Source organism: Amblyomma mixtum, chromosome 8, assembly GCF_055824585.1.
Source record: "Amblyomma mixtum isolate Tamu chromosome 8, ASM5582458v1, whole genome shotgun sequence".
Classification (NCBI taxonomy): domain Eukaryota; kingdom Metazoa; phylum Arthropoda; class Arachnida; order Ixodida; family Ixodidae; genus Amblyomma; species Amblyomma mixtum.
In genome coordinates this window covers 12802812-12863759 of record NC_143019.1, presented here as the reverse complement: position 1 = coordinate 12863759, position 60948 = coordinate 12802812, and the positions used below count along the sequence as shown (strand labels likewise).

The 60948-nt window shown below is 47.1% G+C and overlaps 5 protein-coding genes across 5 annotated transcripts; 3 read left to right on the top strand and 2 right to left on the bottom strand.

The window, feature by feature from the left end:
- Positions 1-873: 873 nt before the first annotated feature.
- LOC149331373 (Golgi resident protein GCP60) lies at positions 874-17617 on the top strand. The gene is made up of 9 exons (XM_089556490.1): positions 874-1066; positions 1773-1914; positions 1981-2121; positions 2563-2676; positions 5941-6028; positions 8094-8325; positions 11564-11661; positions 13632-13818; positions 14400-17617. The coding sequence occupies exons 1-9, from the start codon at positions 898-900 to the stop codon at positions 14636-14638; spliced, it is 1410 nt and encodes a 469-aa protein (XP_089412616.1). The 5' UTR covers positions 874-897; the 3' UTR covers positions 14639-17617.
- Positions 17618-17740: 123 nt separating this feature from the next.
- Srp14 (signal recognition particle 14) lies at positions 17741-20680 on the bottom strand. The gene is made up of 5 exons (XM_089556491.1): positions 20584-20680; positions 20315-20387; positions 19584-19705; positions 19467-19499; positions 17741-17854 (listed from the first exon to the last, which is right to left on the bottom strand). The coding sequence occupies exons 1-5, from the start codon at positions 20605-20607 to the stop codon at positions 17771-17773; spliced, it is 336 nt and encodes a 111-aa protein (XP_089412617.1). The 5' UTR covers positions 20608-20680; the 3' UTR covers positions 17741-17770.
- A 186-nt stretch (positions 20681-20866) lies between these two features.
- On the top strand, positions 20867-29835 carry Aos1 (SUMO1 activating enzyme subunit 1). The gene is made up of 9 exons (XM_089555486.1): positions 20867-21051; positions 21192-21303; positions 21381-21440; positions 21724-21983; positions 24309-24408; positions 26429-26531; positions 26738-26870; positions 27888-27957; positions 29167-29835. Exons 1-9 carry the CDS (start codon positions 20954-20956, stop codon positions 29254-29256), a joined length of 1026 nt encoding a protein of 341 aa, XP_089411612.1. The 5' UTR covers positions 20867-20953; the 3' UTR covers positions 29257-29835.
- A 2500-nt stretch (positions 29836-32335) lies between these two features.
- LOC149331370 (uncharacterized) lies at positions 32336-42265 on the top strand. Its single transcript, XM_089557341.1, has 5 exons — positions 32336-32340; positions 33092-33220; positions 39738-39800; positions 39887-40108; positions 40162-42265. Exons 1-5 carry the CDS (start codon positions 32336-32338, stop codon positions 40382-40384), a joined length of 642 nt encoding a protein of 213 aa, XP_089413467.1. The 3' UTR covers positions 40385-42265.
- A 1929-nt stretch (positions 42266-44194) lies between these two features.
- LOC149331369 (uncharacterized) lies at positions 44195-57396 on the bottom strand. Its single transcript, XM_089557339.1, has 5 exons — positions 57271-57396; positions 52637-52784; positions 51176-51370; positions 47195-47381; positions 44195-44338 (listed from the first exon to the last, which is right to left on the bottom strand). Exons 1-5 carry the CDS (start codon positions 57394-57396, stop codon positions 44293-44295), a joined length of 702 nt encoding a protein of 233 aa, XP_089413465.1. The 3' UTR covers positions 44195-44292.
- Between the last annotated feature and the right edge of the window lie 3552 nt (positions 57397-60948).

Genomic DNA, 60948 nt, shown 5'->3' with positions numbered 1-60948 from the left:
AACAGGTGGTGCCACTAGCACTGTTTGGTGAAAACCCTGTGTTGGCGGCTTTCGGTATGCCAATTTCGAGGCAGACGATCACATGTTTGGCGTGGCTGAACCAGGTAAGTACTGTTGACAAACTTACTACGAGACAAATGTTACCACAATACCCAAAGTTCTGTTCTCAGTTTCAGCGTAAACGAGCCAGCGGTTGAGGTGAGAAAATTTTGAGAAGTCTTCACGATAAAGATGCACAATACTGTACGTCTGCACATTATCACCGAAAATATTTTGTGCATTGCAGGCAAAAAGTGTATTGGAGGAGCAGACCCTGCTAATAAGAGCAAGCGACTAGTGATTCATTGAGGTGGATCTTCAAGGCACATCCGATAGATAACACTGTGCAAGGGCGTCCGCAGAACTTTTTCCAGTGTGTGTGTGTGTGTGTGTGTGTGTGTGTGTAGGGGGGGTGGGGGGGGGGGGGGGGGCACCCGATGTTCGCGGATGAGGGCGGCGGTAGGTTAGCACCACAAAGGAACTGGTGCATAAATAATATCCGGTGGGGGGGGGGGGGGGGGGGGGCACCCGATGTCCGCGGATGAGGGCGGCGGTAGGTTAGCACTACAAAGGAACTGGTGCATAAATAATATCCGTAAATCCTGGGGGGGGGGGGGGGGGGGTCACCTTGTTCACATGCCTGCACCCGTATAATTAGAAAATGTGGGCTCATTGCAACATGTCGAACTTGTTGCATGTAAGAATAAGACACTACGAGTTTTACAACTCAGGATTGCTCAGGATTTCAACGTGGCAGTTCTGTTTTCGGTTTCCACGCCAGGTTTCCTTTTCTCCGTTTGTCGAGTGCTTAGCGTTTCCGCTGATGGCGCTGCGGTACCCGCTGCCAGCGTTGCAGCAATGGCGAACACCGCCAATGGGCCGGTCCAGGGACCGGGAAGCGAAGAGACCGAGTCCAAAATCAGCCGTCTTCCACATTCAGAAGTTACCACTGAGCAGGATTCGTGTGCAGTCACATGGGGATTCACGCTCGATCAGCTGTACAAAATGGCTACGGCGTTTTTCAAAGGTAAGCGCGGCCTCATTGAACCTAGCCACCTCGGAGAAGACGACCACCGTGGCCCTTCCGAAACCTCGTTCGACATGTCCTCCTCTTGTTTTGCTCGCCGTCAAGCGCTGCTAACATTTTATGTGATGTGTGAATAAGTTTCACTTCTAGCGATAGTCTTCTGCAGTATCCGCCCTGCAGCTAAGCCCTCTCAGAGTTGACAGTGCGTTGACAACATTCGAACTCAGAGTTGCGACTGCAAGTACACTTCGCATGTAAACGAAGAAAACGAAAAAAATGTGGTGTAAACGACGGAATCAGAGTGGTGTGTGAAGACGTCCCGAGCTTTGTTAGCATTCGTGATACTTTGTGATCGTTGGAATGATTACGGAAAGGAAACATGAGAGGTATGACCATTACATATACTACGTGTTAAATGAGTGGCGCTGCAAATTGTTTGGAACACGTCACTGCACCGGCGGATACGAATACAGATAGCGCTCAGTCATGACATCCCTGGATATCTACTCGATATCTCCCCCGAAATTTCATGAGTGGCGCATCGTTTGTTTACTTTTGACGTGCGATTTGGGACAGGACTTGGAAATAACGCACACCACTAGTTCCAGCGCCGACATGTTCGCTAAGATGTTTGATACGAGTGCTATAGATACACTATAATATCTTAACAGTGGCCATTATTTGTTTTACGTCCGGACACCCGCAGAACACGAAGGAAAAGCCTTCCACATCTCCTACGAAGACAAGGTAAATCTCGTCGCCTACACAATGCAAGTTACGCACGGAAAGTACAACGCCGAAAAATCCCGACCCGTTGGCTACCTCGACGTCGTCGGAAGAGATAGAAGGTTCGTGTTTGCGTGGTGGAAAGCTTGTAAGCTGTAGCTGACACGTCACCGTTTGTTGTCTCGCAGGCAAGCTTGGATTTCATTAGGAGACACCGATCGCGAGGCGGCCATGAAGAAATTCATAGAGTTGCTCAACCTCAAATGCCCACTTTTTCGGCCATTCGTTGAGGCACACAAGGCAGATATGGAAGAGAAGGAACGGAAAAGGTGAACCTGTCGTCAGATATCCAACTGCGCTGTTGGCATTTCAGTGAAGAATGACTGTAACATTAAGAAATATCAAAGTGACAGCTGTGAGTTTAGCTCTGGCATGAGTTGTAGCGTTTCACTGCATGTATTGCCCTGGAAAACGTTACAACAAAATAAACTTTGCCGACAAACTTGATTGCTTTAGCTGACTATTGTTGCCAGTCTCCGTCACATGCTACTGTTTCCCAGAAGGAAAACACTGCACCTCTGAAAGGTCATCAGGCAATGTTGAGAAATTATTTTAAGAAAACATGAAATTGACGGAAGCAAATGAAGTAATATTGTCATGGCAGTTGTATGTGTTCTAAGTGGTTTTTAAGAACGGAGCCTTGTTGAATGCGTGCTTTGCTGTTTCTCGATTAATGGTGTCGCACCTAATTTTTATTATTGCTATTTCAGGAGGTTAGAGGAGGAAGAAAGGAGAAGAGAGGAGGAAGAAGAAAGGGAAAGGCAAAGGCTACAAGAAGAAGTTTGTCGGCAGGAACAAGAGCGGCTCAAACAGCTCGAGCAAAAGTGAGTGTGTGTCCAGAAGAGGTAGCGTGTGGCATGAGCATTTTGTTTCGTGATAGTCGCTGCTTCACAACTGTGGCTAAATGTGCGCTTAGGTTGTGCCCCCTTGCTGTGGGATGTCATTGCACGTTAAAGAACCTTTGCCGGTTGAAATTAATCTGGAAACCTTCCACTGTGGCTTCTCTCGTATCCAATTGGTGCAGCTTCGGGTGTTAAAGCTCGTGTACAGTGAGCAGCAAAAGTTTATGGGAAGTGTGCTTCAAGAACAGTTATTGAAATGGCGCTTTGCAACCCCAGTCGCCTGGTATTTACACCAGCTGATGGAGTGTGCAAGTCTCGTACTGCGGAAGTTTAGGGGACTGGCTTATTGACAGCGCCGTAATAAATTTTTTTCGCACAGCGTCATCCTATAAAACTTTTGGTGTAGACTGTACCTTATTTTTGGTTGTGTCATGCTGTGGAACATATGTCCAGAAGAGGCACGAGCTGTTCACTTGAGGGCACTCCACATTGGTTACTGAATGATGTATCAGAGCTTGCATGCTTTTGTACTGTGCTCCTGCTGTAAGTTACAGAATAAAGCTAACAAGATTAATTACTGGTAAACTTTGTGTGTTAGTTTCGGCCCATACAAAGAGAAATGCATTTTGCCGTTAACTTGCGGTGCACACCTTATTTTTGCTCGTGTAGTTAGCAAAAAGCGCACCAGTTGGGTTTTGTATGTTTTTGTGGTGCAAAAACAGCAATCACAACGGAAAATGTTCGTCTAATTTTTGAGATCCGCATCGTCTGGAATGCCCAGAGCAATGCACTGCAACATTACTTTACACTTCAGGGATTTTTTTTTTCACGCGCGAGTTGTTACCTTACTTGGTTGCTCTTGAGAGTGAACGTTCCCAGCTTGCGCGCAGGCGCTCAACGCGCGCTTCGTGTGCCGCGTAGGTTTCGCCCAAAGCTCAACAAACGCGTTTGTTTCGGAAACCCGGTTCAGTCTGAGCGTGTTCCGTGGCAGAACTTTTTGCTGGGCTAGTTGGTCCATTCTGACATTGGTGAAAACAGCGCGAAAGAAGAAGCCCGAAGGCGAAACGAGGAAGTGACAGGAAAGAGCGCTGACTGACAACTGACCGTGGCCACCTTCACGGAGGTCAGCAGACGGAGGCGCCACCTATGAATTTGGACGGTAACTTATGTCGACTCCCTCAAAATTTTTCTCCGTGCTGAAAATAACGCGGAGTAGTTCATTTCGCCGCCGCAAGTGGCACGACAGTCTGTTAAGTCCCAAATTGGGGACCAACCTTATCCCCGGATTTTTGACCGTGACGCCTGCAGTGGTGTCGCGACTAGCTGCGGAACCGCCACCGCCTGCTTTGTCGCTCGCGCGCAGTCTCGTCCGTCCGTCCGTGGGCTTCACAAAGCCCGTGCGCCGCGGCGTGTGTTTCGGCTGAGCTTACCGTGAAACGTCGAAACCCGATCGGGAAACCTGAGGGAGTCGAACTGCCGTGAACCATAGGATTGTGGTCGTCGTGCTTCTAGTCTCGCCGGTGCAGCGCCGAGCGCACGGAGACTGGCAACGGTGCGGTTTGTTGTCCCTCCTACAGGTGCGTTTTCTCATCACCTGCAGTAGGCATAGCAACCTCTCCGCGGGAGGTTATCGGCTGCTTAACTTGTCTGGGGCGCATCGATTGGTCGTAACCTGTCGGACACCCGTTGTACGTCTAGTTAGCGAGACCTTTTTCCGAGCACCAGGCGTTGCGCGCAGAGGGTGGGCTTCGCCACCATACGTTGGTGCTTGCTGTGAAACGCGCCGTTCACGAGCTGCGAAGCGAGATTGTATGTTTTTTTTTTTCCCTGCCTTTGCGCGTTTGCCGCGTTTTCCGGAAAGCGCCGCGCTGTATTAGATACTTCTAGTAGCGAGGACAGGTTTAGTGCGATCTGAGCAGGGTAGTGGGAACGATATGCTCAGTTTGTTTTTGCGCGTTCGCGCGCGGCCCGGCGTCTTACGTCGCTTATAGGTGTTCCTAGGCTGGAGAAGTCAGGTACGGCGTGGGACAGTGCTGGGCACTATCGATCCGTCTGGAATGTCTTGCGCTGGCCGGCGCGCGTTATTGACTTCCACGAGGCTCTTATGTTGTGGCGCGCTCGTTTTTTTTTTTTTTTTCGTCCACCGCATGCCCACTTGACATATATCCGCGCTTAGCGAGTGAACTGGACAGTGCTGTTGTCATCGCGCCGCCGATCGTTCGCCTGAGGCGGCGCGGGAGCGTAATTTGTTGGTCCCCATTTTGCGGAGTTTATTAAAGTCGGGGGAAGAAGCCCTTAGGCGCCTTTGAAATAATTTTTCAATATGTGCTGCGTTCGTTTTCTTCGCGTGTTAGGAGCTTATCGCTGCTTTGTCACGAATACTACTGTTTCCGCTGCTGATGTAGGTTGAACTGTTGTTGGCTTGCTCAATTCCATAGCTGCTTTGCTGGGGACCAATATGCACTAACCGTGCATTTAAATTGCGAATTTGTTGGCAAATCGCTGTCCAATAAAGGACTATAGGCACCTAATTTTATTGCATGTTTTCTTCTTTAAAATAACATGTTTGACATAGGAATACATGGATCACCATCTTGTATTCGCCCACTGTCGCTAAATAATTAGTAATTGAATTTATTCTGTCTTGCTGTTTCGGTTTCATCAACCAAATGATGGCTGTGATGTGGAGTTGAACTTTAGGTCATGTGAGGAATGAAAAAATGGCACTATAACTGCTGTTACCTCGTTTGTTGTAATTCTAGCTCTTGAAGTAGGTTGGTTTAAGTGCTGTGGTGAGTTAAAACTACATATTAGTGTTTATATTGCAGTTCTCTGTGCCTTGCGTGACCTAAAACTCAACTGCACGTCACAGCCATCGTTCGGTTGATGAAACCGAAACAGCGTCAAGAAGTTGAATTATAAATTATTTAGCGGTCGGAGGTGAATACCATGAGGTGCTCCAAGTATACCAATGTCTAACGCATCGTTTGAAAGAAGGAAACACAAAAGCAAAAATTTAGTTTCTGAAGTCCTTTAATGGAACTGTGTCTGAGCTGCAGACACAGTTCGGACTTCAAGAGAAGTTTGCAGACACAGCTGCAAACTTCTCTTTTATCACATGGCGTACCATAATCATTAGAGGTGCAAGCTCTGTTTGGTTCAAGATTCAACTGCATGTTGTTCCCATAAAGCCCTCAGAACTTGTGTTCCTCTGTATTAAGCCTGGTTGTTCTTGTTCCTTCGAAGGCGGCTAATACAGGAGGCCCTCAACCGGCAGACCTACCACCAGTTCAAGGCCTATGCTGAACAGCAGTTTCCCGGTAACCCTGAACAGGTCAGTGATGTCTGCTTTGTATTGCAGCCAATGTGCCTAGTTGAGCTACTTGCAATGTCTTGTGGTGATCTCACTGTTGCATTGCTTCTCTTGCTATTACGGTGCTCATTGTAATGACAATGCTTTTTGAATATACCTGCATAGTGGAGAATACACAGGTGGTCATTTCTGGTGAAAGCCGAGTCCAAAAGAGCAAAGCCCTTGACAGTTCCTTTGGATTTGTATGCATCTTTGCAGCATTGGTCCCTAATTTAGTTAATTTATTAAGAGCTCCACTCCTTATTATCTTCGTTACCTCAGCATCCTGAAGCTTGCTGCCTACTTTGTCAAGGTAACTATATACCCTGGTGTGAAGCAAAAAAAAAGGATAGAGTAGCAGACAGAAAAAGAAGAATCTTTGTTGTACATGTAATGTAATAATTATTTGATAGCAAGAAAACATTTATTTTATACCAATTTTTTTTCCTTTCCTGTGTCCTTTCTATGCACTAATTGCTCTTATGTCAGGTAATGCATCAACCAGTCCATATGCAACACTTCGCAGTACATCTTGGCATAAACTGAAGCAGGTGGATGTTCCGAAAAAATTAAACTCTAGTCTGTGGCTACATTTGTAAAAGAAATAATTCCTTTCAGCTCTCTTGAAACCCATTTGCATCCATTAATGCACGTTCCATCTGAGCTGTTTGCGGTATGCTTGAATGTTGCGTGAATGCTTGAATGTCAACGAGAAAAACTAGTACTTATCGGTTTATTTGTAATATAAATCATAAAAATGAGTTCAGCCCGATACTGACGCTCCACTTTTTTATAATGACTTGTCTGACAGGTTTCACATCATCATCCTTCAAAACATTTTGCCCTCACTGCCTCAGTGGTTATGGCAGTCGAGTTTCAGTGGAGGTGAAATTCTCGAGGCCTATGTACTGTGTGTTGTCAGTGCACATTAGAGAACTCCAGGTGGTCAAAGTTTCTGGAGCCCTTCACTACGGCTTCCCTCATAGCCTAAGTCGCTTCGGGACGTTGAACCCCCATAAACGATATAAAGCATTTTGCCCTTCCTTTTGGCACCTGCGTGGGAGTATACTTTTAATGCAGTGGCTGTCCTGATCTGACAGATGGTGTAGATTATCTGAGCGAAAGAGCAATGCACAACTGTTGTGTAATTCAGGAAAGCTAAGCGGTATGATGCGATGGTGCTGTGACCTTTGATGCTTGGACATCAAAGGTCAAAGCACTACTGCTCGTAACACTTAGCAGTTGTGCCACATAGCTGCTCGTACCACGTAAAGGGGCTGCGAAACACTGCTTGGGGGGATTCCGGCTATACTTCAGGTGGGTTCTTTATGTCACACAGATGCTGACTTAAAAAGAATTACAGGAATCGATGGACAGGAACGGGAGTTATTCAGTGAAGAAATTTCAAAATACAAGCAAACGAAATGCTGTCCTCAACTCGATTTTGGCGGGGCTTCCCACTCCTATTTCGCTCTCCCAATGACGGCACCTGGCGCAACCAATCAAAACAGCGAGCCAGAGCACGTCGCGGAAGTTTGTACTCCATGGTTGCCTGCTCTCTGTAACTCGTTCTTGCTGAAGACTGGCAGCGTTGTTTCCATGCCAGAGTGCCCCTGGTGGTGTATTTTTATTTTACTTGCTTTGCAGGGCTTTTATCTAAGACAAACAAATTGTTTTTATTGATCTAACATAAAACGCAGACAGGTGACAAAATGTGTCTCTGTTTATTCACACAATTTGCAGTATATTTACTGTTTGTCCGGTCATCAAGCTCGCGCCAGGTGATGTCATATCCGCTGCTAAAAACCCGCCACTGTGTGGCGACACCATCAGAGCCATGAAGTTGTTTTTGGGAGGACATTAAAGTATTTAAAAAACGGGATGTACGCGGTATTACCGACGCTAATAGCACCATTATAACTCACTGTATGCAATCAACAGGCAAAACAGTTAACTAAGATTGTGTTTCTGGGCCCCTTTAAGGCTTGGTGTGTGGTGATTGAAAGGCCAGTAACGCCCACTGCTCAGCTGCCCGTGTGTTTTGCAGCAAGGTGTGCTGATCCGGCAGCTCCAGGAGCAGCACTACCACCAGTACATGCAACAGGTGCTCAGCCAGCAACAGCAGAAGGCTCAGGGCATGGCCGATGGTGGAGACGCGGCAGAGGGGACGCTGCCAGAGCCCGAGCAGCCAACGGCCAACGGGGACGGAGATGCGGCCGACAAGGGCAGCAAGGAGGAGAGCTCGGGGGACGACGAGTCCACAGAAGAGTGCGGACAGGGTGGGTGCAGCGGATGAGTCCGCTGATGAAACGACACCACTGTTGCTTCACACGGGCAATTTCAATGCCCATAGAGTCAATGACCACTGATATTATGCGAAGCATACTACTTTAGCTACCACTTCAGCCCTTCACCGTGGTTATGCGCCTCCAAATCACGTGATACATGACGTCACACCACGTGACACGATGACGTCACGACAGTAGAGAAACGGGGGCCCACCTCGCGCTGTCGCTGTGCGCCTCCAAATCACGTGACACGATGATGCCACACCACGTGACACGCTGACGTCACGGCAGTGGAGAAACGGGGGCCCACCTCGTGCTGTCGCTGTGGTTGTGCGCCTCCAAATCACGTGACACGATGATGCCACACCACGTGACACGCTGACGTCACGGCAGTGGAGAAACGGGGGTCCACCTCGCGCCGTCGCTGTGGTTGTGCGCCTCCAAATCACGTGATACATGACGTCACACCACGTGACACGATGACGTCACGACAGTGGAGAAACGGGGGCCCACCGCGCGCTGTCGCTGTGGTTGTGCGCCTCCAAATCACGCGACACGATGATGCTTCGCATTCTCAAGGCTTGACCAAGTTAAGCCTCAGCCGTTTTTTGTACCTATCCAGATACACTGCCACCACATGGCCAATTTTAATGACCATTGAGTAGTGAGCATGCAGTATGATAGATGGCACTAGGGTAGCAGCGCTGAGTGAAAACATGGAAGTGAAGCAGTAGTAAAGTGAGCCTTGTATTGAAGTAACTGCTATATTTAATTGAAAGGTTATTCAGAAAAAGTTATTACATTACTCCATAGTTTAGCACAAATCGCAGAAAGCGATGAGGGCCCGATGATGGGCAATGGTGCTCACTTCCATTTCAGAGGCATTTACTTTTCACTGGCGAAGCTGCTACAGATCAGTGACTGTTCTTGTCGCTTTCATAGTTATTGTGGGAGGGTGGGGGGGGACTTGTGGGGTCAAGGAAACGCAGGGATACTACGTGCAACGTAAGTGTTGTATGCTTGTTCACATCGGACAGTCAGCGGAGCGATAATTTTGACTACTGGATAAAAATTATTTGGCAAACAATTTAATGTAGTGTTTATTTTCATAATTAAAACGGTGGTTTTCTTTGCCTATTTCAAGTTTATACCTTGCTTTTTCAATGTACGATGAGTGCGAGGCTGTTCTCAAGGGCTCTGTGATTCGAGTGGCCATTCACTAACCTCCATTCAGTCAATCTGCATTGAGTTTGATGGTCATTGAAAACCACCCGGTCTCTGGTTGAGTTCGATGACCATTGACTCAACTGGCTTTCAGGTCGCCCTTATGACAGGAGATTACATGAGTGTTTTCTATGGCAATGAACTTGAATGGCAGTTGAGTGGCGTTACATGGCAGTGCTGACTGCTGTTGAGCTCTCAATGGTTCTTTAGCTCAGCTGACTTTGGCGGTTTTATTCGAACATTTTGTCTAGATTATGGCCATTTTGGTGGTGTTTCGTGATGCTGTGTGTTCTTGAATTGCAAAGTTTGCTATCCTGGCTAGTGTGGGTCCTCGTGTGTGACTTTCACTGACTTAATACGTGTGAGGATGTCATCATGCAAAGCGGCATCAGTAAAACTGCATTGATGTTCCTCTAAGTGTTGCACATATTTAAAGAGTGTGGAACTGAACACTCAGCCTGGCCATAGCTGTAAGCTAACCCACTCAAGATTCTGCGTTGTTGCTGACTAGTGTCCAGTCTCCCGCAAACTCGGCACGACACTCCTGATAAGCACAGACTTGAGACAGCATGGACAGACGCGTTATTTGGGGGCATTATCTGAAGAGGCTGTCAGCAGGTTCTGCTGTGGCTTGGAGCTGCAGAAGCTATACTGCTCTTTCTTAGCACAGCTTACTGTGCAGCTTAAAACTATGACGGTCATGGCATGCTTTTCGAACGACCGTGATGAGCCATATCTGGTCATACAAGCAAAAAATAAAATAGTGGGAAGTTTATTCCGTTTCTTGAAATATTGTATGAAGAAAAATCTTGACCAGTACTGACTTTGGTCGGCTCCATTTGCTAACACATTTTCATGTTCAAATTTATAAGAACTTAATAGTAACATTTGGGCACTTTATTTAGACGTCTTTCAGTTTGTATGTTTTCTCAGTCCATACATTTTTCTCTCTATGGTTTTGTGAAAAATGTGTTGACGAGGCTCTGTCGTATTAGCGTTACATCATGACTAGGGCCCGGAAATTTAGGCACTAAAAAACCCCGAAATAGGCAGGCATCTAGGCTCTAAAAAATATTGAAATAGGCACTATAAAGCAAAAATAGGCGCTTTGCATAATACTCTTTACTCATTAGTACAAGACTTTTAAGTCAAGCACGGAGCATACACAGTCCTCAACTGAAGCAATAAAGCGCATTCTCAGGTTTTCGAACTTGGAGCTCATTCGGTTTTTGCTAAGCATAGCTTTGTACTTTAAAAGGCTTCTTTTGACATCACATGAACTTATTGGCACGAACCTGAAATTTGAGAGTTGATAAAGGCTAAGCCTTCAGGTGATGTGGCCGTATCGTCTCTGCGTAGAAAATCTCTGATTTGGGAAATTGTTTCTAGGCACATATTTTTTTTTTTCTACCAATTGTTGCATCTTCGTTGAAGCAGTAGCGCCCAGTCCCCGAAGTGCTGCGGTACTTCTGCCACTACCTTCAACAATTCCTCTGTTGAGAGTCCAGCCTTTTCCAACTTTGTCATCCTTTCCTTCAATGTTGAGAAGATTGCACTAATGTATGTCAGGTCTCTTTCCAAGCTCGCCTCTTGCTACATTTCGAGATAAACATACGTTCAAGTTACAATTCGCGAAAAACGTTTGGCGAGACCCGCGCCTTTTGTGCGTGCGTCGGCGCGCGCCTTTCACCACACTCAGACAGATGTCCAAAAATTAAAAAAACGGCACCGAGGACCGAAATGCCGGATTTAGGCATTTATAGGCAACAAGTGCTGTTAAATAGGTAGTATTTCCTAAAAAACGGGAAAAAGCCAGGCAAGTGCAAAAATCCCCCGTTTAGGCATTTATAGGCATGTTTAGGCAAATGCCTAAATTTCCGGGCCCTAATCATGACATTGACGTAGTCGACCGCACTGCGTGTGTAGTGTGTGTTGCTGTGTAAAACATTTGTTGAATGAAAGTTGATCCCGTTGGTGATTGAGTGATATCTCCATGCTGTTGCAGCATTGCCGGCCATTGCCACAGCGTCCATGTGGACCCGCAAAGACATAAAGGAGTTCAAGGAGGGCATCCGCAAGGAAGGCAGCAATGGGATCCTCAAGGCAAGTAACTTACCTCATCTCTCCAGTGCTTGCAGTGTGCACTGCTTGTACTATGGTGCTGGCAATGGGCACATTCCATTGAAGCAGTACTGTAAAATGAGGCAGTACTGAACATGTTTTATCACTTAAGGCGGGACCCTGGTCTTTAAAAGAAAATTTTATTAATCTAGATATAGTAATGAAATTTTCAGGCCACATGTATTTTTGTGTGCTGATTTTAGGTATGTCATTTAATTTCGTGTAAAACAATTCCTTGAGCACTTGCACAATTTTTATGCAAGTATTTTGGGAAAAGTTTTGAAGAAAATTTGCTGCAGGAAACTCGCTGAAATGCATGCCATTGGGTTCTCTTGACACCAAGGAACACAATAAGGGTAAAATTATTATCTTGCTATCATAGAACTTAAGTTATAGGGTACTGAAGCTGCCACTTCAGAAAGAGGAATACACACTTTTCTTCTCATTTCTGAAGCGAAAACTTCAAAACACTATAACTCAAGTTCTATGATAGCCAGGATGATAATTTTGCCCTTATTGCGTTCCTTATAGGGGCCTCGATTAAGTCGGTTGCTTGGGCATATTTGTGCGAACGTTATTTGGTGTAACCTTCGCAGAGGAGGCACACACTTGTTGCTCTTTTGTGTGGCATTGTCTGCCCACGTGCCGATTTGCTCCCTCGGTCTTGCCTTCCGTTTAGAATGTATGCCTTTTTTTTTCCTAATGTTTTGGCGTAGCTCAGCCATCCACTGCCTCTTGGCAGTGGCAACAAATGAAATTTGGTAATGCTGCTTCTCGCTTACTGGTTTTATGATAGAATGCAATGCCACTCCAAGGAGTGATACTTCACTTGGAGCAATCATGTCCTACTTCTGTCTGTGTTCACTTACTGGAGTGTCAATGTGCAAGGCAGACTGGGGTCTGCTGGATCTAGCCTCAGTGTGCAGAACAATACTAGGGTGTAGTATTAGAGCTCGTGTCAATGCAAGTCAGCACCGGAAAGGGTCATCGTCATCAGCCTGACTGCACCCACTGCAGGGCAAAGGCCTCTCCCATGTCTCTCCAGCTAACAATGTCCTTTTCCAGCTGTGGCCACTGTATCCCCGCAAACTTCTTAATCTCATCCGCCCACCTAACTTTCTGCCGTCCCCTGCTACGTTTGCCTTCTCTTGGAATCCACTCCGTTACCCTTAAGGACCAGCGGTTACCTTGCCTTCGCATTGCATGCCCTGCCTAAGCCCATTTCTTCCTCTTGATTTCGACTAGGATGTCATTAACCGGCAAGGGTGGCCAGGGCTAAGAGGAGATAAAAAGTCTGGAACAGTATCTTGCAGCAGCAGCTGCATTTGATTGAGGTTGATTGAAAAAATGCCTGTGCGCTGTGATTTTCGATACATTTCAAGAATGCAAGGTGGTGAAAATAAGATTAATCCGGAGTAGCTTTCCACTATGGCATGCCTCATTGTTCAGTGTTGTGATGGCCTGTAGTAATGACCAGTGTGACGACGGACTTAGTTCTTGCATGCTAATGGACATCCATATTTTGCTGTGTGCTGAAGGTTGCTGCCATCAGTAGGACCATCAGAAGTGCCAGTTTGTGAAAGCTTTGAAATGATAGCAGATCATTATGGTCCTTCTCTGTGAGCCATTGTGCGTAAGTGCCGCTGTCAGTTCTCTGCCCTTCTTCCTTAACACATTCGAGATTCATTTGGTTTGTGCAACAGGTAAGGCTTGCACAATGAAATTTAGAAGTGCTCTTACGCACAAAAAAAAAAGCAAAAGAAAATCCAGGGGCTCTACCGTGTCTGGCAGGTGTACTGCTAATTTGAGAATTGCACCCTGTGATGGTTAGACATTTTTTTTTTCCTTTCACGTGGGGTCCCAATGTTAAATCTGAGGGCCAAGCTAAAACACGCTTTCTGCTACCATGATCTGGTTTAGAATGTCGCTCATACCGCATCGTCTTCGTGCAGGTCGGGCACGGTGAGGTTGTTACTGTGCGAGTGCCGACGCATCCCAATGGCAACTGCCTCTTCTGGGAGTTTGCGACCGACAGCTACGATCTGGGCTTCGGCATGTATTTCGAGTGGACCACAGAGCCAGGCAACCAGATGTCCGTGCACGTTAGTGAGAGCGAAGAGGATGACGACGATGAAGAAGGTAAGGGCATGGCTGGTGGGCATACCTAGAGCATAGAGACAGCAGCAGCTATTTTTTACCACCTCTGTGACACCATTTCTTTTCTTTCTTTTAAGGAAATAATTGTACACATTAAGGGTGCTTATGCACTGCTGAGGTCAGTGAGAGAAGAATAAGTAGAACTTAACGTTTGCTGACAAAAGTCACTCCAGAAAAAAGTCGCTCAGTGTTTGATTTTCAGTACAATTCTACAAACAGATTGAGAAAACAAATGTCGCACCTCGCTTGCCTAGTAGTGCTGACCTGTGTGGCTCCTCCTCAGAGTTTGCGCAAACCTGTGTGCCATTGCAGCCAGCCTGCCTACTTGTGGATGATGGGCGATGCAGTTGCGACTTATCCATCCCTACTGTCTTCTTCCGTGCGGTCAGCATATTGCTTTCAGTTATGACTGTGAATAAACTTCAAAAAACTTCAAAACCTTATGCAGAGCCACTCAACAAGTCTGTAATGTGCACTGTAATTAATCGAACTTCAAGTGCTCAGCCGCACAATAAGTGCCCAATATCGACCGCAATTTCTCCATTCCTCTTCACCATGTACAGAGGACCGGTCGGCCGAGAGCGGAGACGTCGAGAAAGGCTCACACGGCGAATCTCGTGGCTCGGGAAACCAGTCTTCGATGAGCATGGTGATCCCGGTCTTTCGTCGGGACTGCCACGAGGAGGTGTACGCCGGCAGCCACCTGTACCCCGGCCAGGGCGTGTACCTCCTCAAGTTTGACAACTCCTACTCCCTGTGGCGCTCAAAGACCCTCTACTACCGGGTCTACTACACCCGATGAGCACACCCCGCCGTGCTACTTCACCCCCAACCCCCCTCACTAAAGACGGTAGCCACTGCCGAGAGCCCTTATGCGAAGCATAACCTCTGGCAGTGCAAAACTAAAGTGTTCTACTGAACTTTTTCAGCCGCTTTATTATTATTATTGCTTTTTTCTTTCCACACTTCACCGGTCCCTGGCAGAGAGGAATGACTCTCTCAGAACGGAGCGATTTTCCCCCCCATCCCATGTCAACATGCTTAAAAGGTGTCTGGAGAAGTCATTCAAGATATCCTTGGCTCAGAAACTCTTCAATCAGGATATTAGGTGCCTTTTTTGGTTCTTGGCATGCTGAGAGAGAAATGAAGTGCATAAGAAACTTGTCTCGCACCGCATGAGATAAAATGTCCAAGCACGCAGATGAAATGAGCAGACTTGGTAGAAGCACTGTCGATCTGTGGGGCTTCAAGAGAGTGCGATTGTTATGCCCTCCACTGCCGATTGATTGAAATGGGACGTTAATTGGATACAGTGCTGTTGGCAAGCAGCGCAACAAATCTACAGCAAGTGGATTTGGCAGGCGTAAGCGAATGAGCAATGGCAGACCTGTCGTTTGAAAACCAAGCGTCATCTAGTACTAAATAAGCAGCTGCTGATGACCACCGCCTTACTGCCTGCCGTGCTCAGAATAGCCAGCAACATAGTGGCAGCGCTTTTATTGTGGCCGACAAATGTGTCATTTTGTGCAAGAGACTGCAAGCTCTGTTCTTTTTGCTAAGGGTTGTAAGGATATCTTTAGGTGTCTGTAGTGTGAGCTTGAACTTGCGTGCCTCTTGCACCTGCTGCTCCCCCCCCCCCCCCCCCAAGTCTGCTTACATTGTGCATGCATGGCGCTGTGCTGTTCATACGTGACATCCAAGAGACATCCAATGTCGGAGCTCTTTGGGCTCTCAGGCTGGAATCGGGCGAGGTGCTGTGAACTGCGGCTTAGCTCCTTACCCCCCCGCTTACATTGTGCATGCATGGGACTGTGCTGTTCATACATGACATCTAAAAGACGTCCAATGTCGGAGCTCTTTGGGCTCTCGGGCTGGAATCTGGCGAGGTGCTGTGAACTGCGGCTTAGCTCCTTCCCCCCCCCCCCCCCCCCTCCCCCTGCTGCCATGGTGTTGAACTTGATATTAACGAGAGTGCGGATGTGCTTTTTTGCACCCATTGCTGCTGCAGATTTTCTGACTTCCCACATGTTTTCACTTGCAGCCCGTTCAAGTTTCCAACTGGCGTTCAACTTAGACAGGGTTCAGAGTACAGCGTGTATTGTTGGCACAAGTTGTGGTGCGTTTTTTGGTCCACGTGAACACCTGGAAGCACTGTGCTTTGATTTAACGGATAAAACCGTGCATGTGAAGTGGATTGGTGCCCGTGGAAGCATGTCCAGAACTGTAGCAGTTCTTGCAACACCTTGCTTTGAGCATTCATGGGAATGGAAAAAAAGCACGAGCTTAAAGCAAAGGGACGCCATCCTTGGCATGTTACATTGAAGCAGAGGTATACATAAAAAAACAATGCGTTCCGCATTCCCTGTACCTGGTTTTTGCTCATGACTGAGCAAAAATGTGAATGCCTAAAGATAAAACATTCGCGTCACTCAAGATGCTTGAATTGGGACTGGATGTGTCCAGTGTCTATGGCATCGCTGTCATCATGACTTGCGTACCAAGTCCGTCTAATGCCTTGCACTTTGGCAAGATAATTTGTGCTAACAAGGTTTATATTTCTAGCTCAGCTGCCATACCAGTGCAAACATTGTGTATGCCCAGTGGTCGAGCAAGTGGCATAGTGCATCGTTTCGTAGAGGCCCAACGCTGATTATCAGGTGCTGGCTATTCGTCGCTCCTGAGAAATGCGACGTATATGTGGCGTCAGACATAAACAAGCACAGTTCTAAGATCAAAGTTCTGGCCATTAGGAATTCAGGAACTATGCGCACTTTTGCGTGTTTCTGTGGAAGGTCGTGTACTGTTGTACAGCACCTCCACGTTCCTATTTTGCCAAGTGTCAGAGAAGTTAACATTACATCATCTGTTTACTTACTCCTGCAAGCTTGGGCAAGTTGGCTATTTGTCACAGCAGTAACTGCAGCACTGAAGATCGTAATCATTGAAGGCGAGTATAGCTCAGCCTTCCAGGCTGCAATTGCTACTGCTCATGAAGTTTTCTGTGATAAGCCTCAAATAAATCGTTGCAATGTCACCAGAAAGAAAAAAATCTGGGCCAGTTTAGAATGCGTTTATGGTGTATGCATGGTCTTTTTTTCTTTTCCTCATTCCTAGCATGCTGTGAACTGCGGCCCAATAAGTTTTTTTTATGCAATGCAAGCGGCAGACAAGATATGCTTTTGGAATTTACCCTTAAAGTCTGGCTTTTTGTATAGGAACACAAACAATACTCGCCGTAGTGGTGCAGGTTTCTACTGTGCTAGACTTATAGTCTGGTACAAGACAAGAAAAAAAAAAGCGTCTTTTCTCCATTAAAGGACCCCATTCTAACCAATGGCGGCAACTGGTTCTCATGAACCTGAGCGTGGCAATTCAGGTTCACAAGAATCTGCTAGCGACATTTACGGCGAGGGTGTCTTTTGACGGAGAAAAGCCGTTTTTTTTTCAAGACTTGTATCCGATATAGATGGTTTCCGAGTGAAAACTTCGCAATTTTCTTTCACATTACGAATTTATCTTACTTTGCTGGTCCATTGGATTAAGCCTGTGGAGTTTTTGTAAAGTATTGCATGAACTGCAACTAGTGAAACAGCTGCTATACGATAATGCTTGAACTTTTCAATACGAGTGTACTGGAAATCTGCCAGACTGAAAATTTAAACCCCCTATCTCCACCACTGAGCATACCAGGCATAGCTTAGTTCATCCTTGCTGTCCTATATGCCAAATACATTGTAAGATATAAGCAAGATGTGAATAAATTACAAATGAGTTGAATATGCTTGCGTGTGTGTGTGCGTGCCTTAAGGGTAATCGGGTAAGCCACAGCCGAGATGCTGCACATTTCTCGAGGAATACGCTTGCCAATGGAACAAGGAAAATGAACAAACCGGCATTCTCCCTCTGTGGTGGCTGTACCAAAAAATAAATAGCTTTATTGAGTGGCTTTCGCAGTACTCTTCTTCTTGTCCTTTTTCTTGAGTCCATCAATGTTGCCTTTGAGGAGGTTGGCATATGCCTGCACGAGAATGTCCCAAGCATATGGGAAGCCTGCTGCCAACACACTGTTCCTAGTATGCAGAATACTGTCAGAAATGGCTTCCTTAAAGGGGCTGCGAAACACTGCCTGGGGGAATACCGGCTATACTTCAGGTGGGTTCTTTATGTCACACAGATGCTAACTTAAAAAGAATTACAGGAATCGATGCACAGGAACGGGAGTTATTCAGTGAAGAAATTTCAAAATACAAGCAAACAAAACGCTGCCCTCAACTCGATTTTGGCGGGGCTTCCCACTCCTATTTCGCTCTCCCAATGACGGCACCTGGCGCAACCAATCAAAACAGCGAGCCAGAGCACGTCGCGGAAGTTTGTACTCCATGGTTGCCTGCTCTCTGTAACTCGTTCTTGCCGAGACTGGCAGCATTGTTTCCATGCCAGAGCGCCCCTGGTGGTGTATTTTTATTTTACTTGCTTTGCAGGGCTTTTATCTAAGACAAACAAATTGTTTTTGTTGATCTAACATAAAACGCAGACAGGTGACAAAATGTGTCTCTATTCACACAATTTGCAGTATATTTACTGTTTGTCCGGTCATCAAGCTCGCGCCAGGTGATGTCATATCCGCTGCTAAAAACCCGCCACTGTGTGGCGACACCATCAGAGCCATGAAGTTGTTTTTGGGAGGACATTAAAATATTAAAAAACGGAATGTATGCGGTATTACCGACGCTAATAGCACCATTATAACTCGCTGTATGCGATCAACAGGCAAAACAGTTAACTAAGATTGTGTTTCTGGGTCCCTTTAAAATGAGCAGTGCGGGTTATACAGGTTCTTTGTGGTCGAAATTTCCGGAGCTCTTCACTACGGCGTCCCTCATAGCCTGAGTTGCTTTGTGATGTTAAACCCCAATAAACCAAATTTTTCAACTACTGTGGCGATGAATAATGTTTACTTCACCCTTTGAGTGCTAGGCATTCCGGAAGGATCTGCTCTCCGAGTGCCAGGTTGCTTCGTTGCTTTCGTTACTAGCAAAGACTGTACGTTGTGAACTGCCGCAGCGAATACAACAGCGGCACCTGCCTTCCATCTATGAAATTGCATATTACATGCCAACTTTGAGTTTCAACAAATGCCCAATAAATGGAGGGACCAGTCCAAGACCCTTTTTTTTTTTAACCCGAGTAAACTCTGGTGCAATATACTCGGATCTGGCACGTGAATAGGTGACTGGTTGATCTAAAAGGTTACCGAAGACAAACTCATAGAAACTGCACAAACAGCCACCAGAGTCTGACGCAATTCAAGAATGAAGTGGCAAATGCCCCTCAAACAAGGCCTTCCAGCCAAAGGCGTCAACGTATTGTATTGTTATGGTGAACTCCCTAGCACTTGCCATGCTAGGTTAGCAGGTTCAAGCGAAGCTACGACAACAGGTCAGTGCCCATTGGTTGGAGGACTTCTTTGAAGGCATTCATCGCTTCATTCCAGAGCTTTATCTGACTGCACCTATCAACACTGATGCATCTAATGAGTGCCCAAAACCGTATTGTAAAAATGTTTTTCTACACTGAGCAGCATGGCAGTATGTAGTACGATGACTACTGGCAAGTATTTGAGTGCTTACCAGTTGGAACCTGTTGACGTCCTTGGCATTGATCTGAAAGAGAAGAAAGGGCCTTGTCAAAAAAATTTCGAGTGTTGTGTAGCTACTGCCTGTGTTACTGGCAGCTCGGAGCCTCACCACAGTGCTAATCTTGTTATTTCCGGCATGAGCCCTGAGTAGACACTTGTACTCGGCTGGCGGCTGGATGGGATTCGCCGTAAGCTTCTCTGGCCTTGGCTTTGGCTTGGTCTTGCCGTCATCTGCGTAACAGCGAGACAGTCACTCGCACAGGTGGAAAATTTTTGAAGCTGTGCAGGTTAACTTGGTCACAAGACAACAGCTGAAACAACAAAATATGAACAAAACAGTATGGTCAATTCAAGAATTGCTACAACAAAACGTTGAATGAATGCGTCTGATATTCTCCGATTGAGAGTAGCGAATATACACAGTAAGATTAAAAAAAAAAAAAAAAACGGCGAACGTTGTCGTACACATCCTGCGAAGATGAACTAGCAACAGGCTGACATGGCGCTTTGACGCGCAGGATCTCCGTCGTTGTGGCGTAATACGCTAAAAATTTCACTAAAGAATCCTCTAACGTGCAGAACGAATATGCATCGTTATTATTACGCCCAACTCGGAAATTAAGTATTTGGCTTGTCTCGTCGCCGATAAAAAAAAAATAATAGAGAAACTGCAGCAAACACAACGCCAGGATGCTAGTTATTTGCTGTGAAGTCCAAGAAGTTCAATGAAACTCGTTTACAATAAAAAAAAAAAAAATCCAAAGCTGAAAGTGATGCCGGACTAGTGAATTTTCAGCATAAGGTCGGGTGAAAAAATCGATTGGCCGTCGGCCAACTTACATCGTTTCATGGTGATGTAGACAGATCCAGAGGTCCGGTACTTTTGAAACAACTTGGTGAGTTCACTGAGGAACTGCGGACATAAAACAGCGGCAAATCAATAACGGAGTGACACCGAAAAACAAGACGCACCAGGATGGTGCGAATGCCCATACTTAAGATCATGCAGTCCGTTTGACACTTTGGTAACACATTTTGCAGGTTAAGATCAACAAGAACGCGTGCTTTCACGGTTTCTCACTTTCAAGATTGCAAAAAAGGGCATTTACCGATTCATTTTCGAGTAAAACCATGCCGCTACAAGTGCCAGACACGCACGGGTCCACGCACGAACCGAAAAAGAAAACGGATTGTCATGGCTTGTCATGCGATAAGCCAGCACTATTTGTGTTTGCAGTTATTACAATAAATTCGACACACTATTTTTAAAAATAAAATTATTTTTTACCTTCTTTTCTTACAAGTTAAAATGTTAGTTATGGGCTGTAATTATGGAGATTGTAAATGATTGTAATTTTGCGTTACCTTGTGTCTTGTGTCGACCGCAGCCACCAAAGACAAGCCGAAGGCGCCAAAGGCTCTGGAGTTTGTCGCAAGCGTGCATTTGACGCTAAGCTGTCTTAACAAAATACTGCAGTTATGGGTGAAGTAAGGATTGCTGCTCCTGAGTTGTCTGAAGAGGAAGCTAACCTCTACGACCGACAAATACGTCTGTGGGGACTGGAATCACAGAAGCGGTAAATAACTACTTGAACCCGTCCCTGTTCGCGCCGCCGGCTGCCGGCTTTCACAATGAGATTCGTGGTAGTTGTGGCGTGTGTATTGTTTTAGGAAAATTTCGAATACTGTGGTGTGTTAAGTGCACTTTCTACGACAGGTTGCGAGCTGTGAGGGTCCTCTTGGCTGGCTTGAACGGCTTAGGAGCAGAGGTGGCGAAAAACCTTGTCTTGGCGGGCATCAAGTCCATAACACTGCTGGATAACAGAAATGTATGTGAATTTGGTGCTGCTGTCGTGTCATTGAAGACCTGCCTCGCAAATAAAAATGCACGCAACGTATTTTTCAGGTCACGGATGAGGACTTCTCATCTCAATTTATGATTGCGAGAAGCGACATTGGCAAAAACGTAAGTGCTAATGCAGGCCTCTTTGTGTTCTGCATGAGTGTAAATTATGCGCGTTTCCTGAACCATGGACACTTTGCATGCGGTCGCGGTTCGAGAGGCTGTTTTAGCGTGTCCAAAGAGGCGTTGTTAGGTGCATTGTAATGCATTTTCTGTCACATGACTGTTTTTTCGGCCTGAGCTGATTGTGACTTGTGCTTCAAAGAAAATCGCAATGACAGCGTGGTAGACCTCTCATCTGGCCTGCTTTTGATTGGCTTTGCTGTCTATTATTGCGCTGTTTCAGAGGGCGCACAGTTCGAAGGCGTACACGAAAAACTTGAACCCGATGGTGGAAGTGGAGTCTGAAGACGGCGAGCTGCTAAATAAAGACGACGAGTACTTCCGCAAGTTTGACATAGTGTGCTGCACCGCCAGCCTTTCCACAGAAGCCCTCACCAAGGTCAACAACCAGTGCCGAAGCCTTGGCGTCAAGTTCTACTGCGGTCATGTGTGGGGTCTGTTCGGCTACTTCTTCAGCGATCTCATTCAACACGCCTATACACAGTGAGTTGTGCTTTCTTGCACCAGTTGATACGCGCTGGGGTTAAATGAGTGTGCTTGCTATTTATGGCTTACTGTTTTCAGGTATCAGTGTTTTCACTGTTTTGAGCTGTTGACTCGTATATACAACATTGCGGGATTCTAAAGCCAAGCTTTGGCTTGTCACGTTGAGCACTGCAGGGGAAAAAACTGTAGGTTTTTTTTAGTGAATATCTGACAAGAAAACTGCAGCTAATCTAGAACACACTGGATCATTTTACGAAACGGCACATGTTTTCAAGGATAAGCCATGCATCAGCCGGTTTATTGTCTGATGTTAAATCAGCATTGTTAACTGAGACAGAGTACTGACTCTCAATACAGGTTTATTACAGAAGGTGTTGCATATTTATTTCAACACCTTTTCAGAGGGACTGTGTTTTTCTCTTGGCTTATCTAATATTCAGTGTTTAGTGTGACAAGGTTTTCCTCTGTAGTGATGAGTGGGTGCTTGTCAGGGCTGTTGGGTCTGCTTGCGTTATTTATAAAGGCAACTTGACCGATGTTGGCTTATATAATTGCCTTCTATATGTTAGAAGTCAGCACTATGAGGTGTGTTACTTCGTCTCTGTCCTCATCAGTTGCTTTGGTGGGGTTTAAAATAGGGGAGATAAACACGTTCTCCCCGCTTAAGCGCGGCTGACACAGTTCAAAACCGCGCGGACCCCACCCCGTGGTCGCGTACGCTACCGAGCGCACGCCGACCACGGCGGGCCTTGCTGTGCGGGAACAAAGGAACAACACACTGGCGGACACAAACAAGGCATTTATTGCTATAACAACAATAACGCCAGCTAGCAACAAAATACACTGAGGAATCGAGGATGTCCGACTCACCAGCACGGCTACGAGCGAACGTTCGCCCACGGTAGGGCAAAGGGATAAACTTCGAGGCCCGACGGGACGAGCTGAGGGGAACTCGTTTCCACACGAGGACGCCCGCGGCGAAGAGCGGAGCTTTGTGCGTGAACGTCCAACACGCTTCCCGGGCCCAGGGAGAAGAGAGCTAGCCTTCCCCCGCGCGCGAGCGGCAGAACACGCCATCCGTGGTGCTGCTGTCGCTGCGACGCGAGCGCCCTCCCCTGTTAGCTAGAGTAACCAAACTAAAGGGAGTGCTTTGCGGAGGAGCTAACTACCGTAGGGGGTGCAATGCGGGAAAGTGAACGCAGGGGACGAAGGCGTCCCCACACTTTGTATGTGTGTCACTTATACCATGGAAGCAAGCACTGTTGCACCTATCATTTTTTTTTTTGTTACTAACGGCAAGACCTCTAGCAACCAGTGAATTACACCTGCAAAGAGCACACTGTGATTTCCTGTGTGAATTTATTCAGCTGCTGCTGATTTTACAAGCATCCGATTTTTTTCACACATGATCATCAATGGAAATCATGTAAGGTTTCTCATTTAAAATGTGCAGGTTACACCTGTTTGGTATTTTATCTTTTTTTTCTTTGCTAGTGTTGAAAAGCCAAGGACGATAGGCAATATGTGAACATGGAAGCGTCGTGGCTGGAAGCGATAAGTGGCTCCGAGTTTTAGCCGGCTTCATCTCGAGCTTAAAGGTGCGCTGAAAAGGAATCTGAACTCGTCTTTTTGCCGCGGGAACTCCATCTACACATTCCTAGCATTCTCAGAAACTGCGACTTATTGCCCTGTGTGGCCGATTTCCCTAATTAAATCAAATTAACGCCCGGCTCCCGCCTTTTTTTTTTAAATTCTGCCTCGTACGGTGGGCGGAGTCGACCAACGTCGGGAGTGCCTTTCAGCCAGCTCCGTGGAGGCTTTGCTTTCGCTTCATTTTGTTTTTTAGGTTTCCGTGAATAAATAGTTTCATTTGCAGATAATATAACCGCAAAATAAGCCCGCAGAAATAAAAATACGCACGGACTATTTGCTTCTACGGACTACTACGTATTACTCCGCCGATGGCAGAGCGGCAAGCCGCCACGGGACTGGGTGAAAGGCACTCCCCGCGTTGGTCGACTCCGCCCACCGTATGAGGCAGAATTAAAAAAAGAAAAAAAAGGCGGGAGCCGGGCGTTAATTCGATTTAATTAGGGAAATCGGCCACACAGGGCAATAAATCGCAGTTTCTAAGAATGCTTGGAACGTGCAGATTGAGTTCCCGCGGCAAAAAGACGAGTTCAGATTCCTCTTCAGTGCACCTTTAAGCAGTGCCCAGTCTTAGACTGCTGTAATGTGATGACACGTTAGTGCTTATGTCTGGATATTGAAGAGTATTAGCTTGCGCTCATATGTACTTTTTTTTTCCCTGGTGCGTGTCAGAGAGCTGCCGACCCTTCCTGGTGCCAAAGGTGGCAAGGCAGGCCCCAGCCACGCCAAGAGACCGAAGATGGAAGACCACACAAGTGCTGTGGTCCAAAAAGTAAGCTCCTGTTTGTGCACTTCCATGTTACTCAAGCCAAAGCTCATGAAAGGTTGCTAATCTTGTCAGTGGTGTATGTGTGCATCCATCTGAATGTGAGCCTGTAGTGTGCTGTGCTCAGTGTGTTTTCTGCAATAGTGGCAACAGCCTGCATTATGTTATGTATGTATGTATGTTAAAGAACCCCAGGTGGCCGAAATATCCGGAGCCCTTCACTATGGCATCCATCACAGCCTGAGTCTCTTTGGGACGTTAAACCCCCATAAAACATAAAACAGTTGTATTGGCAGCATCAGAATGTGAGCCTGGTTTGACAATATGACAGGTTAGTAATGGTTAGGAAGCTAATAACATAGGACTCTAACAGCTGTTTTGCGCGTGCTTTGGTTAGCTTCAGCTTCATGCAGCATGTAGTGGTGTGAGTAATACCCCTGTCAGACGAGCAAGTTTAGTGTCATTTTCAACGAGTGACACTCGCCTGTAGTGTCATTCGCATCGTGTCACACGATGAACTTTAATGACACTCGCTGCTGAACGCACTCGGCAAGAAGTGAGTTTGGGGAACTCACTTCACTTTTCCCGAGGGGCGAAGTGTATAGCCTCGGTAGCAGCGTTTCGAAATTAGAATACAACGTCGGCAATAAAAATGGCGTTTTATTGGACGCAGCTAATTTTTTTTTTGCCCTTTTGTTCATGTAAACTAATTTGCTTTGCCATTAAATATATATACTGCACATATTCCGACATTCTTGTTTTCAGCTGCAATAATTTTTTAGGCAGCCGCAGCGGTATGGCTATGGCGGCTAGCATGGCGACCGTAGCAACCATCCGCAACCGTTTTGGTGTGACGGTGCAACAGTGCAGTGTTTGCAATCCAAGGAGGCGCTCGAATGCGCATGTATGTCGCCACCACTTTTTGCCAATCAGATTGTGTCAGCTGCGCAGAAACGTTATCGCCGTGGGTCGCCATGATGCTTCAAAAAGTGAAGTACTGCTCCTGGCTTGTCTCGTCTTGCGAAGCCTTTTTTGTAATCGCCAATATTGCACAAAGCTCCTTGATAATCATAAAAAATTGCTTGCAGTTTGGAATCTACTGTACATTAAAGCTTTGAAGCGCGAAAAGTAATATTTTTTGTGCCTTACTTGAAAAGCCATCGTCACCACCATCAATTCCGAATTACACTTTATTTTTCCGTGTAGCAGCACGCCCCGAAAGTGTCTCGTTCTGGAGAAGTGCACTTCGTGAAAGTGTCACTAAACTTGCCCGTGTGACAGGGGTATAAGCTATCGGTGGAGAACCGGTTATAGCTCGTACACATGACCACCAAATCAGTTACGGCGTATTTGTTGCCTTGCACCATTAACTATTTAACCCAGCCCTAGTGCATGCAGGCAGCACTAGCTAACTTGTTCTGCGTGCTGCACACAGCTGGGCCATAACTCCTTTTTTGCATCCCAAGCCCTCTTTCTTCTCTCTAACAGCCAGGTAGGTCATGTACCCTTCGCTGCAACACATTTCTGCAGTCATTTCAATACGACAATGTTGTCGCTGACTGGAGAACGAAGCGATCACATTCTGATGGCCGCAGTGTCTGGCCACAGTGGTGACACTGCTGTTTGCAGATTACTAACCAAAGGTATTGTAGCAGGGTCCGGGAGTATTGCCACACACTGAGCCACCTGTGCTCTGAAGGAGGCGTGGCACACTGAACGCACTCCTTCGACTTCCTGCATCGCTCACCCGAACACCTTCGTTGTTGCTGCATATTTCCTTGTCCACAGTTGCATTGCCTTCTACTGTTAGATCGTATTGCTGACCCTGCTTTTCTCCTGCACTAGGGGTCATACTGAAAGGTTGCCGAGGCACGTTCATTGCTGTATTATGCAACACTCGTCTTGCGTCCCGTATTTAGGTTCTCTCGGTGAATGGTTCTTGGTAACTGACTTGAGGATTCAGAAGTTAAGTGCCTGATGTGGAGAGCAAAACGTCTACTGCAACTTGTTGTTACCTTTGTTACAGATGATGACTGGTGTGCCACTCGTGAGAGCACTCCAAGTGAAGGCTGGGAAAGCAGGCACTGGCCTGGACAGGAAGACATCGCCCCTCTTCTTTATGGTTCATGGTAAGGCTCCTTTGAGTGCACAAAACACACCATGCGAATTTTAGCAGCACCTGTGCTTGACCATACATTTTTGCTTCTTTTGGAAACATGCATTCTTCAGGTACACGGAGCTGAAATTGAGTTGACTTAGGCTTTCTTGCTTTGTTTTGATGTTCCCACTCTGCAGTCGACATTGTCTCTCACATGCTGTGTCCTCTTTCCCGCAGTGTTGTTGCGCTTTTTTGATAAGCACAATGCTGACGCTTGTGAGTCCGATCGAGAGGAGCTGCTGAAGCTGAGAGACCAGGTCACATCAGACCTAGCTGTCGACAAGGAACGCTTGCCTGACCACCTCTTCAAGTAAGTCCCCTCCTTGTTCACAAGTGTCCCAAACATATAAGTGACAGGCGATGTCATAATTGTCCACCAGATTGCTGATTACAATGAACCAGTGCAGTAGAGTTCGAGTCTTATTGGTTTATAAAATTTGAGCAGTCAGCTACTGGCTGGGGGTAGCCAGCACTTGTTGGATTGATGAGACGTGTCATTGTCGCGCATTTGTGTAAACTGCCAGCCGCACAAGTCTTGCGTTCCATACCGCTGGTTTCTCCCAAGGCAGCGAGCTCTCTGCTGCATCATCTAAGCAGTGTTCTATTGCATCATGCTTTCAATGTACAGGCACTCGGTGGAAATAAGGTGCTTGAGGGTAAATAGTAATTGTACTGGTGTAATGAGACAGGGTTTCTCGCCACACAATGCTTCTGTACACGAAGTAGATTTTCCTCAACTTGTAGCTCGGAAGTCTTATTTAGCTGTCACGAAGCATGTGCACTGAGGTGATTATAAAGTTTGGCGCATCAGTCTTCTCTCCTAAAGTTTCTCAAGAGGGATTACAAATTCCTGCACAGATTGCTGATTGCACTGATTGGCTTTAACTGCTGCAGCACTCTTTTTTTTGCCTGTATTTTGGATAGAAGCAAAACACAAAATGCGCCCATGTGCTGTGCAATGTCAGGGTATATTAAAGAGCCCCAGAATCCGAAGCCCTCCACTGCGGTGTCCCTCATAGCCCATATGTCTCTTCAGGATGTTAAGCCCCACAATTTACATTTTACCTTCCTTCACTCATTGGTATGTGATGATTGTGTTACGACCGTGTGAAATGTGCACCCTTTTTGTCAGGAGAGATAGTAATGGATGCTTGCAACATTCAAGGACGCCTGCTTCAAGTCATTTGAGGTAGAAAGTGGTAGTAGTTTGGGCATCTGTGCGAATTGTTAGTCAGTAAGGTACTTTATCATGGAAGCAAGTAGCAGGTGGGTAAGCCTTCTGTGCTTACAAGTAGCTGCATGTCTTCTGTCTTGCTTTGCATTCCAGCACTGTTGCCAAGGAAATGTGTGCCACCTGTGCTGTTGTTGGGGGTGTCCTGGCTCAAGACATCATCAAGGTTGGTTTGATGGTTACTGAGCAGAACTGCAGTGATGTGATGGCTGGCTCATGGCAAAGTGACTGTAAACTTTCCCCCATGGGAGCTTGAATGAAGCAGTTTGCACACCTTGAAATGAAATGCTGATTCACTGCTCTGTTTTTGCGATTCCAACTGTGCAGCACTTGAGGCTGTTAGTGTAAATTGACAAAAAAAAAAGGGGGGGGGGGGGGGGGGGGCTACTTTTGATGATCAATATGGTCAAGGCTCTGTGCTGTGCTGAAACATGGTGAATGGTAAGGGGTTATGGCAGCAGATGTACTGGGCACGTACAGCTGTGCATAGGTGGTGCTTTTCATGTGTGCAAGATGTGAATGCTGTGACATGGCTCCATTGCACATGTTTTAGTGCTGCATAGATGAACACATTCATGGCACTGAAGGACTGTCTTTGTACCTGTTCCTTTGCTTCGCTGTTTGCTTTGTGGTTTGAGTCTGTGCTTTGAAAGGTTTGCTGCCCACTGGACTAGGATGATAACATTTGTGTCTAAGGCCCGAGCTTGGCCTTTTGTGGCACTGTTTGGGCTGTCGTGGTTGTGAGATGTTATTTTTCCTTCAAAAATAGCTTTAGTTTTTGTGCGACAGTTGTGTATAAGTACTCGCATTGTTGCAGTTCAGCGCTGAAATGTACCACAGTGTGGTCACTATCAACACTTAAGGTACACTGAACCTGTCGCCTTCTCGCAAGGGAACATCGCAATAATGAGTGTAATGAACATCGCAAATGAACAAATGACCTGTTCCTTTTAAAGAATCCTTTCGACAGTCTGTAGACGGTATGTAGACATTGCGTGGAGTGTCAATACGCGAGTCCTGGGATTACTGGGGGAAAAAGACTAGTTACCTGCTGATTATAATGGTATGCTTGCATGTTGATGCTGATCCACTTGAGAGCTGTGTATTGCCTTTCTTGATCATCTTGGCCTTAGCAATACACGCCCAGTTGTGTCAGCTGATAATGAGTTGATGAAGGTGTCGGGAAAAATTTCACAAATTTTGGCACTTTTATTTTTCAGGGTTAGTATTATAGTTTGACTGTGCACAAACTTTATGCGAATATATTGGAACAAAAATTCTCACACTTCCAGGGTATTCTGTGTTTCAGATTGTATGTGCCATGCAGTGAAGCTGTGCTGTCCACAAGCTTGAACACTTTTTTTTTTTTTTTCAGGTGGCATCATGCAAAGACCCGCCTTTGAAAAACTTTTTTCTTTTTGATGGCATTGAATGCTGCGGACTTCAAGAGAACATCGGCCGATGAGTTGATGTCAGTGTATTTCTCATCAGTCATGCACCTGACCACCATCGCACATACGCTAACAGTACAATGAAAGACAAAGTGGCACAAAAACTGGATCTGGTGTCAAGACAAGGTGGCCATCACTTCTTACGTTTATAATTATTAATTTATGACTTTAGTTGTATTTTTATATATCATTCAAGTGCCACTTGTGATTTGATATTTATTTGAAATTTTTACTGTGGAGCATTTGTTGCCTGAAAAGGTTGACCACTTTGATATTAGTATAGAAGAATACATTTGCTTTCTGCAGTAAATGTAAATTTATAAATGTAAATGTTGATGTGCATTTGTATGTGAATATGAAAATGTACCTTTTCTTATATATTCATGTACCTGTGCTCATTTTTAAACATTTTTTAAGGTGCTTGTTCAACCTTGAATAGGCAGATTGTTTTCATAATTTAATGTCCAAAAGTTCATTTGAAAGTTCTTTGGCAGAAAACAGCTGTTCTAAGCTGTTTCCATAGCGCACACTGCTGGTTCTTACCTTGTTTGGTAATTGGCATTCAAATAAAGTTTTTTGTGTGGCCCTTCTGACTTGGCAGATTTGGAAAATGTAATGGTGTGTTGTTGTATTGACTCTGATTATTCAGAACTTTATTGAAGTAAAATTGTTTTTAGTTGCGGGATTAAAAGAGTTGTTAGGATACTGCTTTTGCTACACGGTTTCAGGTCGGCAGGCATTTCACTCGAGCAATAAGGACAGGTCATAGTGTGTTAATCACAGAAACTGGTCATCTAACCTCTTGAGTACTCTTTCAGGTGCAATGGCAGTGTTGTAAGTGTCCATGAAATGCAACTAACACTGCTTTAACTCTTCGCTACCGTGCCTATAGACCTTTTCACAAATTCCGCCGCGCCACCAAGCGGCCGCGCAAAGGACTCTGGGAAAACGGAGCGCCGCGGCGCCGCGCTCGCGTCCTTTCGTCCGTCTCTCCGACCGCGCCTGATCACCGGAAAGCCTTTCTCTGCCATCTTGTCGCCATCGCTGTTTCTTATACCTGTGCTACACAGGAACGTTCGAATGACATCTGAGTCGAAGGACATTCGAGAATTGGAATGACATTCGGACTCGACAGACGCGCGCGGTGCTACACGACACCTTCCAAACGCATTCGAAAGCCTCGGCTCGTTTTCAGTGTACAACGACGACGACGGCGGTGGTCACACAACAGCAGCATGTGATTTTAGTGAAGTATCTAGTTTACTATAATATGATTGCAGTGGGGCACGTTTTTCAGGCCAACGACACCGACGAATCCGATCGGCGGACGGTGCAAATATGTTCGCGCTTCTAAATGAGCGAAACGAACGGCCATATTTCACATGTGCACACCTGAACACGCACCAGCGATAAGCGCTTGCCAAAATAATTTCCGTCGACGACGACTCCCATCCCTTCCGCGACGACTAGGCCCAGCGAGTCCGTAGGATACGATCTGTGATTGCGGCGGTTGTGATGAGCGAATCACTAGCTTTAGCGAATGAAAATGGTCACCGATTGTAGTTTTGGCAACAGTGACCTGAAATCAACTATTGCTTACATCGCAGGGCACGCATATGATGAACGGGAAACGCCGGTGTGACCCAGACTGCCGAGCCGTGCTTTACGGCCAGCAGCAGTCGTCGCCGTCGCTAGCTTGTGGATAACAAGTTAGGCCGTTTCAGTTAACACGAACGGTCGCCAAACATACTTTGGATAAAGTAGATTAAAATAAAGTGCTGGTCACGTCGGAGGAAGCCGGGACAAGAAACGAGAAGCGCCGGTCCTGCGCGATGTCAACAGCCCGCGGCTGTTAAGTGTTTCTCAGGTGTGCGATCGCATCATCGCTTCCCACTCATTATCGCACTGCGTAAACAAGCTCAGCTACAGCTGGTAAAAAAGAAAACAGGTTGTTTAACAGAACTAAAGCGCCGATTGCGTTTTATGTCATGAAAACGAGCACTAGCTGTTCGTATACGCAGCGATGTAAACAACAGTATGAGTGCAGTTGTCCTCATCGGCGCACTCCTGGGGAAATTTCATGCTGACGCGGTAAATTTTCATTGCTGTAATATAATCTTCAAGCACCCCTCAGACAGAACACGAGCTATTTGCTAAATATGACACTGTTGGTTGACACAGTAAGCATGACACAGTTGGATGTTGCGTTCCGCGGCCATGGATCACCAGCCGAGCACCAGCTGACGCAATTACCGGCGTTCTCCCAATGCGTGTATACGCAAAGCCCTCGCCGCTCATGTGCCCATGGTGGTGGTGAATAACTTTATTCATAAAAGCCTAAAAAGAAACGAAAATTAATTATGCAGCAGCATTGCAGGCGGCCTTCAGGCTGCCGGTCGTGGCGCCCTGGCCGCACCTAGGCTCGACGTCCTCTGCCCCGGTCACCAGCCGAAGTTGGAGATTCGTATGTGCACATCGCTCCGAGTCCCGCTGCTGCCCAGCTGCCCGACATTTCTGTGCCCTTTTCGTTTGGGGCGTGTTATAGCTTTCAGGCGTGCTTTTCTTTTGCTGCTGCTGTTGACAAGTCATCAGACAGTTTGGTCTTACACTGATCGTTCGGGCTCGTGTTGTTTCAACTTTAGCAGCAACTGCATATGCGTGCAACATTGCTGCCATTTATTCGGAATGCAATAGTATGCCTTTTCCGACGCGAATAAGTGTCCGTGCGAGAGGAGGGCGAAGCTTTGCCGCCAACGCTTGGGCGTGTGATGTGATGTTGCGTAAGATCGCGCTCATATGCATATGTTGCATACGATGAAAGGGGAAAGTTGGGCAAGCATTAGCAGCAGACAACCGTCTTCTCTCGAAGCGATAGCCTTACCCGTAATCACAGCAGGCGTCCGATCCGCATACACTCGGTGGGGAAAGATCGTGGGGAGACGATCCATGTATTCCTTGCGCCCGCTAGTGTTGAAATGCGTACCACATATTTTGTGGTGTTTCGAAGACTTCCGCAGAGTAAATCACCCTTGTGAACCTTGCCGATTTATCCTGCGCACCCATTCTAGCTTCAGCTTCTTGTCCTTGGGGAATATGTGGTATGGAGTGTTGATGTCCTTTCTCGTGTTGTTACTACAGCCGGGCATGCAGCACCTTTGACCACCACCGCGATTCTCCTCTGCAGACATGTCGAATGTCTAAAACAATCCCCACTTAATTGCAGAAAGACTAAAAGATAAGCACCACAGCAGTGCGCGCCAACATTTTGCTAAGAGACACCAACAATGCGCACGAGAAGACGCACAACGCCTGAACACGGCGGCACAACACACCAACACGCTAGACAGCAGACGACGCGGCCGGCGATCGCTCCTTTCTCCCATCATGCTTTGCGCGGATCCGCTGGGGGATGGCGCGGCGCTGCAATTTGTGGAAAGGTCTATTCAGATAGATCAATTTGATCGCGCGTGGATGGATGGATGGATGGATAGGAGCGCCCCCTTTGAAACGGGGTGGTGGCAATTGCCACCATGCTCAGCTTTTCTTTATTTATTATTTTTTTTGTTTACTGTGTTGGCAATTCTCATTAAGATTCTCCATCAACTTTGCCTACGGTTTCCTACTATTCTAACCTTATGCCACATCTCTGCTTTTCAACCACCAATCCTCCAATCGCTTTTTGCTGACTTCCACTGCAGATTTATTTACACTGCAGGCGCGTTTTGCGGGCGCCTAGCGCCACCTAGGTTGGAAAGTGGGAAACACACAATGTATCCGCCATGTTTTGTTGGCTTTTTGCTTTGCGGTGCTTCTCTCCGTGCTGCCAAAAGTTTCGGATTGACGGGCGAGCGCTTTGATCATTACGTCATCACGCGCGGATGCTCCTCGAAAATATTGTGTTTCAAGCCAATTGAGCACTTCAGGAGCAGATTTTATGGATACAATCAGCAGTAGTGAGCCTGAAGAAGATGTGGACACATCTAGGGTGCGTTCCAATTCTCTAAACGTCTGACAAGACGTCTAGTGTGACGTCTAGGAAGCCGTCTACATGTCTACATATTGGAACGTGTCTACTTCACGCGCCGCCTTGCGCATATAAACTGAACTAACATTTGCGAATAGTTGCACTCCTATGTTCTTAAAAAATCTTAATAAAACAAGTTAAAAACGCGCTGTTAATAGTTTGCTAGTTCTTATTTTATTTTTTTTTCTGCAATAATGGTGCGTTCATCGCTACCGCCTCAGCAGACGATCTCACCTGCATAGCAGACGATCTCACCCGCACGATTTCCTCTCGCGCGATTCACAAATATAATCGTAGGTCCACAAAGACGGCTTTATTTGCCGCTAGTTCCTATAAAAATCAACTTAACGGAATGACTGACACTTGAAAGATGGTGCGTCTCCGGGCTCCAGTGCCCGCGAAGATCACGGCTCACTCAGCTCTGACCAAAGTAACGTTGGCTCTGACTGCACCAACTGCTCCGCCATCTTTAGACAGGAAGTTAGCCTGCATCGATGTGGACTTCGGCGAAGCAGTCTTGTTGGACGGCTTCGTGAAAATTGGAACGCGTCTAAAAATGGCGGCTGTCCGGCAAGACGTCTAAGTAGACGTCTACTCGGGAGTATTGGAACGCAGCCCTAATTTCTCCCCGCAGGGAGGCGTCTGCAGCATGCAGACGTTGGTGAGTGGCGACACCACGGGGTTAACCCGAGCATCCGCAGGGACATCCCCGCAGGGGGATGATGGTGAACAATGCGTCACCACGGACCCGAGCATCCGCGCTTAGCCGTGCGTGGCATCGCCGTGTCCGGGGAAAAGGGGATCCTGGTGGTTGAGCCGATGCCGAGCGTTTGGACCCTTAAGGCCCCTCGGCGGAGGCAACACACCACTTTGGCCCCAGCTTCCTGTAGACGGCACCTCCGGCCTGACCCGACCGGGGGAAATCGGCAGTCGCCTTTTCCTGTCCTCCCCTCTATCTTTCACTTTCCTATCTCTTTCTTACAACTCTCCTGTCTCCTCCTGTTTTCTTCGTTTTTTCCTCTTTTTCCTGGCGGCGAGGGTTAACCGTGTGTGACCAACTACCGTGAGTTGAGTCATATTAGGTTATAGTTAAGGTGTACAGCTGGCGTGGGCAGGACTTGCCTTCAAGTTCCTGTCGCGTCCCCTTGTTGGACTCCATGGTGGGTGGCTGCCACCATGACCGAAAAACCAAATTTTTTTATGGCTCCCCCCCTTTCAAAACTAGATCGCTCTCTGAAAAGAGGGCGGAACGAGGCAGCAGACTTTTTTGCGAAAAAGAAGCCAACTTTCACTAAGTTTCATGTTATCCACAGTAACTGTGAACAAAAGCAAGCCCGAATCATATCCCCATTTCTTGTCACCAAATGCTTAACAGATACCTTAGGGCCTGGCTACAAGGTATCCAAAATGTCCAGCGGCGACCTACTCCTCGAACTCCGTGAGAGCATCCAATGCTCGAAACTCTCAAACATTGCTTCCATAGGGGACATCTCTGTCTCCGTGACTCCACACCGATCTCGTAACACAGTTAAAGGCGTTATCTCAGAGGCTGACTTCATCCATCTAACAGAAACCGAGATGCTTCAAGGACTCTCTGATCAAAATGTAATTGATGTGCACAGGATAAAAATCCGCAAGGACAACAAAGAGATAGACACAAAACACATGGTCCTCACGTTTAACACCAGCAGTTTGCCCGAAACGATCGATGTAGGATACCTGAAAATCACCGTCAGACACTACATACCGAATCCCCGCCGCTGTTTCAACTGTCAGAAGTTTGGCCACGGCTCACAGAGTTGCCGCGGCCGCAAAACCTGCGCGAAATGCGCTTCGAAGGACCACCCTTCTGAGGAATGTGACGCAGCCCTACGCTGCGCGAATTGTGAAGGAGATCACGCTGCATACTCCAGGGCGTGTCCGTCCTGGAAAAAAGAGAAAGAAATCATCACCATTAAGACTAAAGAAAACATTTCATTCAAAGAAGCGAGGAGGCGTTTTGCGCTTACCAATTCATTCTCCTTCACAGCAAAACCAAACTTCGCTGATGTGGTGCGCGGGGGCGTAGCACCACACAGCGCTCCGGCACCTGCCGCGGCCACTTCCACCGCGCCTGTGGCAGTGCCATCCACGCCCCAGGCCGAGACAGCGAAAGCTGCTCTGCCAACTACAAGCCAGGGAGTGCCGGCCCACAAGTCAGCATCCCGCAGGACTTCCCCCCGTCGGGGAAGGCCTGACACCCACACACCCGCGGATTCTTCGCGGTCGTCCAGCACCTCTTCCGAGGTGATGGACCAAACTCCCAGCCCGCCTGCTTTACAGCGGCGGAACAGCTCTCTTGAGCGGAAAAAAGGCAGGGCTACCATAACGGCCCCAGAACATAAGTAAACCTCTCGTTGCTTCTACCCCAAAACATAAACATGGCTTTTCTAGTTCAGTGGAACTGTAGAGGAATATTGAGAAATTACGACGACATAAAAAACATTTTAGGGTCAATGTCACCCGTAGCCTTATGTCTCCAGGAAACCAATCTAGGTCCACAACATATGAACATCCTGAAGCATTATAAAACTTTTAGACACGATCGTGAGCAGGCAAATAGACTCTCTGGAGGCGTCGCGATTATCGTACAAAGCGGCGTTCCTACTCGAGAAATAAAACTCAAAACAAAACTTGAAGCCGTTGCGGTCAGTGTCGTCAGCCATAAAACAATTTCTCTCTGTTCTCTATATATTCCTCCACATTCTACATTAACAGTCCACGATTTACAAGAACTTATCAATGAACTTCCAGAACCGTATCTAGTAGTTGGGGACTTTAACGCTCACTCCCCTTTTTGGGGAAGCGAGCACTGTGACTCTAGGGGTCAAATAATCGAAGATTTTATCCTCACAAACAATGTATGTCTTTTAAATACAGGAAAAGCCACCTACTGCTCCCCTGCCTCGGGGAAAATGACCTTTTTAGATTTGTCTTTTAGCTCACCTTCTGTTTTTAATGATTTTAAATGGGATGTCATTGACAACCCATATGGCAGCGATCACCTCCCTCACTTTAACTCCTCACCAGAAATAATCCCAACAAAACCGCGGCGCTGGAAACTTCACCTCGCCGACTGGTCACTTTTTAGAGCAAAGGCAACTTTAGAAGATATAGTTTTAGGAAACCTTACCGTTGACCAGATAAACGAAAAGTTCACTAATTGTATCATAACTGCCGCACTCACAGCTATTCCTCAGTAGTCAGGAGTAACGCGACAAAACCATAAAGTATGGTGGACAAAAGACTGTAAGGAGGCTAAAAAACAACAAAATAGAGCTTGGGGTAAATTCCGTAGGTATCCGACCTATGAGAATCTCTTAAATTTTAAAAAAGCAAAAGCTAAAGCTCGGTACGTCCGTCGCAGTGCCGAGAAAGCTTCATGGCAGAATTATGTTTCATCTATCAACAGTCAGATCCCATCTAAAAAAATGTGGGAGCAGGTTCGAAAATTAAACGGTAGCATTTCACCATTCACAATTCCGCTTTTAACAACACCTGGCACACAAACAAGCATAGAGGAACAGGCAGACATATTGGGGGAACATTTCACTGCAGTTTCAAGTTCATCACACTACACGCAGTCCTTTTTAAAATACAAAAATACAGCTGAAAAACAGAGGCTGCCAACGACTGGAGGTGCAAATGAAAAATACAATAGTCTAATTACCCTCCAAGAAATCAACAGAGTACTGTCTGCCGAAAAAAAAAAACTGCTCCAGGACCCGACCATATACATTATGAAATGCTTGCACATCTTTCTGAGCCTGCCATAGAAGCACTTTTAAGATTCTTCAGCACAGTTTGGATGTCAGGGAAAATACCTGAAGCCTGGAAGAAAGCTATTATTGTACCGTTTCTTAAACCTAGTAAATCCCCAACCTCTCCTAGCAGTTATAGACCCATAGCCTTAACCAGTTGCCTCGCCAAATCCTTCGAAAGTGTCCTAAATATAAGACTAACCTTTGTTCTTCAATCCTGTGAACTGCTTGATATCCATCAGTGTGGATTTAAAAAAGGATGCTCCACTACAGATCACTTAGTCCGCCTTGAAAATACTGTCAGAGAAGCTTTTGTACACAAACAACACTGTCTTAGCGTCTTTTTTGATTTAGAAAAAGCATATGATACAACCTGGAGGTTCGGGATTCTCCAGGACTTAGCTGAGCTCGGCATCCGTGGCAGAATGCTCAACTGCATTAAAGATTTTTTGTCTAACCGCTCATTTAATGTCCGCCTAGGCTCGACCCTTTCGAGGGACTTCATTCAGGAAAATGGAGTTCCTCAAGGGTGCATTTTAAGCACAACTCTCTTCGTTGTAAAAATGAATTCTATTAGAAAAATAATCCGAAGGTCCATTATGTATTCAATGTATGTTGATGATCTTCAGATAGCATGTACATCTTCCAATATATCCACATGCGAACGACAAGTACAGCTTACAATCAACAAAATGGCAACATGGGCAGACAAGAATGGTTTCCAGTTCTCAACACAGAAAACAGTGGCCTTACTTTTTTCACTCAAACGAGGCTTGCACACAAATCCAACATTACACCTCAACCAAACCGAGCTGCCTTTCAAAAAGGAACACAAATTTCTAGGCATCACCTTCGATAAAAAACTTACTTTCCTGCCTCACATAAACGCACTGAAAAAGAAGGCGTCGCTAGCACTGACCATACTGAAAGTCCTATCACGCAAACACTGGGGTTCTGATCGGGTATGTCTTCTACACATTTATCGCTCTGTAGTACGTTCCACTCTAGATTATGGTTGCATAGTGTATGGATCAGCAAGGCCATCGTACTTGAAGCGACTGGATCCTGTGCACAATTTTGGATTGCGCCTTTCAACTGGTGCATACAGGACGTCACCAATAAAAAGCCTGTACGTAGAAAGCAATGAACCACCACTTGCAGACAGAAGAACAACGCTCACATGCTCATACATTTTAAAGATCCGTTCCCAGCCTAAACACATCTGTTACCCACTCGTTACAAAGTGCCCATCCCGAACACTATTTACCAACAGACCCCTCGCAATCAGGCCACTACTTCTCCGGTTTGAAGAGAAATGCCAAAAACTAGATATAATGGACACATTGCCTAATATTGCCCGCAAACGTGATCCACTCCTGCCTTGGTACTGCCTACCATCTGTGTGCGACTTCACATTAACACAATTTCGGAAGAAACATACACCGCATGAACAGATATTACAAGAGTATTTAGCACTAAACGAAAAATACGGAGAATACGAAGCATTTTATACCGATGGATCAAAATCGGCGCACTACGTGGGAAGTGCTGTATTTCAGAATAATTGGGAAAAAATAGTACGGCTACCTGAGTGTGCATCCATTTTCACTGCCGAGTGTTACGCAGTCTCGGTAGCTGTAGAAAAAATAATAAATGAGAACATTCAGAACAGCATCATTTACACTGATTCTCTGAGCATACTAACCTCACTTCACCATAGCAATGCAGTGACACCACTAATTGGAGATATCATACACAACATAACAAGCGCCACAATACAGGGACAAGACATAAAATTTTGCTGGGTCCCCAGCCACATTGGAATCACTGGCAATGAGAAGGCAGATGAATGTGCTGGAAAAGCTCGGAACAAAGAAATAAAGAAAGCGTACATTCCTTACAAAGATGGTATGAGGTTGGTGCAGTGCAAATTAAGGAATAAATGGCAGTCGCAATGGAATATCGAAAGAAATAATAAACTACATTTAGTAAAACCCATCCTAGGCGAATGGAAATCACGCTCACACCAAAAACGATTCATCGAAGTTATTTTATGCCGTCTCCGTATTGGACACACACATCTCACACACAACTTCCTGTTAACAAAGAAAGACAAACCTGTTTGCGAGCAATGCGGACATGAACTTACCGTAAACCACATACTACTATCATGCACAAAACTTGAATCAGTAAGGAAAAAATATTTTGCTACATTGTACAAAGAACATATTCCATTTCATCCAGCGTTGATTTTAGCTGAACATGCACCCGTTAGTATGCTTGATGTTCTTAGCTTTTTAAAGGAAGCCGGTGTTCTTCAAAAACTGTAATGGTCTTACTCTGTGCTTCTCTACTTAAAACGATACACCTCAGCCACTTTCTCAGTCCTGAGAAGGAGGCTGAGGTTTTTATCTGAGTAGTTGGTGGCCTCGAGATCCTTGGCAAGCCAAGGATATCCACGGAGGTTAACCAACTTTTAAAAGCTTCTGCAAACAGCCATTTCTAAAGTGTTTGTATTTAATCAGCCAGGTAATAAAAATAACTTTTAGGCCCTTTACACCACCGTTTTTATACACTTCGTCTTCAAACTTTGCTCGAGCCAATTTTACTAAACCTTGTTCTTGGCGCATGATAGCCTTAGCCGCTTATGCGCCATTGAACACAACACAACATCTAATTTCAGCACCGATGACGAAGATGTGTCAAGTCAAGCCGCAACATCCAGCGGACGAGTGTCTGCTCTGTGTGTGCCACACATTTCGGTGACAAATAGTTATGAGCAGCGGAGAATGTACTCGTAGCTATATTATTTAGTTTCAGGGTCTCATCGTCATACAGACATGGTTCCTTGCTAGCAGCTGTGAAGCGCATACTGTTTTTTCCTAAACGAAACCTGGGAGTCGAAGTTGGCGGCACTGTCCAAAGTAATACACGGCACTTTGTGCGGGCCGTCTATGTCTTCCAACTCTTCTTCACCACTGACCTGATCAACATGATCTGTGAGAACACAAATACATATGCATGGATACATATTTTAGAGAGGCAGACATAAGCGGAAAAGGACTGCTCATGGAAACATTTCGGTCCCGATGAAGTGATGCAGTGCATAGGAGTCCTGGTTTACATGGAAATTGTGGAGCTGCCTCGCCTCCATCTATACTGGATTGCCTTGGAGTTATTTTTGGGCCTTATTCCTCCAAAGATTATGCCCAGGAGCAGATTTTATGCGTTCCTTGCTTTCCTCAGTGGACCCGGAGAAGACTGACCCCGTCCACGATGGCAAGCTACACAGGATCACACATCTACTGCAGCATATGAAGGACATGTCACGTCAGCATTTTCAGCCATACCGGAATTTGTGCGTGGACGAACGAATGGTTAAATCAAAAGGGCGATTGGGAATTCGGCACTATATGCGCGACCAGGGGGTCAAATGGGGGTATAAGCTGTGGGTCCTTGCTGACTCAAGTACAGGTTACGCTGTGCAATTCAGTGTTTACACCTGGAAGCGAGAAACACCCAGCTCAAAGGAAGTGGCTTATGACGTAACCTGCCTGCGTGATGCATATTTGGATCAAGGCTATATTATCTACCGTGACAACTTCTACATGTCCACCTCCCTCTTTGAACATCATCTTGAGAGGAAAACTCTCTCTTGTGGAACAACGCGCAAAGGTCGTCGCGGATTTCCCTCCCAGTTGAAAGACACCACTTGGGAGAAAAGAGCAACTTGAGGGGAGATTGGCTGGCTGCGGTGCCGTGATGTGCTGTATCTGCAGTGGAAAGACCGGCGTGCAGTGAACATGATGAGCACAGCACACACTGCCAACAATCACGTCACTGCAATGCGAGAAGTGAAGAGAGGAGGCCAATGGACAAAGATCCCCATCAGGAAGCCGCTATTGATATAAGACTGCAATAAGGGCTTGCTTGGTGTTGACAAGTCCAGTCAACTTATTGCTTCTTATAATGTCTTGATGAAGTGTGTCAGGTGGTGGAAGACAGTTTTTTCACTGCATTGACATTGCTGTCATCAGCAGCTTTATCATCTTCCAGGGACACAGGGAACATCACCCCGAGATAGAGGAGCTCACCAGAAAGACTGCCTATGACCAGCTTGCATTCCGAATTGAGCTGGTCAGCCAGATTTTTCGGATGAACTACAGACATGCTGACCCTCTAGCTCCTCAAAAGAAGTCGGAGCACATGTCCTAGGTGCAAGAAAAGCGCCGTAACTGCAAGCTCTGCTTCGAGAAAAACAAAGTCGAAAGGAAGGCAGCAGTTTTGTGTGAGCCATGCAGTGTGTATGTTTCATCTCGACGAGGGACTGCTTTGGAGAATGGCATGGCGCACAACCACGCTAACTTTTTGTTTTTTTGCGGAAAGAGCAGTTTTTGGCAGTACCCTATGAAAATTGTGTTATCTTTTTGATATAAAAAGCTACAGAATGCATATCTGGAAATTTTTTCACTCTTGACATTTTTGAAGTTTTGCTCCTTTTTCAAGCAGAACGATATCCTCACTGTACAAATTTTTACATTATAAGCATTTTTTTCATTACTGTGTAATATATATGGAACGTTTATGTTATTGAGTAAAAAATTCTGAAATCCTTTTAGCTTCATTTTTAAACCAAACAATGTAAATAAGGCATTAGTGTCTACCCGCCAGAAATATTTCCTTCCACCGAGTAAAAACTGCTCTTTTTCCCATGGTAGAAAAAGAGTTAAGATTACGGAGTAAGCTGTAGTTTAGTGTCTCAGAAATGTACTACAGCATAGTGAGTAAAACAGAAGTCCTGTTCATTGGTGCATTAAATTATGTGTTCATACATAGAAATCTTCACCTTGTCGTGGCCTCAAACATGCAAATTGGGTGGAAGATGTCGATATGTTTGGTTTAGATTCTTAGGCATGTGCATCTAATTCTCGTGTACGCCCTCCGTTTTGACGTTCCGCAAAATGTTCACCCTAGTTTGCCAGGAATGCAAACTGAAGGCATTTCATGCTTAAAAGAGACAAATATTTTAATGATAACAGAATAGGTGTACCTGGTGGTTAACCTGGCATACCATAAATGTCCATAAATATGCTGCTCTAACATTGTCTAATTCTGATTGAACTGGTTTACATCTGGGTAGTAAAGTACAATAATGATTAAAATATTACTTGTGGTTAACATTCATTGGAATAATTGGATTCGCTGTGCCCGCACTGTCGAAACCAGGATGCAGCATACTATCTGTATGTGATGCAAATTGCTCTATGGTCGTGATGGTGCTCTCAAGGTGAATGGCAAACTCGGAAGAGACATCTGTCTGATTTTCCATGCCTGGGAAATATAGGATGGACTGTGGTCCATGCAGGCATGAATAAGGTGCTGTTCAGTGCCTGTCGTAGTTAGTTTTGGATAGGAGGCATTGCGTGCTTTACACTTGCTTGTTGTGTTGACACGCTCAGAGGTGCTGAAACAATGAACAGACCGAAAGGCATGTAACAGGAACGTAATTACTATGGTCCTTTGCTTTCAGTCATGGCGAGGACTGTACGCAACAGTATTTATGAAGGCCTGCATTAACAAAAGACTTGCTAAACAATGTGTGCGATCTGTCATGATGGCTTGACTTCAGTATTTTCTCGACCTTCATTGCCTGGGTAGCGCTGGAGTAATTAAAGCATTTTTCTAGCATAGGCGCGCCGCGGTGGCTCAGTGGTTACGGCGCTCGCCTGCTGACCCAAAAGGCGCAGTTTCGATCCCGGCCGTGGCTGTTGAATTTCGATAGAGGCGAAATTCTAGTGGCCCGTGTACTGTGCGATGTCAGTGCACGCTAAAAAACCCCAGGGAGTCGGAATTTCCGGAGCCCTTCACTACGGCGTCCCTCATAGCCTGAGTCACTTTGGGACGTTAAACCCCAGTAAACCATATAAAACGAAGTTTACACTAAGTTCTTAAAAAAATTGCTGATGGTTTAGCATTGCTGAGCACGAAATAATGAGTGAAAACAAGTTTTTGCAGGTTCGAAACCCAGTTCCGGCAATATATTTATTTTATTTCTCCAGGTATAGCTAGCTGTATTCAGACAGACAGACAGCGGGTTTTTTCGAGATTGGAAGCCTTATTGCTAGCGCACTAAAAGGTCTCAACGCGCGAATTAGGACAGGAGACAGAAACGAATATGACACCATTGGCGTTCTTGGTGTCATTTTCGTTTCTACGTACGCCTCCTGTCCCATCTCATTCACACAGTTCTACCTTATATATTGTTACGTGGCGGCCAGCCGAAGAATGAGACGTGGTGAACCATGAACAAGAGATGATTTAATGGCCGCTGGCCTAGTGCGAGCGCTCCGTCCCGCGCCATAGCCAGCTTCGTCTTCGTCACACTACCCGGGGCCTCCGAGCGATCGTCCCGATCGGTGACGAACAGACGGCGAAATGGCGATGGTCTTGAGTGGGGGGTTGAACAGTATGTAGAAGATGGTGCAGTGCTGGCCGCCACGATGAGAAAGATGAGAGAATGAGTAATCTAGCAGAACTTTTTGCTGGGCTAGTTGGTCCATTCTGACATTGGTGAAAACAGCGCGAAAGAAGAAGCCCGAAGGCGAAACGAGGAAGCGCTCTTTCCTGTCACTTCCTCGTTTCGCCTTCGGGCTTCTTCTTTCGCGCTGTTTTCACCAATGTGAGAGAATGAGTCCCGGTCCATGAAGCTTCCGGGCCGCAGGTCGCCAGGAGCCGACCGCCATGGCCCTAAGATGCGCCGAACGGCTGGGGCAGGGGAACGGTGTCTTGATGTGTGTGCAGCGTCTTGGGTCGGTGGGGTCGGCAGGTCACGTCGGTCAAGGGTCGCTTCCAGGTCGTCGTGTCGGGTGGTCAGGGCGGAGGACGGGGCGGGGGAGCAACGGCGAGGTCTGTTCAGGTCTGAGAGGCTGGGGCAAGCCGGGCGACGCAGGCCAAGGACTCACGGCTGACGACAACGGCTGACACAGGACGCCGAAGCTCCAGGACCAGGATGCCGATGATTACCCCGGCACCTCACACCTAATGTTACGTGGCGGCCAGCCGAAGAATGAGACGCGGTGAACCATGAACAAGAGATGATTTAATGGCCGCTGGCCTAGCGCGAGCGCTCCGTCCCGCGCCATTGCCAGCTTCGTCTTCGTCACAATATAGTACAGCTTTAGTGGCGTTGATGAAAGGTTGTTTCTTATTTTCTTCTGCTTCTGATGTTACTCGGTGTACTCCGTTCCATTCACATTTTCAGCGGTGAACCCCCTGCGATTATAAAGCATGAAATGAGGAAAGAGACAAAAACACTGGTAATGCTCATATAGTGGAGTAATGCGTCACCGACGCATCCTGCACTCTGCGGCATAGAATGAAGCTAGCTCACAGTTGCCGCGTTATTGTAAATATTTTTTTGCACACCTCTGGTGCCTAAACTGTTGGGGTAAAATGATGACAGACGTGGAATTGTACCGGAACCGTATGAGGATTAACAACACCGTGAACACAGCTCTTGATCTGGAACTGAACAACCTGTTATCCTTTATAATATATATTTTTTCTTCATGCCCACCTTCCCGGGACATCCAGTGACTCTACGGGACATACATGTACTACTTGCGCCATCTGCCGGCAGTGGCGGCGACAGGGTGCGTAACTGAATGGGAAGGGGTCAAAAAAAAAAATCATGAAGCGTGAACGAAAGCACCTGTAGTTTCTGAGTGCACATGCGTTTTGCTGCACATTGTGCCTGCCTTCTTCGAACAATAAACTAGATCGAAGTATGCGCCTGTCTGCGTTTGTCCGCGTGTACCTCGTGCTTGGCTCGTTTGCATTTCATTATTCTCGCAGAGTGCACCTGGTATAGCCAACCAAAATACATGAAGGTGTCCACTGTTTGGAAGCGAATACGACTTAAAGCACCGATTACGCCGCAAATTTTTTGAGCTCGGCCCCTGCCTGATTCACTGGCGCTATTAAACTAAACTAAACTAACCTAAACTAAACTAACGAAACTAAACATGACTTTCACGCGGGGAAAGGGGGCTTGACTACTCGACATGGTTCTTTCCGTGTTCCTGAGAATAAAAACTGCGTAACCGTGGTTTCCTTCTTGTATACGCGCGATAGACACGCAAAAGATGGCGACTTCCATGGCCTGTTTCGGAAGGAGGCAATACTGTGCACTTGGCCAGAGAGGGAGAGAGAGATGAAGCGTCTTTATTGGAAAACGGAATTCGGATGTGTGTATGCAGTGTCAGAATGCACGATCGTCGCCGGGATAACCGGTAGGCTGCATATCTGCGACGCGATTGATTGGGTTTCACTGCTCTGGCTGTAGTGCACGTGGCAGTCGGTCTTCCATATAGGCTTGGAAAGCACTCGATTCGGTTCGGACGTCCTTGGCTTTTTACGCAGAGTGGGTCTATACTAGTGCTTGTGATTGAGCGCAGTGTGAGATGCTTGTAAACGCAGTGTTAAAAATTAAAATCACTGTTTTTCAAATGAATCGATGACTATGGCGGGAAAGCAAATTTTCCATGTAAGTTATGTGACCAGGCGGGCAAAGGTTCCGAGAATAATGTTGCAGTCAATCTTCGATGATCTTTGACGAAACGCCGCGCGCAAAAGCTACGTGAAACTGACCCGAGGTCTGCGCCAATCGGCAGTGTGTTGCATGCGTATTTCCGTGCATTCAGTTGCAAATTTAGAAGCGAATATTTCGGTTCAAGGATGGGCTGGTAGAATTTGACCTAATGTGATAGTCTAGGTGTACGACTGCCTGACGAGACAATCACCCATATCTTGTGTGAGTGCCCTGCCTTTGTAGCTGAAAGACATAAGCTGCGATGTGCTCTGGACCGCCTGGACCCTCGCCCTTTCACAAAGGCCAAGATCCTCGGTCCGTGGCCACAACAGTCAACTGCCATCAAGGCTTACAAGGCACTGTTTCGCTTTTTGATAGCGACTGCCTTGATAGACAGACTGTGATTATTTCCCTTTACTTCTCTCTTTCCTCTTTAATTCCCCTCATTCCCTTCCCCTGTGCAGGGCAGCCAACCGGAATCCTTTCTGGTTAATATCCCTGCCTTTCCCTCTCTCTCTCTCTCTCAGCGCAAAAATGAACGTTAACTGCGGTGACTAAAAAGTTTGATAATCGATTTTAGTTGTTATTGAGACTGGCAGCAACAATTATTCGCTCACTTTGTGCCCGCCTAGGAGCAGAATCTGCCTGCAGAAACATCTTTGGTGCACTGCCCATGGTACGACTTAAAAAACACCGTGCAAATTCGGACCTATTTTCTGCCTACATCTACACCAGTCACACTGTCCCTAATCCCCCTCACTCTGCTCCAGAGCACAGTAGCAGACCAGATAAAGATGAAGGCAACCTTCCTGCTGTTTTTAAGGCGAAAGCCTTTAATGCCTCATCGTTGTCGACAGAAGGTTATCAGCAGAGGTGTCACGCTTTTTCTAGTCGGACCAGACAAAAAAAATTTTTGTGCACGATGGGTTTCGAACCACCACCCTTCCGCTCCGCAGCCCAGCGTGCTAATGGCTACGCTATTTCCTTTTTTTTTCTTTCATGGTTTTTATTTACATGGTTTTGTACCTACCAACACATATGTAGTCCTCCTTGTCTAGGACGCTGGAGAGTGTTGTCAGAAAGGCGTCGAATCAGACAGATGCCTCCCAAACGCTCTCCAGTGTCTCCAGCATGTAAGATTCACAAACAGTTGGGTACTTAATTAACATCTTATCCACACATCATTTACACATGCAGCAACACTACGCTTAAGGCTTTCGCCTCACCGCACTTTAGGTCAACAAAGCACCCCCCCCCCCCCCCCCGATTTTTTTTTCAAATAGCTCCCCTTGCTCTATCTTTCCTAAAGACTTCAAGGTTTTAGTGAAAACGGCCGCGGTGACACTGCTTGCGAAGCTGTGCAAACAGACCGCTATTAGATGCATTTGGGAAGAACCATTTGAATAACATGCTAATGTCTAATTATAAGTTTATACAAGCTTCGCATAATTCAGAGTCGTTCTGCAGGCGCCAAACAAGCCGAATTCACGACAGTCGACATTTATAAGTGCCTGCGGTCTTGTAGCGATGATACTCACATGCACTGGAACTTGCAGGACGATTCTGTCAAGAAGGCGTTCTCATCGAAGGAAAAGATTGCCTCATAGGGTGAAGAGGCCCTCTCGCATTTCTGTAAAGTCATGTTGTAGTAGTAAGCCTCATAACATCTGTCTGGGCACTCGCAGGAGTAGTTGAAGGATCCAGCGCAGCGTACATTACCTTGACCTGAATGGTGACACCGAAAGGTATTCGGTTATTAAGCGCGCAAGAAGAAACGAGAACACAGTATTGAGGCACTGTCAGTGAAGGGGGGCGTTCACATGAGGATGGTAATTGAGGTCATGTGACTTTTTTCTTGTTGTCAATGAATTTTTATGCGAAGCATATTACTAGAGCTACACTACAGCCCGTCGAGCGCGGCGGTGGAGCTACCATTGACCTTTAGCGTGACCACGTGACACCACGTGACAACATGACGTCACAGCAGAGGAGAGATGGGCTGCCGGCTCGCGCGGTCGGCCGCGGCGGTGGAGGCTCCACATCAGAGGCGCGGCGGCTGACCACGTGACAACATGACGTCACAGCAGAGGACAGATGGGCTGCCGGCTCGCGCGGTCGGCCGCGGCGGTGGAGGCTCCACATCAGAGGCGCTGCAGCTGACCACGTGACGCTACAGCAGCGGTATAAAGCTGAGCTTGCCTCGCTCTCCGGGCACTTACGAGGCGGCCAGGTGTCCCATGTATTACCAAGCCTAGCCATCAATATGCTTCGCATCTGACTAGGCTTAACCTTAGCTAAGCCTCAGCCATTTTTTTTTTCTGTGATTGCTCAGTATGTCGACATGAAGGAATGGACAATAGTTTTGGAAGAAGCGGTGTAGTTTTCTTGGGCAAAATAGTATATCAGAAGAGGTGGTAAACATATGCAAACTTTTATGATTGAAAGAGCGCAAAAAAAGTTTAGGAACTGCTCAGCTAAAAAATCGCTAGCAATGATCGCAAAGTTACGCCTTCCAGAGGAGTGCTTTGTAGAACGATAGTAAAGCGCGGAGTGAAAACTTGACTTCATGCTGAAAATTTTCCTCAGTACTTGCTGGTGCTCCCTGCTGATGCTGAGGAATATTCGTATTTCTATACGTTTAAGTATTTGAGTAATTGCGTGCTGAAAACTTCTGGAATTGATTAAGGAAAAATGCTAACGTTGAATCAGCTCATAAAAACAGCCATCGGTATTTTTCTTTGAAAATTGCTTCAAAGGCCTTTTTTATTGCATTATATTGCTCTTAACTACACAGTAAATGCCTAATGCACACCCTATTTTGTTTTGTTATCATTATGGGACAATGTCCAAAGAAGTAATGGTCAAGAATTCGACTTTGAAGTACATGCATTTGGTTGCATTTTTGTTACCACAGTGACACAATTTGCAAAATAATTAAGATGCTTACCATTGCTTATTTTATTAATTACCTTAATAAGCTCCCTATTACGCATACTGTTTCCAGGTATCGCTCACGCCAGAAAAAAGCAAATATTGTGTCCTTCTTCCGCACCCGAGTTTTGTTATTTTAATGTTTACTTATGCTTAGTTTTGTTTAAAGTATATATTTATTTATTCATTTATTCTTGTTTTGTACGAATTTTGCACCACCTCTGACTCCCCAGAAAAAGTACTGTTGATGCATTTTAGGATGGCAACTTTGGAACCTCAACCTCAATACAGCGGTGTGAATATGCGCTTTTAAGTGGTCATTCAATTTAGGCTCAGGTACAAGCCGGTGTGGGATAAGGTAAAAGTAGACAGTATGGCTTCCTGGAGTTTCATTACAGAGGTCATTGTTTGACAGCGCGTATTGGTCACACCAATGCTGTCGCCCCTTTTGCATGCTATGTTTTAGGATTGTGATGATCCCGATGGCAATATCTGTCGACGCATTTATTCTTCATTTCCGTAATTATTTGAATTTCGATGTGTTGGTGAAGGTGCCTTCAGACACCTTCGATAAGTTTTCACCGGAGGTGCACTGTAACCAATGTGGTGCGCAACCGACGACGGTGATGTACACCGGTGTAATTTATCGAATATAAAATTGGCACCGGTAGTGTTTATCGAAGATGCTGTTAGACGAAGGGCGAACATCTCCCAATGACGAGCTCTGCGAGGCAAGTGGCTCAGTTTCGGTAAGATGTGTTAGGAAAAAAAAAGAACCATTCAAGTCGATATTCCCTGAGCCAATGGCCCGCATAAGATCTTAAATTAGTCCAAAGCTGATTCTACTCCAAAAAGGGGGCAGCAGGCCACATACACTCTAAACAAAACACGAATTTCTCCTCCCTTGTACACACTCCCATACTGTCCTGAAAGTCAACAAGCTGACTGTGCTGGCCCTGAGTGCTGATACCGTTATGTTTCCTATGATTGCGCTACGAAGCCACTGAGTGCTTCTATGTTGTCATTCACAGTCGAGTTTTGGTTTTGGTTCAGTGGAAAGAGCATAAAGCAACAATAAAAATGATATAAACAGGTAGGCACTGCCTCAATTGGTTGTTGAGAAAAGTGCACCAAAACATGCCCTAAAATATCACCTTGTGTCCTGTGTTCGGAAACACCAGCTTTGCACTGGATATTGCTTCTGATGGAGCTCGTGAAACTGATATTCAGTCTTAAAGTGAGTGGGAGCGCTGTCATTGGCAAAAAATTGCCTTGGTATATACTGGGCGTTTCACCTAACACTTAACACATTTTTAAAACTTTTTAAATCTTCTAGTTTTTTTTTTTCTGGCGAAAATTGAATCTCTTCAGTAGCGATTGCATTTACTGAAGACACAGCCGACACTATAGGTGCCATTACAGGGGCTATGCTTGATCAAAAGGATATGAAAGTCTGACCTAAGTGTTTCATAAACCTGATCCCAAGCCAGATTGACCTGCAATGTCCTAGAAGTACAACAGAGTATGACCCCTATTAGGCATATTATTTTATAACTAAAACAATATAATGCAACATTTAGTGTTGATACAGAATTTCCACGTCTCAGCCAAATTTTAAAATAAAATCGGCGATGATGCTGTTTTTAGCAATTGGAATCAAATTTGTCCAATCACCTATCCAGAAGTACAAATCTGGCTTGGTGGTAGCAGACGTTGTACAGCACGAAAAAGAGAAGCGGCTGGATGCCGCGGCCCTTAAAACACCTGCCCCCAATAATCACTGGAACTCCTTCGGACGTCCTGCGGACGTCCGCTGTACGTCCATGGAAGTTTTAATGTCCGTTAGGTAGCGACCCGCGTGACCAGCGCCGGCCAAGTGCTGAAGAGGAGAAGACGGCGCCTGCGCTTGCTGCCCGGGCGAGGCGAAGGTCACAGCGCTTGCGCAGCGCGTGCTGACATCATCTTCAGCACTGGGCCGCTACACACCAAAGGCGGCTGAGGAACCCGAGCTTGCACGCTAGTTAATAAAAGCGTCTGACGGTGGAGGCGCGTGAACACTCGGGTGTAGCTACTCAGCTAGAGGACCAGGGTTGCAGGTATACGACAGCACCCGCCGCCTTGCTTTTTGCCGAAAATCGATTTTATAGTGCAGCTACTATCAAGAATGACACACCCTGGAAAGTACTACGCCATTGTTGCGGTGCATTTAATGCTTACATCTACTCTAAGCCGCCGCGGTGGCTCATTGGCTATGGTGTCGGCTGCTGACCCGAACAACGCGGGTTTGATCCCAGCCGCGGCGGTCGCATTTTGTTGGAGGCCAAATGCTTGATACCGATGTGGTGCACGTGTGGTGTACGTGCACGTCAAGGAAACCCAGGTGGTCGAAATTATCCAGCGCTCTCCTCTATACGGCGGCCCTTAAGCCTGAGTCACTTTGGGACGTTAATCAGCATAAACGAAACTACTCCACACGACGAGAGAGATGTCACCTCTTTGCACTGTATTTTGACGGATGCAAAAATTAAGAACTTCACATGATCTGGTCATGCTTAGGTTTAAGAAGCGTTTTTGTTTGCTGTACGTACCTGTGTTGCATGTACTCACGCACTCGTGGAAGGTGCGGAATATGCCGTTGCTGCCTTCTTTTACGAAGTCTGCTTTGCATATACCGGACTGATTGTCATAAAAGTACCCAAAGTCGGGGTCGTAGTCATCGTATTCGGCCAATTTTGGTGTTGAGCACGTACAGTTTGCTCCTTCCCCATCCTCACCTTGCGGTCCTGATAAAAGAAAAAGATTGCGAAAGACTGCGATTGAATGTCGTTTCATATATAGGTTGTGCTAAAAAATGGGGTACTGACCAAAGAGTTCAAGACTTTTAAAGATTTATGGCTATTGTACTTAACTCAGTTCATCGCCGACCACCCTGTATTTTACTGCGTAGGCAGTACTAGTGTCATAGTGCGAAAGTGGTAGCATGTGCCTGTCTTTAACCTCGGGGAGTGAAGTTTCCACCTTCTCAAAATTTTTACAAATACAATGCTGTGCGCGGCAGTATTGAAGCACTTCAACGCAGAATTTGATGGGGGCTGCAGCCTGTAGGGAGCGACGTTCTCGGACGCCTTCCACATGGACTGGGCCTGCCCTTTCAATCCCCACTCATCCCAAACCTTTACCTCCCACCCTTCTAAGGAGGCCTTGGAGGCGGCGCTGCTCAGCTGCCATGACCTGCAGTCTGTGGGGACGCCTTCGTCCCCTGCGTTCACTTTCCCGCATTGCACCCCACTGTTGTCAGCTGCCCCCGAAAAGCACTCCTCTCGGTTCGGTTACTTCTAACTAACAAGGGAGGGCGCTCGCGTCGCAGCGACACCAGCGCCACGGATGGCGTTTTGCTGCGCGCGCGCGAGGGATAGCTGGCTCTCTTCTCCCTGGGACAGGGAAGCGTGTTGGACGTTCACGCGCAAAGCTCCGCTCTGTGCCGCGGGCGTCCTCGTGTGGAAACTTGTTCCCCTCAGCTCGTCCCGTCTGGCCTCGGAGATATTCCCTCTGCCCTACCGTGGGCGAACATTCGCTCGTAGCCGTGCTGGTGAGTCGGACATTCCTCGATTCCTCAGTGTATTTTGTTGCTAGCTGGCGTTATTGTTGTTATAGCAATAAATGCTTTGTTTGTGTCAGCCAGTGTGTCGTTCCTTTGTTCCCGCAGAGCAAGGCCCGCCGTGGTCGGCGTGCGCTCGGTAGCGTACGCGACCACGGGGTGGGGTCCACGCGGCTTTGAACTGTGTCAGCCGTGCTTAAGCGAGGAGAACGTATTCATCTCCCCCTTTTAAACCCCATAAGTCCCAACGGACCTTGGTCGTCAGGGCCCGAGCGGCGTTAGACGCCATTGGGGCCCCGGAATAGGAGCTCCACCTAGACTTGTGAGGACCTGGGCCAATAGGGTCTGGACCCAAACAACTGCTTGTACATAGTCAATAAATGTTTACCGCCACCACCACCATCTTCGAGAAGTACAAACCACCAGACACCTCCCTACCGCGCTCGCTCACCGAGGAGGCTGAAGCAGCACCCTCGTTCCACCTCCCCCACCCCACCTCCACCCACGGTCACCCTCGAGAGGCGCCATATGTAGCCTCCAGAATCGCAACCCACCGCCAGGCCACCTGTCTTCGTCACCTTCCCCAAGACTTCTGCCCGCTAGAAGCCCACACAGGTGCAGAGAGAAAGCGACGGCCACCTGCGGCCACCGTATCCCCGCAAACTTCTAATTTCTAGATCCACCGTTCTCCTCTACCTGTCTGACTCATTTATCATACTTTGCAGTTCATCTCCTGAGTGACTCAGCAAAGCAATGCCATCAGCGAATCACAGATTACTTAGGTATTCTCCATTAACTGTTATTCCCAACTGTTCCCTATTCAGACTTAGGAATACCTTCTGCAAACAGGCGGTGAATTGCACTGGCGAAATCGTGTCTCCCTGCGTGACACCCTTTCTTATTGCAATTTTATTGCTTTTTTTCTGGAGGACTTATATAATAGCTGTGCACCCGCTATAGATTTTTTCCACTATGCTTACATAAGATTCTTCTACGCTCTGATTCCTCACTGCCTGCACGACTGAAGAAGTTTCGATTGAGTTAAATGCTTTCTTGTATTCTATAAAGGCTATATTTAGAGATTTATATACTCTGCGAATTTCTCTATCACCTGATTCAGAGTGTTAATATGGTCTGTTGTCGAGTACCCCTTACGAAAGCCTGCGTGATCATTTGGTTCATTCAAGTTTAAGGTTGTCCTGGCTCAATTAGCGATTAGCTTAGTAAATACCTTGTAACGGACAGTAACCTGATTGGTCTGTTTTTTTTTTTGAAGTCTTTAATGTCCAGGATTTGGCCACCCTGGTGAAGTACTTGGCCACTACCTTCTATGAACAAACCAATTAACCCTCTGCCACTTTATATATTTAGAGTAATTTTGAATTTTGTTGAGTTGAGTACTTAAGCGAATTGCAAAAAAATTGGCTGTGGATGAACACGGCTGAACCTACTAAGACGAGCGAAAAGCTCGGCTACGCTTGCGCCATAAAGCGCTTTCTCTCCTTACGTGCACGCACTTTTTAACGACTTTTCTCTAGTCTTTGCTCTCGTTCTTAACCCTTCTCTGTATCGTATACGCCACATGTTTTCGCTGTAACACAGCTTGCCTGCCAGTGATAGCAGCTATATATCCGACTCTGCTTGACTTCGACTGCAAATCGTTTGCCGCGAGGGCCCGGCACGCTGTTCAGCCATGATGTCATCTATCGAGGCTGAAGCCTTTAATGCCTCTTCGCTGTCGACAGAAGGTTGTCGACCGAAGGTTGTGAGTAGCATGTTGCTAGCGGAGGTGACACGCTTTTCGGTTGGTCGAAATGGTTATGAGGTCAGAGTGCGCGGATTCGCAGTAATGTCACCCACGGATGCCTGACGCCCCATTTTGGAGCAGACAACTAATAAAATAGTTGTCATCCGCTCCGACAGGGGGCGTAAGGCATCTGTGGGTGACCACATTACATACCTCATTACAGCGAACAGAGCCATGGATAGAACCGAACTCATCGAAGCAGAGAGAGAGTCGTGCTAAAGAAGCAGTCAAAGTCGGCAGTCAAAGTGTGTAGTTGTAATACGTAGTCAAAGTATGTAGTCCAATAAAGCACTAGTACAGCACAAACAGTCTCGCAGTCAATGCCAAACAGTGCTGAAGAAAAGGCTATCGCCTTGCATCACTTCAGAGAGCCAAAGTGCCCCCTGAATTTTTAAAGGGAAAGGTTAACAGCCCAGTGGCGCCAATTTCGCTGTCTGCACGAATGGCCCTAAACAGGAGCAGCGGAAGTAACCACGTGATGTACCACGTGACTCGCAGCAGTTGCATCCGCACGCTCCGCCATCTCGGCGGACTGCTGCGCGCTGCCTATCCAGTGTCTCGCCATGGACGAAGCAAGTGAGCCGGAACCGATGTCCTCGAGAGTGGGTACTCGCAGACGTGGGGCCGAGTCTGATCATCCGGTCGAGATTGCCAACAGCACGAGGAATTTAGTAATCGATAGGGAGCGTAAACACGCTAAGCGGGCAGCCGAAACCGATGAAGAGCGGGAGCTTCGAAAGCAAAGGAAAGGCAGAGTGGAAGCTTGGGCGCATTGGTGGCGTTTCACTTGCCACATAGCGCTAAAAAATTCAGGGGGGCACTTTGTTGACCTAAAGTGCGGTGAGGCGAAAGCCTTAAGCGCGGTGTTGCTGCTTGTGTCACTGATGTGTGGTTAAGATGTTAAGCTTCGCCACTAAGAGTGGAACGCGACAGCGTCTTGCAACGCTGCCAGGGAGTCCACAGAACGCCATCGACCGTTCGGCTCTACGCCTTGCTCGACGGTAAATTCTTTTTTTGAGGAAAGGAAATGTATTTGTCTCGCATATCTCGGTGGACATCTGAACCTCGCCGTAAGGGAAGGGAGAAAGATGGGAGTGAACGAGACACCGTATTCACTAGACGCGCCTTTGTTCATTTCAAACCATCGAGCTGGCATGGTGGAATGGTTAGCGTGCTCGTCTCGCACTTCGGTGACCCTGGTTCGATTCCCCATGTTGAGTTGAGTTGAGTTGCTGTATGCTACAGGTGGAATTAGCCTTGCTTATTCTGCCGGCAATTGCTCCACCGTAGCGTGACTTATATCTTCCAAGACGTCACCATCGCCAATCTTGGTTAAGAGTGTCGAGAAGACGGCGTCACTCTGGCGGACAACTTGATGATGATGATGATGAAAACTTTATTTGTAACAAGGGAATTTTTGGACACGTCGGTCCTTGGGTCCCCGCACGGCCCCACTGCACTCAAACGTTCATGTCCCGGAGGCTCAGGACGCTGGCAGCCCGGCCGGTGGCGATGGCTTGCTTGGCCGGGTCCTCGGAGCGCAGTAGGGTCTCCCAAGCCTCCCAAGTGGTAAGGTGCTCCAGGCCCCGCGGGGGAGGATCCGCCGGGCAGAGGAAAAGAATATGGTCGAGTTGAGTCAAGGGGAAGTATTGCAGATGATGCCAAGGTCGAACATGACCGCTTGTATACCTCCGATGCTCTCACTGGTGGTAATTGCCTCATGTCACCGCGTAGAATGACATCAAAACCACCGAACGGTTCTGTCATCCTGTCGGGCCTGATTTCACGCAGCCGTCTATCCACTTGTCGAAGCAAATCGAAAGACAACATGCTAACCTCATCGATAATGATGCATCGCACTGCTCTGAACAGGGTTCGAAACGTGTTAAGATCAGAGGCCGACAATCCCTTCTCATCACGGCCTGACGTCATGACGATCTTAAATGCAGAGTGCACAGTTACACCGTTCAATGCAACGGCCGCCTTGCCAGTGGTAGCACACGCTATGTACGCATTTACCCCCGATATCTCGCCATCGCCATATCCAATCTTTCGACGTTTACAGTAGCGATTATACACATGCATCCCTACGCGAAGTGTAAAGGTTTTGCGACATCCCGCAGGACCGGTAAGGAAGATCCGAAGAGGCTCGGAGTCCACATCTGTGACGCGCTGAATCACTTCTTCGATCAACATTCTTTTCCGGTGGTTTGTCTTCTTGAGTCTTGCATAAAATTCATCCAAAGGCATGCAATCTTCGCGTTTCTTAACAGCTGGACATGATGCAGCCACCTCGACGCTAGTCACTGGGCTTTCTGGCACGATATCCGTATTATCATTCTCTTCGACCAAAGTGGCACAACCAGTCCGCCTCTGGTCTTCTTGCACAACGAACGGTACACCTTGCCCAGTGTTAATGTCACGTATGCACTCAAGTAGTTCAGCCTTGGTTACACCGTTAGTGTACTTGGCCTTTACCTCCATAATTCTCTCCTTGTTCTCATCGAACATCTGTTCAAAGGCATTTCAATCCAGAAATTCATTTTCCTCCCTAAAGGGCAAGTATAGCATAACATGCTCCCTCTTGTAATTGACATCGTTCATGTCATAGTCTCGGCATCTTAGGATCGCAGTCTTTCTTCGCTTCGTTCCTCTGCTTAGGCTGTAATCCGTCATAAACTCTGCAAAGGTCAAATGTTCCATGTCTGGCGCTCGCTCCTCGTACTTGTCCACGGCAGTCTTATGCCATATATCAGTGCTATTGAGCTCCAGATTATTGTAGTGCGTGATTCATCAGACGCGCGCGTTCATGAGCGCGCGTTTCTGCGAAGGAGCAGGCAAGTTTCCAGAGGCAGCGGCGTTTATTCACGCATGTTCATCGGTGCGTGGCTGGCCGAGAATAGCCCGCCCGTAGGTTGGGGCGCACGCCTTTTATTAGTTTTTCTGGCGCGCCTGCGCATTAGCGACGGCGGCGATAGCCGGACACCACACAGATGTTCGACATCCATTTGCCTAGCAGTCTTTCTACTCCGCACTCTCTCTTCTGGCCACACTGTATTCACAAAGATTACATCGGTACTGGTCTGACTCATTTCAAAGTTTAGCAGCATCCAAGCCGCCTCTTGTGCAGGCATTTCAATTGAATTTAGCATTTGCACGCCAACTTTTCTTAAAATCTGCTCATACGTAAGTTCAACCTCTGGATTCTCGCAAATGACACTCTTAATCGACCGGCTCAAAGACGAGACACCTCGGTTGGCTTTGTTAACATACTCTACAACGTAGGCTGCACACGCATACACGTCCAAGATGATCTGCAAGTCCATATTGGACTTTAGCACACTGGCTATCCAGGGGTTAAATGCGTTAATGTTGCACTGGTCCAAGTCACGTTTGAGCATCATAGTCGGACGTGTAAGACCACGGCGAATGGCATTAATGTACTCGTAATTGTCCTCAATGCCATGCTGATCCCACATTGATTCGTAGGTCTCATACACCGTAGTGTTCAAGGCTTCGTGTAGCCCATCTCGTTTCCTCTCCAATTCCTGACATCGCTCTTCGTCCGGGTCAATCAACGGTGTCAACACTGTGGTAACTGGCATGGGCCAAAGTGGAAAATTGAACCGGCAGATCTTTCTGTTTCCTGTATAGCAGGTATGCGTATGCTTGTGGCGTTGGCTTCTTGGCCTCTCCAGAGCATCGTGGTTCAGCGAAAGCAGACGATCTGCGAGTTGGACAGTCTCCGGCATTCCATTGTTTATCACTTCTTCGTTAGGTGCATCGTTTAGCCAAAGAATAAGGTGGGCATGGGCGCTGCCGCGGTGTTGAAATTCAATCCGTTTAAAACACTCGACCACATGGTTTGGTGTAAAGGGGCTAATATTCTTGTTGCTCAAAATCTGCAGAATCACGCGTACCATGTGTTCAAAGTATACAGCACAAACCACCGGAAATTATTAAGCGGGCTCTGGACCTCCCCGTGAACACCTCCAACAAGCGCCTCCTGGGGCTGCAGGGTGAACACATTTCGGGAGCCCCGGGTCGCCGCCTCCTTGCCCGACTGCACATCCAACACACCACTCTCATGGAAGAGCGCGTACGTATTCCATCCCAGTGGAGATGCGCCCTCCACGTGCACCCTCTTCCCGCGAACATGAACCGTGAGGACCTTAATGGCCGTCGCCTGGCGCGGGCGGAAGCCCTGGCCCGCCACTATGGATCGAAACCCGGCGTATTCTACGTGGATGCCTCCGGCCCCCACCATGGGGGATGGTTCACGGCCGCAGTCGTCCACGAATCGAATACAGTGAACGGCCTTACTTTCCGAGCCCGTGACATAACGCACGCGGAGGAGGTCGCCATTGCGTTGGCTGCATCTGATTCCAATTCAAAAACAATTATTTCCGACTCGTGAGGAGCATGTCGGAACGTCGAGCAGGGCTGGGTACCGTATCTAGCCTAACGCATTCTTCAAAACAGCGTCTATACCGGGGACCCCGCTCACCGGCGTATCGTTTGGGCTCCTGCTCACATGGGCCTCGAGGGAAATGAGGCAGCTGACGCCGCCGCCCGCGCGCTTTTTCACCGGACATTCCCCTCCGACCCCGACGATCAGAAACTCGAATTCACTCCCGCTTACTAGTTTAAAGACATTTCTTTACTTTATCAATCTGGCCATGGTCTTTATCCCCGCCCGTGTAAAGGTCTTTCAAAGGCGGAGGAGCGGCTTCTGCTTCGCCTATATACAAATACTTTGCTGTGCCGGGCAGCTGTCAAACACTTCGACCCTTCTTTCTCGGGCAGCTGTCCGCACTGTGCGGAGAAGTCTTCGGACATCTACCACATGGTGTGGGCCTGCCCCTCCAACCCTGCTATTCCCCCTCACCCCAACCCAACCCGGGAGGACTGGGAGGCGACCCTGCTCGGCTGCTCTGACCTGCAGGCCCAACGGGCCCTGGTCGCGCGAGCCCGGGCAGCGGCCGACGCCACTGGGGTCGCGAACTAGGGACCTCCACCTTGTACTTGTGAGGGCTGGCCCCCTCTGGGTCAGCTCATACCTCACCTCCAGAAGTTTATCTGTAAATAAATGTTTTCCACTACCACCACCGGATCTTCATTTACGAGCACCGCTGCGTGGTAGCTATTCATTTCCTCTTCATCAATGTCCAACGTAGAAGGTGATGCTTTTAAGCTTTTCAGTAGTTAAAGAAGGCGAGGCCAATGAACTTCAGATGCCGACAGTGTGAGAAATGCAGTAGGTTTGCCCAATTGCCGAATCATGGCAAACAGTTCCGCTTTGCGGTTATGCCAATATTGGATCGTATTCGGCACACCTTTCATAAATCCCATGTCTCTCTCGATTAAGTTTACCACTTTCTCGGGTCATGAAACTACCCTCGTTTAAACTTGACTCTGAACTTGTAAATTCACCCGCAGCAAGCCGGCGTGCTCGCCATTCTGCTGCATACGCACGTTGCTTCGCCAACCGTTGTTCCCTTTCTTCGTCTGTTTCTTCGGCACGGCGCCGTCGCTTGGCCGCGGCATACCGTTCCAGCCTCGCCTTGTGCGCATCCTCCGACATAGCACAGCACTGCGAGGAGCACAGCCGCAGCCCCGTTTTATCCCAGTCTAGCGAGCGCCCTCACTCGGCAGCTGCGCCGGAGCGAAGGATGAGCCTCCATCGATAAGACAAGTTGGGCCCCCAGCTCTCCTCTTTTCGTGACGTCACGCGGCCACGTGGTAGCGCGCCGCAGCTGCGCCGGAGCGAAGGGTGAACCTCCATCGATGGCAGAAAAGTGCAAGCAGTATTGCTTTCGCAATAAAAAACACAAAAAAGTGAGAGGAAGTCCTCACCAAACCAGGGGCTATCGCAGGTGAACCAATTGAAAATAAAAGAAAAGGTACCAACGCCCAAGAGAAAATTGAGAAAAACCAATTAGAAAGAAAGGCACAAATGATGGCCGGGCAAATGTGATTTTTAGGGCAGAGAGGCACCAGAAGGATTAAAAATTAGGGAAGAAAAGAAACAATAGTTGGCTCCATCGTGCCCAAGGGCTTCAGACATGCTCGCAAGTAGCGAGGAGGAGGGAAGATGCTGGGATCTGTACGAAGGAAGAAAAGACGAGAGAAATAAACGATAGAGAGAGAGAGAGAGAGAGAGGAAAAAGAAGATAATGGGCTCCAGAAAGCAGAAGGGGTAGGTAAAAAATGGGGAAAGAGAAAAGTGAACTAAGATAAAAGAGAAAAAAGCAGGGACAGAAGGAAAGATAAAGAGCAAATAAAATTAAGTATTAATAAGCATGTAAAAACTGAAAAATATAGCCGCTAGAACAAATAAAAAAAGAATACAAAAGGAAAGCGAAGATATTGTGACGAAGACGAAGCTGGCAGTGGCGCGGGACGGAGCGCTCGCGCTAGGCCAGCGGCCATTAAATCATCTCTTATTCATGGTTCACCACGCCTCATTCTTCGGCTGGCCGCCACGTTACATTTGGTGTGAGATGCTGGGGTCCCTTCATCGATATCCTGGTCCCGGAGCTTCGGCGTCCTGCGCCTGCCGTGGCAGTGGGCCGTGAGTACCTGGTCCGCCCCGCACGGCCGTGCCCCAGCCCGCCCGACCTGAACCGACCTCGCCGCTCACCCCAGCACCGTCCCCCGCCCGGACCACAGGACACGACGACCAAAGACCCAACCGATCCAAGACCCGACCGACCCAAGACCCGAACGACCCAAGACCCTGCCCCTGCCGTTCGGTGCGTCCAAGGACTTCGGCCGTCAGCTCCTGGCACCCTACGGCCCGGATGCTTCGTGGACTGGGACTCATTCTCTCATCTTTCTCATCGGGGCGGCCAGCACTGCACCATCTTCTACATACTGTTCAACCCTCCACTCAAGACCATCGCCATTTGGCGCGTCTGATCGTCACCGATCGGGACGATCGCTCGGTGGCCCCG

Excerpts from the sequence above, each read along its gene's own strand:
- LOC149331373 (XM_089556490.1), top strand. The coding sequence starts at position 898 with ATGGCGAACACCGCCAATGGGCCGGTCCAGGGACCGGGAAGCGAAGAG. Across the intron at positions 1,067-1,772 it reads GGCTACGGCGTTTTTCAAAG|AACACGAAGGAAAAGCCTTC; the intron begins GTAAGCGCGGCC and ends GGACACCCGCAG. Across the intron at positions 2,122-2,562 it reads GAAGAGAAGGAACGGAAAAG|GAGGTTAGAGGAGGAAGAAA; the intron begins GTGAACCTGTCG and ends TTGCTATTTCAG.
- Srp14 (XM_089556491.1), bottom strand. The coding sequence starts at position 20,607 with ATGGTTTTACTCGAAAATGAATCG. Across the intron at positions 19,706-20,314 it reads CTACATCACCATGAAACGAT|ATGACGGCAAGACCAAGCCA; the intron begins GTAAGTTGGCCG and ends GCTGTTACGCAG. Across the intron at positions 19,500-19,583 it reads ATAACAAGATTAGCACTGTG|ATCAATGCCAAGGACGTCAA; the intron begins GTGAGGCTCCGA and ends CTTCTCTTTCAG.
- Aos1 (XM_089555486.1), top strand. The coding sequence starts at position 20,954 with ATGGGTGAAGTAAGGATTGCTGCTCCTGAGTTGTCTGAAGAGGAAGCT. Across the intron at positions 21,304-21,380 it reads CACTGCTGGATAACAGAAAT|GTCACGGATGAGGACTTCTC; the intron begins GTATGTGAATTT and ends CGTATTTTTCAG. Across the intron at positions 21,441-21,723 it reads GAAGCGACATTGGCAAAAAC|AGGGCGCACAGTTCGAAGGC; the intron begins GTAAGTGCTAAT and ends GCGCTGTTTCAG.
- LOC149331370 (XM_089557341.1), top strand. Across the intron at positions 39,801-39,886 it reads GCAACATCCAGCGGACGAGT|GGTCTCATCGTCATACAGAC; the intron begins GTCTGCTCTGTG and ends ATTTAGTTTCAG. Across the intron at positions 40,109-40,161 it reads TGGATACATATTTTAGAGAG|TGATGCAGTGCATAGGAGTC; the intron begins GCAGACATAAGC and ends GTCCCGATGAAG.
- LOC149331369 (XM_089557339.1), bottom strand. The coding sequence starts at position 57,396 with ATGATGCTCAAACGTGACTTGGACCAGTGCAACATTAACGCATTTAAC. Across the intron at positions 51,371-52,636 it reads GTGCTGCTTCAGCCTCCTCG|GACCGCAAGGTGAGGATGGG; the intron begins GTGAGCGAGCGC and ends TTCTTTTATCAG. Across the intron at positions 47,382-51,175 it reads CGTGAGTACATGCAACACAG|GTCAAGGTAATGTACGCTGC; the intron begins GTACGTACAGCA and ends GTCACCATTCAG.